This window comes from Rosa chinensis, chromosome 1 (genome assembly GCF_002994745.2).
Source record: "Rosa chinensis cultivar Old Blush chromosome 1, RchiOBHm-V2, whole genome shotgun sequence".
NCBI lineage: Eukaryota > Viridiplantae > Streptophyta > Magnoliopsida > Rosales > Rosaceae > Rosa > Rosa chinensis.
This window is the reverse complement of record NC_037088.1, coordinates 37,528,908-37,599,823: the sequence shown is the minus strand read 5'-3', so window position 1 is coordinate 37,599,823 and position 70,916 is coordinate 37,528,908. Positions and strand designations below refer to the sequence as shown.

Sequence of the window (70,916 nt, the reverse complement as noted above, 5' to 3'; positions counted from 1 at the left end):
TATATACATGTGAGATATAAATTTGTGAAGGGCCTAATTAGAAAGAGCATTGTCACTTTAGACTTTGTAAAGTCAGAGAATAATATTGTAGACCATTTGACTAAGGGTCTTTCTAGGAGCAGAGTCCTAGAATTGTCGAGGGGGATGGGTTTAAGCCCACAAGGGAGTCACCTAGGGAGGTAACCCATGCACCTTCTGTGATTGTAGATCCCATGAAGGAAATTCAATGGGTAGAAACAATCCATACTGCGTCACTCATTAAGCACTATTTTATATGACGGAGATATCCTAAATGAGATATTGAGATATTCTCCGCTCATCCCTATGATATGAGTGCTATATAATGTGACGGTAGGAAAGATAAATATCGGTGAAGAAAATGATAAGATAAACACGTAAAGATTGATAAGTGTTGCTGAAATGTTGAAATGTATTGAGATAAAATTTGAGTAATCGCGTAGAGTGTTGGTCGATGACCACTAATAAAGATGCCAATGATACATTACTAAATAAAGAAAAAGATACAATCTTGGCTGTAACTGTCGAGACCGCATTGATTGCATGAATTCAAAGTTGAGAATCAATGCGCGGTTACAGGCATCTGAATGCAGTAACTGCTAACTCGAGAATTAAAACTCATAACTATGCATTTAAGCTGATTGTCTCATATTTTAATCTCCACAGCTTTTCAATATTCTGAATTCTTTTAACGATCGCATCTACTCGCCTTTATGAACTTGATTAGCACCCTTCAAAATCAGTTATTCATTATGTCGCGGATTTTTTTTAACCGTGGTCATCCATTTTCATCTGCCGTCATCCATTATGTCGCGGCTTTTTTTCATCTGCAGTCATTCATTATGCAGTGGCCATTCAATCGCGGTTATAACGCACTTTATTAATTGAATTCATGCAAATAGCTATAGTATGGGCCACGTAAACAAAAATACTCTATGGGTCCGACCCAAATGTCTGCCATGTGGGCCTTGCCAAATTTAGATTCAAACAAGTTAATAAAACAAGAAGAAAAAGTAAAGTATAACGTCTTATAAAGTGTTGTTATAAACTAGAGATCAAATAGAGTGAGAATAGTTGAGAGGAAGTATAAGTTTCTTATTTAATCTTATTATTCTCCTTTATATAAAATTAGACTTTACATCATTAATATCATTAATATATAACTAATGAACATGTACATAAATAGTCAACAAATTACAATTTATACAAAAGTTGGCTAGTTTACTTTTGAGAGGAATAAAATCAAGTTCCATTAATAAAACGACCTCTCTCAATCAACCTAAAGGGGTTTGAAAATCCCTCATATTACATCACGATAACCAAATAAACTGCATATAGCAGAGCTAATAGAAACAGAAACAAAAACAACCTAAAAAAACAAAAGGCAAAAAAATAAAATGTAAAGAAACTCTTACACCTATCCAACCCTAGATCAAAACCACTGACATCACAAGCATTGATGCCTATGACCCTCATGGTGTACATCGCCGCTCATCAACCAGTAAAAAACATCGATCCTGGGTAGAATATGATACGAGTGAGAAAAACTCAATTATTCAAAGCAATAAAACAATGGCTATGCCACACTCCAGCAACCCAAAGCAAATGGCCCAACAGAAAAAGGACAAAGAATGGGCTAACCTGTCAAGGCTACAAAACTATAGCCCATATGGATTGGAGGCCCAATGGCCCAGAACCCATCACCTCTCCCTCCTCCCTTCAAGTCGATCAGATCTGAGCCGCAGGAGGTCACACCCATCATTCTTCTGGCGGCCGGCCTTGATCCTCCACCATCATTGTGGACTTGAGAAAACCCTGACCCACCCCGAACTTAAGAAGTGTTCTGCTGCGACCCGACCACAGACCAAATCATTTTCGCTGCTGACCTCCTTCGATAAACGCATAACCCTCCGCCAACCTCATCAGAGCTATGAAGCCTCCGTCGATCACCAAGAACAAGACCTAGCACCTAAACGACCCAGAACTCCACCACCATGATTGACCATGCCTCTGTCGCCAATTATAGCTCTCATCACCCTCGCAATGTCGCCGTACCATCACCTCGCTACCCTCACGCTGGGGCCTCGCCGATGCTTGGTCTAGGGAACATGTGTTCACGGCCGCCTTCGTGCAAAACCCCAGGTTTTGCTTTGCAAGATCGCTCCGAAGACCTCGGAGGCCTTTGGGTTTTGCAATCTGTTTGTTTTAACATGGCTAGTTTACTTTGTAGCTAATTATTATCACAAATTATAACACAATAAAAGATGATTATTTAGAAAACTACACACCAAAAGTGTAACTGAAGTAGAATGTCTACCCAAACACCATTACACCTTATCACTAGCTTGCTTGTCAAAGCTTGGCAATTGTAGGCATGTTTGATTTGGCAGGGAGCTTTAGTTATTCCAAATTTTCGTCATCATCCAACTTCAAGAAGTACTGATCAACCATCTGGTCAGTGATGAGCTCCAATTTACAAGGCTCCCACTTTTGGATGTTATCCTTTTTTGACAATATAGTTGTGCAACCATCTCTAAAGTCTGACCTAATTTTTCCTCGCATAAGATGACACGCTATTCTATACTCTTGAGCAAGACATTCACCAAGTCCTTGAAACCTTCCTTCTCTAATTGATCTCAAACAAAGTTTCAAACTTGTTGGCGATGCCTTTTGAAGTGACTGAATTGTGCAAGATAACCATTATCCCTATTTAAAGGATATTGAAGGCTTGTAGTAGCCTCCTTCTCGAGTGCACTTAAAATCTCTTCTACACTGCTCTTTGAAAAACACTTCTGAATAACATCCATTTTGTGAGAAGCACTGCTGTTCTCTTTCACGGCTGGTTGGATCGAGTAGTTATTTATAATAGCCAAAAATAAAATGAAAGATCATGGCTCGAGATATTATTGGTGAAGAAGCAACTTTGGATACTTGAACTTCTTCTGACAAAGCCAATTTGGTTGAGGGAACAAAATGAGTTGCTAGACCGCAAGCATGCAAGCTTTTCAGGACCATCCAATTTGGCACCAGTTAGGCCAACATATTCTCCAAAGAATCCAGGAAGCCTTGACAAGAAGTAAGAGGCACCCGTATCAGGAAACCCTCCCAAAGCTGTTTCTGGCATAGAAAACATTGAATTCTCAGTTGCAATACGGAATCAACAGGATCTACTAATTGCGGATCCACCTAAGGAAATTCCATTGAGAACTGAAACTTGGGGTTTATTGTATGTTGCTATCAAGTATAGTAACTTATACGCATCCTCAGAAGTTTTAGCAACAAATCTCCAGTCGCCATTATAGAGATGATGAGCCATAGCAGCTACATCACCACTGGCGCAAAATGCTTTTCCGTTACCTTTGGGAATGACCAACTTGACTTTGGCATCATACTCTAGGATGAGGAAGAGCTCATACAACTAATAGAGCATTTCAAAGGAAGGGAAATCGTCCAAACAGTGCCTGAACTTTTTTGGACTATTAACTTTCATACCTATGTTTTGAAAAAAAATCAAAATGGTACCTGACGATTTAAGCCCGACCTAATTTCCGTACCTAGCAATAGTAAAAATGTTAACCCCGTTAACTTTTCAAGGGTATTTTCATCCTTTCAGTATTCATCTCTCCTATCGCTCTGCAACTTCATGCTTGTTCTTTTTTTTTTTTGGGTATGAAACAATGCATAAAAAAAATAAGAGAAAGTGATTCAAATGAAATTAGATTGGCAAATTTTTCCAAGATGGTATCATCCAAAACATACGATGCTCACAGCTTTAGGGTACATAACAATGTTTAGAGCCATATCAAACATGGGAAATGCACAAAAACAAATCTGAAACAAGAATTAGCACACAATTAGAAGAAGCCCAATACCCCTCTATGGTTCTCCGCCGAGCTCCACTCATAGATTCTCATATGGTTACACTTTTGGGGCAAACCGAATTTTGGATGCCTTGTCATTCCACACGGCTAATAATCCTAGCCCAAAGAAGCTGCTCAAACCTCCAGTCAGCCGAGCCAAAGCTTCGCACTTTCCGACTGTGTCGACGATGCGATCGATACAAGGTTCGGGAAAAGGTATGCCATTGTCCCAGATGAGCTCGTCGTTGACGTGAAGGGGTCTTTCAGGGATGATGTGTTTGTCGATGGGGAGGCCCATGCCGGAGAGGAGCCGATGAGAGGAGGGGACAGACGATGCCGTTTTCGCCCATGATTTTGGACGCCACACTGCTCAGTCTTCCTATCATTTGTTTTTCTTCTTGATTAGCAATGTGAAGCCTCGCTTCCCTTCCGGCAATGGCAGCTAGTAGAAGGTCTAGTTCAGAGAGCTTGGAAGATGACCGGATTCGTAGCTGGGTAATAAGAGTTGATTAATCAGAGTCGTTGTGGTTAAATGTGTTGGGGAGTCTCAATCCCAGGCTGCAGGGGACAGCTGGGACAAAACCAAGCCGAGCCGAGCAAGAAGAGGAATCCAGTATTGGTCAGTGATTGGGAGCCTGAGGCTGTGATGAAGAGATATTCAGGCGAATTCAGAACATGAAAGACTTGATGCCCTTGGTTGAGACCCGAATGACGAGTTCAAATGGGGAGCTATGATTTTTGATTTTGGAGAAGTGAAATGGCTCGTGGAGCAGCCTGTTAGCTTGGGAACGGTTCCGCCAGGCTCCGCTGGCCAACAAGTGGTCTCGGAGGCATGGGCGGGCAATGGTGGCAGAAATGGGGAAGGTGTTGGGAAGGTTTGGAGAGGGTGGTGTTAATAGTTCTGCTAATCACATGTGAAGTACCAGATTTACCCCTCAAAATTTAACGGAGTTAACATTTTTTCTATTGCTAGGTACGAAAATTGGGTCGAGCTTAAATTGTCAGGTACTGTTTTGATTTTTTTCAAAACATAAGTATGAAAGTTAATAGTCCGGAAAAGTTCAGACACTGTTTGCATGATTTTCCCTTCAAAGGAAAGAGCGCTCAATTGTCGAGGCCTGTTTAGTATCAGTATCCTTACAAATGGCTTATTCTCTTGTACTAGAACCTCATGATCGCAAAGATCATATGAGTTGAAGGAAGCCATGCGCATGGCTAGAATGAACTATAGTTGGGAAATGCAGTTTTATTGATCAAATAGCTACTTTATAAAGAAAACTGATGTGATTGTGTTTTTTACACAATTATTAGCTAACAAATATTAAAGGGCTCCAAACCCCTTTAAAAAAATATATATATATATTAAAGGGCTCATAAGATTAGCTAACAAAAATATTTTAAAGAAACTCATCTTGGTTTGATTTTGCACATTTGCTTGATCCTTTCCTTTTGCTCTTTTTTTTCTTCTTCAATTTTTTAAAAACAATTCTATCTCTGTTCATATTATTGAATTATTGTCTCTGGGTATGTTTTATACGTAGTCTATAGTTTAAAAAAATACGTCTCTGTTGTGTCATTACTATGTCAAAGCAAATAATCCATGCACAATTTCAAATATTATAAGGGTGGTTCGATTCTCTCTATTTGCACACCCCTTCTATTTTTTTTTTTTACAAATTATCCTAACTACCTTCTCTTGTAATTAAGTTTCTTTTGCTTTTTGCTTTTTTCTTTTTTCTATAGTCAATCATGAATTAAACATCATTATATAATAAACTAATTTTCTCGTGAATGTCATTGCTAATTAGAAAAAAAAAATTTGATGGACAAGACAAAGTGCAATCTGTCAAAAGTTCTGCAATTAGTGTAGCAAAATTTAGGACTAAGATAAAAAACACGATGTAACTGAGTTTGGGAATTTAGGTATGTCATCATAACTGCTATAAAAAACTGAAGAAAGATATAAGCATATCACATAAACTAAAGGAGATCCAAAACCTCTCACATCTGATTAAGCAATGTTGATTCAAGATACCATTCCCAGTGACATAAAGCATTTTGTAGAGTGATGATATGACTAAAGTCAAAACGAAATCAAAGCATCAGTAATTTCAAAATTATCAATAAACTCAACACAAAACCATGATTAGTACGCAAGCCATACCAAAATCAAGCTAATATGAAAAACTCGCACAAATTTTTAAAGCTTCTAGTCCACCAAATAGCTGAGAAATTGATCTTTTTAGCAGAGAGCAATGGATTGAAATACACCAAAAAATTTTAGTTAGAATCTTACCAGGAATGATAGATTCAAAGGGGCTCGAATGATCACTAAATTCATTTTTTTTTCCATGTCTCAATTGCAAATCAGATGTAATTTTTTTTTTCCAAAGATGAGTCTAAAGTGGCTTATTCTGCCATAATTAAACTGCAAAGCATCACGTTAGAGAGATAGAATAACTATGTTAGAGAAGCTTTTGATGGAAAAGAAAAGAGAAAATCGTAAAGAGTTTTGAAGTTCTCTGTGTCTGCAGGAAAATAAGGGTTTAGGATTTGGGGATGATTGACTTGACATGTAGAAAAAAAGAAAAAAGAACAAAAAAAGGAAAAGAAACAAAATTTCAAGGGAGGGTAGTTAGGGTAATTTGTAAAATAAATAAATAAATTAAAGTAATAGATAAATAGAGGGAGTGTGTGAATAGAGAAAATGAGTGTGTGAATAGCACCACCCTATTATAAGGATTGAAGTGAATGTTAATTTGACCTAGCCGTCTACTAGGGTTTGCTCGATATCCCTTCGAGAAAATTTTCAAAGCTTCCTGGCGCTATGGCTTATATGGAGGAGAGTAATCTTACTGGCCTTCATCTGGCGGACATGGCGAGGGTGTCTTTGGGTTCGACGGGGCTTGTGTTGTGAAATTTTAATTAAAACTCGCAAGCGCACGAATCGTCATTAGTATAGTGTGCAAGTACGAGGTCGTTTCAATTGAGGATTGATAATCAATTTAAATCTAACTCAATTAATCAAAACACATAAACAATCAAACTAAAGAAGATATGGTTTTGAGGTTTTCGACAAACAAATAATGTGAAAATTAAAGAAACAAACAAACAAACAAATAATGATAAAACCTAGGGTTTCAAAATCAACCACTAACAATCCTATTTATGTTTCAATGCAATTAATAGATTCTTTTGTTTATCTAGATGATAATTCCCATATCTCATTCTCAGGTACTCTAGACCATAGTTTTCCTTAAGTATATGATACTCTCCCTTTCGGGTAAAGATCTTATATCCTAACTATGCAATTTATCATTCTCAGGTATAAATTTAACATGCAAGACTCATTACGCTTTAGAAAATAAGGGAATCAAGTAAACCATTAGTCTTTCTCAAGTGATAATGTAATTTACCACACTTAATCACAAGAAGCTAATCAAATTATATTGCATCTCTGCTTCAAATTTGTCTTCCAATTACTAAATGCAAAGCCCTAAGGTGATCAATCAAAGAACTTAAACATAAAGCATCAATTCAAATAGTGATTAAGCATTCATTATAAAGAAACTATAATCTATCAATAAATCATCAAAGTACATAAACAATCATGATAGGGCATCATCCTAACCCTAGAGAAAAAGAGTTTAGCAAAATATAACTAGATGAAACATAGGAAAAACATAAAAAGAATGGAAAGGGAAAAGAAGGGAAGATGGATGAGTCGTCTCCACTCCTTAGGCGTCTACATTGTGCTCTGAGACTCCTCCTCTCATGTAAATTCGTGCTCCCTTATATAGGGAAGATTTCTGCTCATCTTTGGTTTCAAGTTTCTTTGTAAGAATTGAGATTAGATTCCTTTCTTGATTGGAATGGGAAAAGCTTGAAATATCTCTCGTAGAAGTAGGAATACATGTGTTCTCTGCATCCTCATCTGAATTTACTTCCTTGAAATAATAGGATTGATGATCTTGTGCTACGAAACTTGAGTTCTCCACGAATGGTTGTAAATTCCTGAGTAGATTTCCTGTCCGACCTATCTTCACTCAAATAATCATAACTTTCTCCAGAAGTATCGAAATCTAGATCCATAAAATTCTACAGAAAGTAGACATCTGTAGCTTTCCAATGATATAAAGCTCACTGTCTTATTCTATCTGAGTAACTCCCAGTAATTCGACGAAGTTGGGTGTTCTGCATAGACAGATTCTGGGACCTGGGTGTCTTTCAATCCTAGTTAGCTTATTTTGGCTTCTTTTCTTGTCTCTATGAAACAAACCTACAAAAACACTAAAACATGTAAATGAATCATAAATAAGAAGAACTATACAAAAATATCAAGATTAAGAGGCATAGAAATATAGGAAAATATGAGCACATCAGCTTGCGGTGTTGCAAGCAGACTGGTGGTATATGGCGGGTCGATTGCTTGGCCCTAAGTGCAAGGTTTCGGGTTTAAAAGGCACTATTTCTATGATTTGGTGTATCAAAGTTGGGCTGACGATTCAAGACGTGGGGGACCGCTTTGTGTTTCAATTTGAGTGTGAGACTGAGCACAACAAGATCTTGAATGGAGGGCCTTGGTTTTACAGAAACTCTATGTTGGTGCTTGGCAGGTATGATGGTATTGGTCCAGTATTTGAGGTTCCCTTGAATCTCGTGGAAACATGGGTAGATGTCAAGGGTCTTCTAGTAGGGCTCCGAAATAAGGCAGCTTTGAACTTGGTTGGATCATCTTTAGGACGGGTAATCCGGTTCGATAAAACAGCTTTGTGTCAGAAGGAGGAAGAGCAGAGGATCCAATTGATTTTTGACGTTCGGTGGCGAATTAGGGTTCATATGCTTTTTGAGTTTTCCCCAGCAGTAGCGCTGAAATTGTCTTTTAACTATGAAAAGGTTAGAGGATTTTGCTGGAGTTGTGGTTATTTTGAGCATGGGGAGTCAGGATGCGATGCTTTACTGACAAAAGAGAAAGATGAGATCATGGCTCAGGTTCAGACTACGGCCATGGCAAGGTTGTCGTTGACTGATGGGGCACGTGGGCCTCGTTCTGATAGGGAAGTCCAGCAGGATAGGATGGGAATGGTAGTGTTGACTAAGGTAAGCCAGAATGGTTCTAGAGGGACGGGGACTGTGGATCCTGTTTCACAAACTCAACCCTCGTTGCCTGGGGTTACCATGCATATTCCCTCTATGTTTGCAGGTTTTAACCTATTTGCATTCTTGGAGAACTGGACGAATCAGGCGAGTAAACCTACTAGTTTGGCAAAATTAGGGAAGGAACTTCCGTTGGCCATTAGACAACCTTCGAGTCTGGTAGGAGGCAATGATACAATGGTGATGGAATCATCTCCTCTTCTCAATCCTACACTATGAACTAATTAAGCGCAAGGCTGTGGAACTGTTGGGACACTTGGGCAAGAGGTATGTGTCTAATTCTGAACCTTTGCTTCAAGTTAATGATAGGATGCAGCTTGCCTTTGCTTCAAGTTAATGATAGGATGCAGCTTGTCTTGCAACATAAAAATAGGCACCTGATTGTTTCGCCAAGGAAAAAGAAATTGGGACAACCTAAGGGAAGCAAGAATAGGCCAAAGTGTGCAAAAACACTTGAGAAAGAATTCCAGGGTAGGAAGTCTAAGAAGTGGAGATTGCGGGCTAGTGATTGTACTGATCATGATCAAGTGGAAAACGAGTCCGCAAGGGCTCCTGAACAAAAGGAGGAACTGCATACAAGTGTTCGCATTGTTGGGGATGGTGGAGCATCATCGTCAACTAGTAATGTTTAAATTTTTCTTAGGTCGCAAGACCTAGTTGCTCGGTTGTTACATTTATATTTTTGCTTCTGAGTTACTAGGTTTTGTAAGAATAAAGGTGCTTACCTGTTCTTAAAAGGTGGGTGTACCTGGGAGTGCGAGAGTCTGTTTTGTTCTTAGAATATGTCCTTTGTATGTCCTAATGGACGGCTCTTTCTGTCGGCTCCTCAGGGGCGTGTCGTTTCTAGTACTGACCTCCTTCGATTCAAAAAAAAGATTTAAGTGAATGTGATATTTACTTTTCAGTAATTTAAATTTTCTATTTTAAAGGTAACTTTTTGTTTTACTTGCAACCTAACTTAAATGTAGAGGTTTAAAGTTTTTAACCCAACTAATATATTATTATTTTTAATTACAACCTAAAGATTAGACATATCAACCTGACTTTTAGGAATATTCATATCAACTTATTTATTAAAATCATTTTTCACATCAACCTCTTTCTTATGTATTCTATCATTGCGAGTTAACTATGTTTAAGAGGTTGAAAGTCTCTATTTTATACCTATATGCATATATCCCTATAATAAAGAATCTGATCATTGGAACAATTTTCTAGTTAATTTGATTTCAAATTTTTATAATTAATTAAAGAAACTACTAATGATATAATTATTTAGTAATAAAGACTATTTAAATAATACTAATTCTGTGAGCCTAGATTATAAAGTTTTTGTTTTTAATAAGGAAAAAATGTAATTGTCAATTGTGTAATTCGCAATTGAAAATCAAGCATTAATCAAACATTAATTGGCTAATGAAAAATTAATTAGTAAAAAGACTATTCAACAAATAGTATTTCAGTGAGCCTAGGTTAGAAGATTTTTTTTAATTTTTTTTAAAAGAAAAAAAAACGTGATTGTCAATTTTCAATTGATAATCAAAAAATAATTTGTCAACGGCTAAACAGGTTACCAAATTTTAAATATTTTGGATTGTTGAATATATTATTAATCCAATGATCCAAAATATTAACAAAATGAGTGTATGACAAACACTCGGGTACCTAAGAAAATTCCGATATATAAGAGGTTGTTCAAGTAAATCCAGAATATGTGTCTGGCCCAAACTCTAGGTTACTTGATCTAGTTGTAATAAGGTTTTAAATTAGAGATATTCTCGGAGATATTCATAGATATTCGATTAATTGTATGATTATCTTTCCTTATAAGTATGATGTCTAGGACCGTTTTGAGATAAGTGGTACTTAAGCGAGCTTTACTCCACCGACATCTCTCTACTCACTTGGTCATATTTATTTTGGAGTTATCAAAAGAAGTCAAACGACTACCTTTGTTTTGCATTAGCTAGCATTTGAATTAGATTCTCCTAATGGTTAAGAGATAATGATGTAATCCGTTGGCTTATGGATAAAATTTCGAGTTCTTTTCATTATGACTCAATTTTGATTATGAGCATATTACTTTGTGACTACGATGGCTGGGCCATCAATATTAATTCAAGGACATGGAGTAGCCCAAGTTCCCTTGCCAAATGTCACCTTGATTATTGTTACAAAAACTCTCTACGCTCCTAGGGCAAAGCACTTATGAATAGCCAAAGGATTCCATGCGAAAACCCATGTAGAGAACGGAAATAAGTTCCTTTGCAATACCTCTAATGATTGAGAACAAAAGCACATCTTAGAGAAGTTTATGTGTCTCTCTAGTGGACTCTATGTCATTATTAGAGCTATTAAATCCAATAAAGTCATGAGAGAAGATATATTGGACTTAGACACATATCGGCTTTGTCACGACAGGATAGGTCATCCTGGTCATGATATGATTATCCGTTTACTAAAGACTTCACATGGACATCCTTTCTTACGAGCGAAACGGAGCATGAATCAAAAGTTAATTCCTGAACTAAGAGTGACCGCCGCCGTCCACCACTAGCCTAGGGCTGGCATAGTCCTTATCCATGACGCCATGGATAGCGTACATCATGGTGATGACGCCCTAGGTGATGTTGCAATCACCAACTTTGCTTCAAATAGAGTTTTAGATGCTTAGGCCCAACCAAATCCTCATTGGTTGACTCTAAGGCCTCTCGCTTGTTTTACAAAGCTTGTTCCTTAGGGAAATTAGGATTGAGATCTTCCTATGCAAAGGATATGAAAATACCCATTCTGCTCTTACATAGAATCCATAGGGATTTTGTGGACTGATTCAACCAATTAACCTGCGGACGGTTAAATATCTCATGATGTTGGTTGACACACAAACAAGCTAGTCACGTGTTGTTCCATTGTCCACTTGTAATGCTTATACTACACTCCTAGCACATATCATATAACAACGGGCTCACTCCCCAGATCATTCTATTCCGTCAATTGGACTTGACGATGCTAGAGAGTTACATCGAAGACTTTCGATGGTTATTGCATTGGAACTGATGTTGGACATCATATTCCCATGAACACACCCAATTGGTCTCGCGAAAATGACTACGATGGTAGTCCGGACATTGGTAATACGCACCAATCTCCTTATATCCGCTTGGGGTGATGCAATATCTCATGCAGCTATGCTAATTCGTCTCCAACCCACTACCACTCAATTTACCTCTGCGTTACAGCTAGTGACTGGGTACAAGTATTGTACTTACGCATATATGAGTGTGTCATTTATGTACCGATTGCGCCGCCACAGCGCTATGATGGGTCCTTATAGACGAATGGGCAACTACATAGGATTTTATATTCCAACAATCGTCCGCCACTTAATGCCCTTGCTAGGCGATCTCCTTACCGCTAGATTTGTGGATGTCACTTTGATGAGACAGTCTTCCCATCGTTAGGGGGAGATAAGAATACGAATGTTCAGCAGGAACGATAGGAATTGTAGTGGTCTGTCCCCACTATGTCATATCTCGATCCCCACTAAAGGGACGAGATCACACATATCTGCTGCAAACACGCCTGCAAGGATGGACATCCCTAAGAGAGGACATAGCGCTACCCTACATGGAGGTAGGCATAGCGCCAATGTCAAAAAGAGTGATACTCTGGCGTTATAGGCCATGGCCCCAGCTAAGATGCGTGGGAGGCCTGTGGGTTCGAAAGATACTTTGGCACATTTCAATCCTTTGATCATCAAGACTCAAAATCCGTCTCATGAGAATCTTCCGGATTATGGTTATCGTCGGGGGATGCCTCAACGTTAGAACCTATTCCTGAGAATATAGAGCTCTATGAAAATTACACTAGTGTACATGAGACATGGGATAGAAACTCCATCATAATTGATGATGTAGTTGCACATTTTGTTGCGCATGAGTTTGATGAGTCCGATGATATCAAACCATGCTCTGTTGATGAATGGATGCCAACGTAGAGAGATTTGGCCTAAATGGAAAGATGCGATCTAGGTTATGTTGGATTCTCTAACGAAGAGGAAGGTTTTTGAGCTAGTAATGTCAACACCTTTTGACATAAAACCTGTTGACTAATGGGTCTTCGTTAAGAGATAGTAATCTCGCCTTATGGCGCAAGGTTTCTCACAGAATGCCGTGGAATCGACTACGATGAGACATATTCTCTCGTAATGGATGTCATTGCACTCAACTACCCTGTCAGTTTGGTAGTTTCCGAATAACTGATCATGTAGCTTACAAATGTGGTTACTACGTATCTTTATAGGGATTTAGATACGGAATATACATGAAGGTTCATGGTGGACTTCATTTACCCAAGTTAAGTGACTCTAGACCAAGGAGCGCGTTTGCAATAAGATTGAAACGCTCACTAAAGTGACTTCTTGATTGGGAAAGGATATGCCCGCTCGTGTCCATAACAAGATTCGGATCTTATCACGGTTCATGTTGCACATGATCTTTATTAGAAGCCCTTAAAGAGTTAAGGGAAACCGTTAAACACTTGAAATCCGAGTTTGAGATTAAGGATTTTGGGAGAACACAATTATCTCTCGGTTTGGAACTTGAGCATCGTGTTGATAGATGCTTAGGCATTTTGACAAGGTCAAACCTTCAAGCACCCCTATGATCATCTGTAGTCTTGATCTTGAAAAGGATCCTCTTCGTCTAAAGGATGATGATGAAGATGTTCTAGGGGTAGAAGTGCCTTACTTGAGTACAATAGACGCATAATTGTACTTAGCTCAATGCACAAGACCAAACATCTCATTTGCAGTGAACTTGTTAGCTAATGTATAGCTTTGCGCCAACGCGATGCCATTAGATTGGTGTAAAAGATATCTTTCAGTACTTGAGATGTACGATTGATATAGGCTTGTTCTATCTCTATAGAGAGATGATGGATTCAGACCCTTCACACACCAGGAACGCTGCCAACACTGGCCTGCGTTCACTATCCCCATCCCAAAATGAGATGTGTTTTGGAAGGTTTTGTTGATGTTGGGTATCTCTCTGACCCACACAAAAGTCATTCCCAAACTAGTTAAGTGCTTACCATGGGTAAGACCGCGATATCTTGGAGGTCTACAGAATAGACCCTAGTCGCTATATCTTCGAACAATGCAGAGATTATTTCTCTTCACGAAATGGTTCATGAATGTATATAGATTAGATCCATAATTGCGCATATTTGAACAATTGTGGTTTGAAGTCTACCACAGATGATTCTACGAGCATTTAGGATAATGCTGCTTGTTTTGAACAAATGAAGGAAGGCTATATCAAAAACGACAACACCAAGCATAATCAGTAACAACAGACTCTCCTCAAGATCAAAGTGAACTAGGTTCGGTCTGAGGACAGTATGACAGGCTTGCTCACTAAGTCATTGCCTAAATTCCACTTTCGAGAAACATATTGATAGCATCGTTTGCGGAAGTTATCCGAACTCCCATGACCATTGTCATCAGGGGGAGATGTCTATATGTATGGTCTCGAAATGTGAAGGGTGTGTTGTGCTCCTTTTCCCCTTCAACCGAGGTTATTTTGGTCCCACAGGGTTTTTATTACTCGACAAGGTTTTTAATGAGGCAACGAGAGGAGCATCACGTTTGGGCGACACAAGGGGGAGTGTTCAAGTAAATCCAGAATATGTGTCTGGCCCAAACTCTAGGTTACTTGACCTAGTTGTAATAGAGTTTTAAATTAGAGATATTCTCAGAAATATTCATAGATATTCGATTAATTATACGATTATCTTTCCTTGTACAACTCTAATTCTATGTCTTGTAACCTCTATATAAAGAAGCCCATATTATCAATGAAAGTGCAACTCAATTCTCTCCCAATTTTGGTTTTCCTTAAACAAAGGTTTATTTTTTTGTTTCTTTTTGTATGACACCTCTTTATTAGAATAATTATTTTTTTTTGGGTATCATACATTTTTGTTAGGTTTTCTACTATATTATACCTATGATCGTAGAAGATATGACTTATTTTTAGCTTTTCCTTCAAGCCACACTTACATATAACTATTTAGTAGGTAATTTAGAAATGTAATAGTTGAGAGTGAAAAGGTATCATGAGATTAGTATGACAATATAACTAAAAAGATGAAGAATACTGTCCAAGAACAAGATACATACCTTACAGACATTTTTCAAGTATGTAGAGAGGCACTAAATGTGAGTTTAGGAGTGAAAACAGAATAACAAAAACTTTTTGCCCATTTCCTGACCCCATCTCCAACCCTCTTCGTTTCTTTCAGATCATTTATTTAGTTATCCCTTAGAGACACATGCAAGAAGTACCATGCATGCTTGCCTTCAACTGCCCCCCCCCCCTCCAAATTAGTTTAAACTTATTGAAAGAAGTTATAAAACCATCAAATATATTTTGGATACGTGAATACATCATCATCAATCACTTCGTTAGCAAAGCAACCACTACGGCTCATTCTTTAAGGATGTTACTATTGACCATGACTATATGGATCATGAAGATATTGACATGTATTGAATCTTTAAAAATCTTAGAGGCATGAGGTTTTTCAACTTGAAGAATAATAAAGGTAAGAAAATTAAGTTATTCAATCTTCTAGTGATGTACCAACCTTATTGATGTGAGAAAGAAGAAATATAATTAATAATTACCATATTAACATGGCCGGAATTAATTAGTAATTATTTCTACAATAAATAACAAAATTATAGTAAAAGAATGCATGTATTAAATACAAAATTGTGATACATAGCCGACCTAATTTTTAAATTTTTTTTCTCATTTACTTATTTAATGAAGAGAGGCATAGATGGAAGTTTGATGAAAAAATGAGACAAAAAAAAATATAAGGGATGTGTATATCTTGGCGAGAAATTTTTCTGTGCTACGGTCAAGCCATGTCAGCATGCTGAGTTGACATGGTTTGACGAGTTAATAAAATATTGACATGTGGTATTATTTATTTAAATGGGATTACACCTCATCACCAAACTCAAACACTGTTATATACCTGCACATTCTCTCACTGTCATCCCAAAAAACCAGTTTCAATCTCATTGCCTTCTCTGCTCTTCCATCAATACCTTCAACCTTCAATTCTACCAAAATTCATTTCATTTCATTTCTTTATGCTCCCAGATCTAAACCCAATTCTCCAAAAGTACCTTCTTCATTGATTTTTTATTCTTATATTGATTTCATATATAGAATAACATTCACATCGATTTTGGTGTTTTGCTTCTATGTCAGCATGCTTTGAAGTATATCCAAGTGAGGGACAATCCCCTCGAGGCTTGTCCAAGTCATGAGGTGAAATTCCTTCAAAGTGAATTTAGATGAGGTGGATCTAGATAAAGATAAAGCAGAACCAGTCAGCGGATTTAGTTTGTTCGGCCGAATTTGTAGCAAGCGGGAAGCACTCCCCCACGTTGTCTTGATCAAGACAATGTGGGGGAGTGAAAGTGGTGTAATGAATCTACTAACACATGACTTGCAGACTTTGCACACCATTATACATACTAGTACTTAAGATATATGCTCAAGCTCACATATTAATACTTGTATACATTCTTTTTGCCGCCTTGCTTTTCGAGGCTCTGGCAATATTTACTCACTGATTTTTACGTCATGAAATTGAAATTTGACTTGGAAACCGTCATTGGTAATTTAATTTTTATGGAACCGTTCGTTTTTTCTTAGTTGGGAAGGAACAACAGGGATGAGCTCTTTCACAAACAAGAGGATGTGATTATTTTATTATCAGATTATAAATAAAATAGCTTTAGGCCCCGAGTTAGGGGGTGAAATTGTATTAAAAAAAAATACTTGCTGAGATGAACATTCGAGGTAAGTAATATTCAATCCCATCTACAACTACTACAATTCAAACACTCACTAACTTAGGCTTCATAGTATCTTTTGCAAGTACTCCTTCTTCTTCTTCTTCCGGCCGGTTTGACTTGCCTATATCGATCTGAATGCGGAGGGCGTGAAGACATTGACTGCAATGTTTTCACTCTTACTCTAGTAAAAAAGTAAATGAGGAGAATTTTTACCGAATTTTCCGCACCAACACCACGCTATGAATCTAATGTAATTTTAATTATCTATGTTCACCTCTATCCACCCTTGGATTTGAACACTTTGGCATGTCATGTACATATTGTTCATTTTAAAGAAGTGATAAAGTTGTCATTTTTCGCCCTTTTGTTTTTAATTGTGACTAATAATATTCTTTTGGTTTGCTTGTTGCCTTCTTAGTGTTACCCACTATTCAGTGTATTTCGTGCCCTGGGTCACCCTGTACAGTGTTCTAGGTCACCATGGTGACCTGCACAGTGTATTTCGTGCCCTGGGTCACGAACACAGTGTATTTCGTGACCCAGAGAATGAAAATATACACTAAAAAGCAGTGAATAGTAAGTGACCCGGTGACCCAACGGGTGAACTTGCTCTTAGTCATCTGCGTCTCACTTGCAATACTGGAAATTTCAAAACCTTGCACATATCCATCAGCTGAAGGAGGGAACCATAGAGCTCTCCAGTGGGTCTAACGGAATCATATTTGCAAGCTATATGGCTTTATCATGCTCGACGGTTAGAGAAGATGGTCATATATAATTTAGCCGAACGCTTTAATTCTCTAGGGCAGTTAACAAGTAGGATGGTCTCGAATGCTCTCACGAAAGGATGTGCTGAGAGGAGAGGCCCGCAGTTCGGTGATTTTGTTCAGATTCAATTGGAACATGGTACGTTCGTTAGGCCTTTTCCTCTGTTGTTTGCCAATTCCTACCTGGATCAACAGCAACAATTATAAATGAAGTGTCATGGTATTGCAGTGGTATTTTTCTTATGAATGATACTAAGTGAACCATCTTTTTCCATCCCAGCTCATGTGGCATAGGCACATCATGTAATGAAACATTTTGATATAGTATGCCACATGATTTGGGCACCAAGTAGCAACCAATGTACTGATGAATTATCTTTTATTGGCCAATGACGTGCGCACAGTAGAAGGTAAAAAGGCTTGTGCGAATGTTGAAATCTAAGATGGCATAAGTTTCGACCAAGGAAATGGTAACTAAAAAAGAAACTCAATAACGTGCGCACAATGGAGCATATACAGTTTCTGAAATGGTCTAGCGTACGTACATGATGGTTATTGATAGCATTACAAGTAAAAACACAATTAATGCATGTTGCAAACTTTCTCCTAGAAAAGAATAGAAGTACAATCCACAAAGAAATGGGGAAGAAAAGAATGAACAGAGAAATATATACTAGGTTAAACAACATTACAGGGCATCAGTTTTCTCTTTTGCTTCTTGGACTTTGAAGGATAGAGAGCCAACTTAATAGCTGCATCGAAAATAGCCTTCACGTTCTGCAATTTTAGTGACATATATATTTTCAGCACATACGAATTGCATCCCACATGTGTTCTAACTGTTTCTGAATGTTTAATGAATGTTATGTTTGCAATGAAGTGTTAAACTGAAGACAGGTCAAGTAGCTAGACCAAGTGTTGATGATGACTTTTTTCACTTGCCCTTTTCTTGTTCCTAATAACGGATGACTCTTTTGTGAATTTCTTGAGCACATATGCACAATGTGAGACATATACCTGCTGTGTCTTTGAGCTGCACTCTATATATGCCACAGCCCCTATTCTCTTTTTTAGATCTTCACCCTAACATATAAAAAGAGATTGAACAAGATTAATATTCAATGATAGTTTGTTCTCTACTACTTTTCCTTTTGTTCATTTGCCTTCTTAATAGCCAACCAGAAATATTAACAAGGACCAATCAGTATTTTTGGGGGAGAAATCTACCTGTTCTGTTGAGATGGTACATGCCCCAGGGTAATCCATTAGGAACTGTCTGCCTTCTCTCAGATCTGTGTATTTTGTTGAAGCATATATGTGAAATATTATGAATAGAATGAAACATGTGTCATCTCAACAAAGAAAAAAAAGCATATGTATGGTAACTCATTAGTATGAGTTGATGATTCTTTGTCCAATCCCTTGTTCCACAGTGCACATCAGTATTTATTTAATTAGTATACGAGTTAGCAGAGCAGCACATCCCCTGGGTATACATAGTTTAATATTAAAAGTGTTTGAGAATCAAATTGAGACAGATAAAACGAAATGTTTTGCATTCTTCACTTTTAGCCTTCCTTTTAATCAAACTCAATTATTTAGAGCATAGAGTGAAACTTAAGGGAAAAGAAAGGCATATCTGTCAAATCCAATTTGAATTGGTTTTGGTAGTGGAAAGAATGGATACCTAGTTTAGTTCCCACGAGAATAATGGGCACTGATGGGGCATAATGTCTAAGCTCTGGAACCCACTTCTCCAACATAACATGCAACAGGTCAAAAGAGAAGAGAGAACACATAGAATCTGATTAGTATTATACATTTGGTGCATGTACAAATTGAAAAAGTGAATTTTGAGTTTAGGGTAGAATCTTGGTAGAGAAAAAGGAGCTTACTTTCTTTGATATGTTCTCATAGCTAGGCCTACTTATGAGAGAAAAGGCAAGAAGAAAAATATCAGCTCCTCTGTAACTAAGAGGCCTCAACCTGTTATAGTCTTCTTGACCTGCATGATATAGGTTCTTTAAATACTAATTAACAGTATCAAGCACTCATTGATTGGAGAAGTGCTTTATAACCACTTCAAACAATATGATCATGTATGCATTGTATCCATATATGCTAGAGTTAATTAGCTCAGAAAGGTACTATTTTTTTCCAAAGGTGATTTTTTTTTCCTCCAAAGCAAAAGAGAAAGTTCATTGAGGTTGTCTTTGATGGTTGTTACACATGGATGAGCTACCATTGAAATGCATTTATTTTTTCCAATATATGATAAAAATTTCACTCTGTTTTTCCTAGTTCAGGCCTTTTCCGGATCTCATGCAAGTGTGGTGTTCACTCCCATTTTTTCTCACATTACTCAAGCTTGACATGTTTGAAACATCAAAATATCATTGTGAAGGAGTTGGAAAATTTATGGAATAGCATTAATCAATAACAGTTTTAATTATTCTTAGACTAATATCGAAACTTGGGATTATCGACTTCTACGATTGGCTATGAGAAAGTACTTAACCTCCTTAAGCATCAAAATCCTAAGAGAGACAGAGAGAAATAGTACCAGCAGTATCCCAGAGACCCAGATTCACAGTCTGCCCATCAACCAAAACATTAGCACTGAAGTTGTCAAATACAGTCGGAACATAATCCTGTCAAGAAGAAGAAAAAGTTCATGAAAACAGAAAGAACAGATATCCTTCAGAAATTAAAACCATGAAGAAAACAACAATAAGGGAAAAGACATGAAGGAAAGAAACACAGTGCCATTAACAGAAATGACAGGACTGGGATTTATATGGGAATTGAAGGTGAGAAACTTTATACAGTAGGAAAAGTGTTGCTAGTGTAAGAGATGAGAAGGCAAGTCTTTCCAACAGCACCATCTCCAACTGTCACACATTTTATGAACTTTGATGTCGATGAAGATGCTTCTTTTGCTGTAGTATTGGTAGTTGCCATACGATTTCTTTCTTTTCTGTGTCACTCTCAAATGGTTTCTGTTGGAGAAAATCAAGAACCCATTTCAGAAAAGTCCCGGTGTTTCCCTCTCACTAATAATGAGACGGTGGTTGGAGAAAAGAGAAAGTGGGGCAAAAAAAAAAAAAAAATTCTTCGAGCTCTTTTGAGAGGGGAAGGAAAAGATTGCGATGATTATTGAGATCACTTTAATTTGAGCTGTCATAGAGAAAAAAGAAGGCAGAAGTCCCACATTGGAAATAAAAACATACTCTTAATTAAACACAGAAATGGTGAAACACTGAAATTGCCCGCTACTTGACCTATGCTTTCCCCTTTTTAACTGTTCATGAAGAATGTTGTCTTACTGTAGGGGGTTAATGAAGAGCGTATGGTTAATCAAAATACGGAATTATGTACACACCACAGACTACACGAATGAATGATAGGATTTGGTTAATCACTGAGGATGCTTCTATAGTGCTGTTTCAACATGTTAAATGCATTTCTATCTAGTCATTCAATTTGGTTTTGGTATGGTTTGATATTCATCTTACCATTCCAGATGCGTTCAACATCCATCTCGAACATCGTTGTTAAAGGTTAAGGCCACGTTTGGTTCGCGGAAAGTAAGCATCAGGAAATGAATTCTTTTCCTGCGTTTGGGATGCAAAAGAAAAGGAAATCATTTCCTGAAAGAAGGGAAAATAAGGGGGAAAGTGGTTCATTCCAAACCCCAAATGAATCACTTTCCCTCCTTCTTTCCTTGCATTTATTATTCACAACATATTATTTTATTATATTATTTACAAACTTTTTAACAACTTTCCTGATAACTTTCCTTACGTTACCAAACATTGGAATGGAAAGTTATTGGGAAGTTTCATTTCCCTTCCCACGGGAAAGACAAAGGAATTACTTTCCTTTTCGTGAACCAAACGAGGCCTAAGATCGTAATTCACCATGAATCAAGACATTTCGAACAACATGGTAATTCACCATGAATTGATAGCACATATAACAATTTATCTTGCTCATGAGCCATTGATAAATATTTATAAAGAACAAGATTGAGTCACTATGGCTCACAGTGACTCAATATTGTTCTTCATAGTTATTGAGACAAACTTAGACAGTACACATAACCATCTACACGAGTATGACAAAAACAACTAATTATAACTATACTCACATAATACATTACCGGGATAGCTCATACAAAGCGAACAATAAGAACCGTTAACAGCATAGAACTCAAATCTCAAGTCAAGTTTTCCATTGAAAAAATTTAAAATAAATAAATCTTAAGTTAAGTTTGTGATTCCCACTATAGTCCACAAAATAAACACTTTACAGAACCGAATGCAAGCAACTTCATTTTTGGCCCAGCAAAAGAGGGGCCCATTAAGCCTAGGAAGTAGGAACAATAATTCCCCATAGGTAGGTGAAAAACTAGGGAAGACTAAAGTGTAAATATGTAAATTCAAATCTAACACTAAAGTTTTTTAAGCCAATGTAAAGGTGTAATTAGGGCTGACAATTCTGATACGATCCGATAACACGACTCGAAATCTGCACAAAAATAAAATGGCTTGAACCCACACAATTAAAAAGCAGGTCGGCCACGAGTCAACTCGCCATAACCCATTTAATAAACGGGTTGGCCATGGGTCAACTTGGCAACACAAAGTGAACCCATATAACCTGTTAATTATAGATTATGCCATATTTATTTTTGAAATTTTAGATGTTGGGAGTATTTAATATTTGGATTGGACAACTTGAAATATTTTCTTTCATCATTATTGAATTTAATTATTCATGAATATTCGTCTTCTGGAGTTTTTAGTAAATTTAATTAATTTGTGCATTTTTGTTTAGTTAATGTGTCTAACCCAGAAATGAGTTTTTTTTTTTTTTTGGAATCAAACCCAAATCGGGTGCTAATATATTGCAACAAAAAGCCAGAACAGGCCATTACATACCTTTCCGCCGTAAACAAGAAGATAGTGGTAGTACCCACAGTGGTACATAGCTATAGACCTACTCATTAGACCAATTAAATACATAGACAGAGCGAGAACCCTCTTTTGGTACTACTCCAGAGGCGCTAGAGGTACATAGAGTGCATATAAATGCATAGTTTCCTAATACAAGGAATTATTGTAATTAGATAAACTAAAAAACATAGGAATGGGCCTAGGGCAAAACACCCCAGAGCCTAATTTAAAGCCAAACAAGCAGCCCCAAGAGATTGGGCTCAGCTCCAGAAGGATGGCCCGAGCTCGCCACCCCATCCCCAACCTCCAACGGCCGTCCATGTTTCCTAATCAAACAACGCCGTGACGTCCTTCACGGAATCGCTCAGAAATGAGTCATTTTGTCTAACACACGATCTATTTATCAAATGGGTTAAGCGGGTTGAAAACAGGTAGCCCATTTAATAAATACGTTGAGTTTGAATTTAAATTTTTGACACGATTATTAAATGGGTTGAATTTGAGTTTGTCTCCTGTGACACGACAAATACTTTAACCTGTATGAACCTGGCATGACACGACCCATTAACAACCCTAAGTGTAACAGTCCGTAGGGTTAAAAAAAAAAAATTATGAATAGGATAAATCTTTAAAAATAAGCCATAAAAAAATTAGGGGAAGCAATACTATTTGGTCTAGTGGCATAAGTCTCACTTAGTCATGAGTTCGACTCACAAAAATCAATAATGATAAAAAAACAAAAATTAGGGCAAGAAATCTTACTATGTCAAAGTGCGAGGATGCATACCATTCCTTTGATACTTCAAGCTATCAATTGTAGGGTGTTATTGGCCAAATTGTGTCAGGTTAGCTTACAAGTTGAAATTGTCTTGTTGAAAAAGGTGTTTGAAAACAAGAGGGGTCAGAGGACCACCAATAATCCATCGCCTGAACTTATCGTTGCCCCAAGATCAGACTTCGGTCACACCGCGAGGCAGCCCTAGTTGGGGAATCTGGTTAAACTGTAGTGATCCCCGACTGTTGGTATAAAACCACAACCACACCTGCCAACCTCTGACCTTTTGAAGTACTACTCAGATACGCCGCCATCACAATCCAAGAGAGAGTCGCCGCTCGCACCAATCCTAGCTCACGTTCCTTTCAGAAAAAAGTCCGTCTGACTGCAACCACATTTTCTATTTGCATATATCTCTCTTTCTCTCCCCCTCCCTCCATGTCTTCATGGTGATGTTTTACTCCTTCCCCAAGTTCTCTCCTCTGTAGATTGATAGATCTTGGGAGATAGTGTCTAGTTTAAGTAGACAATTTTGTTTGTTATGTGCAGAGCCGTCTCAAAAATTTTGGAGGCTCTGTGCGAAATTAATAATTTTGCGGTCGTGTATAAATATATTATTGAAAATTTTTTTTATATAGAGAAAATATTATACAAATTATTTTTAGATTAAAAAATCTTTTATCTTAGTCTTATATTACCTTTTCACTTCTTGTAAAGAAAAATTCAGAGAGAGGGGACTAAAGCTTGTTACAAAAATTTCATTAAAAGAAGCAACATTACAATTGAATTATTAAAGAAAATAAGTAAGATGCTATCCAAATAACATAAAAAATTGAAAGAATTCGAAGGATCAAAGATAAATACAGTATGGGCCTTGCAGTATCCACCAAAAAATAAAACCAAGAAAGTAGAGGAAGGTAACGGGAGAAGGAAAAAAAAAGCAAAAGACATTCAATAGGGGGAATCGAACTCCTAAAGAGGAGGTAAAAGAAAAGTTCAGTGCCACCTGAACAATGCCTTCAGAAGGCCCTTTTCGTTAAACCTACTTAGAACTTGAAATAGGACCCAAAAATTTGGGGGCCCTATTCTGTCGCCCATGTTGCACCTGCTCTAAGCTGGCTCTGGCTGTGTGTGTATGTTTTACGTGGTGTTGACAATTGTGTTCGATGTCGTATGTTTCTATTTTCTCCCATAATCATGGGTAGAAGTTGACTAGTTCGCTAGTCTGTTTATTTAGGCTATGTCTTTTTAAATCTAACTGTAGGTTATTTTGTTGGAGGTTTGTGCTTGTTGCCTCTTTGGTGGTTTTGTTGCACTATTGACTGTCAATTTCTGGAGACCTCTACCACTACATTCAGTATTTATTATTATTTTTTTTCATTTGCTACTAACTTTTTTTTTTTTGTCTTTCATTATAGCTTCTCGACCAAATCTTTGTTGGAATTGCGACGATGATACGGTAGCGGAGGGCTTTGACCATAGTCCATTGCCAAGGAGTTGATCTATAGCTTATTTCCAGGGGTGGAATTCCAGTTGGTCGGTCCTTATTAGTATCTTTGCGATGATGCGACGGTCATAAGTGGCTGACATTGACAGTTTCAGGCATTTTCTTTTCATCATACACCAATTAATTGATCAGATCAACGTCCATGTTGATACCAGAAGATGTCCCACATTCCAGTTGCTTCATCCGATCTGTTTTCATCAAGCTGTTGGTGCTATTTGCGACTCTAGTCATTTTTGCCACGCGAGAGATGATGTCTCAATCCGAGATGACAATGGTCAACTTTAGTCTTAGCTCTTTTTGTGTGGTGGCACTTTTTCCTCGGTTCAGAGTTTTGTCCTAATAGGTCTTATCTAAACAAGGTTTTAATGAGGCCACCTTTAGAATAGGTTTGAGAAGAAGTGAAGATATTTTTTTCACTTTTTCCGATTGGTTTATAAGTTCATTTTTGTGATTGTTGCAGGTAGCCAGCCTAGTTATTAGGTAACTGCTTATGTCCTGACTTTCATCGTAGGTTGCGTGTACTTATATTCCTTTGTATTATCCCCCTTAACTTAATATATGTTCAATCCAATTCTCCAAAAAAAAAACAAAAAAAACAAAAAAAAAACAAAAGGGGTCGAATGTGAAACACTTCTTTAGTTCTTTTACGTCGCGGTGCAAAATGAAAATTAACGACCTCAAATCTTGGTTTGTGTCGTGGTCGGGCCGCGTGCGGCTCATTTTTTAGGTGCCCATTTTTATTGTTTCCGTCATTCCGTGCTTGCTCTTGTTTTTTTTTTGGGTCTGAATTTCCGTGCTTGCTCGGGCCTCCCTTACCTTATTGCATTTAATCTTAAATCAAGAGAGCCGAGTGGCCCGAGTCGCCGCGAGTAGAGGGTAGATAGAAGAACTGAAGAAGGAGCAATAGCAATGGCGTCATCGAGTGCGTCAACACCTCCATATCCAAGCGCTGCTAGAATCTCTGATTCTCAATGTTATCAGCAGTACACTGCCTCTCTCAAATGTAAGGCTACTTGGAACTCATTTCCCTTCTCTTTCTTTTGTTTATCATCATTACTTACTAATTAGCTAACTATTGCCTGGCCTTATATCCAATGGGTTTTTCGATTCCTAGTGAAAAAGCAAGCATCTTTTTGTAATGTTCTTGTTGGGTTTGCTTTAAATCATCTGATCCTTTCTGGGTTTCAGAAAATTGACTCTATTCAAGTGTTGATTATGTTAACTCTTGAGGCTTTAATCTGTATTGGGTATCCTCTGTTTGAGTTGAGTTTAAGAAATTTAGTAGCTTATGGTTCGGAAAAAGTTTTCCTAGCAGTAATATGGTATGCATTGATGGAAAATTGGATAAAGATTTTGATTAAGAGGTGGATGGGTTCATAGCTCTGGGAATGATAGAGGCTTTGTCAGTTTGGGAGCACAGAGATACGCATGGTTAGTTTCAGAGAATTATCATTTCTCTCTGGAGAAAAAAACCGTTGGGCTGTTTCATTGAACTCACCCCAGTTGTTCAAGGTGTGCCTCAAGGTGTGCCTTAGGCACTTCTTTACTTATCAGGTGCTATCACATTGGTATTTTCTTGATGAGTCCAAGGGAATGAATAGTGGCCTACAACATAAGTGGAAGCATTTGGCTTAGACAATTATGTGGAGATAAGACATATCTGTGGGTGTGCCCGTAATTGCATCACTTGCAAAGTTAGGTTAGGTTACTTGGTGATAATGGCTGTAAGTTATTTGTAAGTTACTTATGGACGGCAAGTATACTTTTTGATGAAGTATGCATACGGTAGAACTGGCTATATTTAACTTAGGTGATGAGGCTCTATGCAGATGAGATCCGTTATGTTATATGTATTAGTATTTGCATGCTAACTCTTGCTTGTTGGATTTACCTCATAAATTAACAAGCAATAGGCCTTTTACAATGAGTTCTATTTGTATGTGATGCTGCTGTAAGTTTAACACTGTAGATCTTTTGGGTAGTGGATATTGCTATTACTTAAATGTTGAGAAAAGGTTGGCGTAGGACAGAAACTGACCGGGGCTGTTAACAGAAACTATATTTGCTGGCTAATTTACAATAGTCAACTATGATGCAGCAGAGAGCAAGAGTTGGTGAGAGTGGGTTTGGGAGTGTTGAGAGATTAAGAAAGCAGAATGATTTTACAAAAAACAGAGAGTTATTAGCTGTATAAGGGAGAAATAGAATGAGGTTAGGGGAGAGAGACCAAGGCACCAAGCCTTCAATAAAACTCAATTTTACTTCATTCCGATTTGAATTGGGTTTACAATTGGTAGCCATATTTAAAGGCTTCAAACACAACCCTTAGACTCCTAGAACACCAGAAGACTATTAAAGACTTAATAATAGTAAGACCGTTGAATACTTATCAAATAGACATAAAGACACACTCAAGACCCTTGAGTACTCACCCTAAGATTTAAATATTCTCTTAAAACCACTAGGCTCATAATTATTCTTCATAAAACCGTAAATTAACCTGGCAAGACCCTTAAACTACCATGGAGACTTTCCTTTGGACCAAAAAGGGTTGGGCTTAGTCTTAGGCTTCCAAAGAGGCTATATATTTTTTTCCAACCAACTTATAGCTGCTGCATTAAACTATTAAGACAATCTTCAGAGTGCAACCCACAATATACCACCATAGTCGTTAGAATCTCTTTGGAGTTGGATTAATTGTTAAGTTAGAGAATTTAAGAATGCAGACTAGGTGACAATAGAGTCATATAAGATATAGTTACGTTGAAGAAGTTTTTCAGTAAGTTATTCTTGCAGCATCCCCTCCCACTCTAGCAGTCTGGCATTTGGGTAAGGTTGTTCTCAATGTGGGTTATCTAAGAGTTGAAAATAGGAGCTCATATTGAAGTTGGTTACATTATACCTACGGAAATTGGCCGAAACATATAGTATGTGTCCCACAACCTAAGCCTCCTTTTCGTTTTGAAATGCTTATATTTTCAGAAAGTTTCATTAACATTCATCACAATAAAATGAATTTCAGCAGCTGACAAGTATATCTTTAGGTGATTTAATGTTTACCAACTTGATTACAACAGATGTATGATCACCAAATTGTACTCACATCTCTCTTCCTTGAGTTTCCCAACTGTGAAACATGTCATGTCAGTTACACCGTCATATGTTCTATGGCACTTTTTGACTGCCATCTAGTTTATTGCTTTTTCTTGGCTAATTTTTAATTTTTCTTGTATATTGCTCAAGAGTGATCATGACATTGAACAGGGAATATAATGACTTAGCTTCTTTATAATATGGTTATATTGGAGAGTTTATGTTGCAGAGAATAAGCTCCTCTCTCAGTCTATCTGAACATCTTAGTTGGTGTCTGCACACATGATACACATAAACACACACAAGGGGTTACGATTCTAGTAAAATTTTGCTGACTTGATTCTTGAGTTTTACTTTGTAGTTTACTCGCTCATAAAATTAATCTCCACTAAAGTTTTTGAGTTTTTTTTTTTGGCTAAATATTAAATCTTTTTTTTTTTGGCGTAAAATTTGCAGGTCTAGAAAAATATCACTCAGACAAGAGCAAATGTCAAGAACATTTTGATATTTATAAAGAATGCAAGAAAAAGGAGGTATTGCTGCTTTTAGATTCTTAATTTCTCTGTATGTATTTCATAATATACCTTTATGGAAGTGATGAAAGACTGGCTATGGCTTTGAATATTAATATATTGAACATAATCATGTGCAAGTTCCGTTATATAAGTCCTTCCCACCAAGAAATATGATTGGGTTTTTACAGTTGTCTATTGTTTAAGAGTGCCTGCACCTGAATCATTTTTTGTGTAGACAGTTAATTCCCAGGGGTAGTAAAAAAATAGCTGCTCCGCATATCTTTGAATATGACTTAGTTATTGCATGAATGGTCCATAAATAATTGTGGCATGTAGATGGACATTGTTTTGTAGGTTTACGAACACAAATTTTCAGTTTTATAGTAGAATCATCTGTTTGCATTTTCCTGCTTGATCGCTACTTATGATTGTAAATTTTTGTTTCAACAGAGAGAAGCTCGATTGGAGCGAAACAAGAGTAGGTCTCTTTTCTCTTGAATTCCTTTCATGATCTATAACTCGTATCATAAGGTGCAAATGTTAGATTTGAGCTCATCAGGATTGGTATTAGATACCCAGGCAAATGATATAGCTGGTTCTGTGTAACTTGTCCAAGTTTGTGCCATTTGTAAAGGACGATGAATATTTTGTTATTTTGTTTGGAATGTTGATGGTAGTTATACTGTTAACCATGTGTAGATCTTTGCAAGATTAGAAGTTCAAAACAAAAAAATAAAATAAAAACAGAATCGTTACTGTAGCCACACTTAATTGAACAGAACTGTTTTTCTTTTCGTTGCATTGTTAAACAGCCTTCGAGAACTCTATTTTAGATGCTCATTTGCAAACTTAAGGACTGGACTGCCGTTTCAGTCAAAGTATTATTTTGGTCTTCCTAAGACTTGCTATGCTGATCTGCTAGTTTAGTCTATAAAAATTTAGTCAGAGTACATCAGATAATAACTTATTTTCTTAATATGATTGCGTGCTATTTGAAACTTTTGTAATCATCTAGGCCAGTCGAAACTATTATTATTATACTAATTTTCAGATTTATAATGTATGTATTATAAATTATAAATTATAAATAACATACATAAGATGTTTGGATCATTCTTCTATAGGCTATTAGGAGTTTAGGACCTGACCAGCCTGTTGAAGAATGATCCAAACACGACCACTAGGAGCATACCCCTAGCTTCTTAAAGGAGAAGCTAAGTTTGATCTTTGTTGTTGTTGTAAGCTTGAGTTTCCTCAAGTTTCACACCATTTTTGTTTTTGGTTTATCCTCAAATAGTTCAGACCTTTGTTAAATTCAAGCATATCTAACTTAAATCAATATTTAAAGAATTTTTTTTTGTTTGAGAATAAAAAACCATTTATTGGATGTATCATGATACATGAGGATGACAATTAGCAAATAGTATAAGCAAAAAACTAGGCGACCAAGTCCGCCTCTACAAGTTCAAGTAACCAGGTTGGGTAGTTTCCCGTCTAGGTACAAGTCTGCATGTTTTTCACTGCATATTTGGAGAGCTCATGTGCCACCCTATTACAATCTCTTGGTGTATACGAACATTCCACAGAGGAGAAACGTCGCAACAATAATCTGAACCCATCCAAAAGGTGTCCATCAGGTTCTAAACTTTCCCCACCTTCTAAAATATGATTGCGTGCTATTTGAAACCTTTGAAATCATCTGGACCAGTCCAAACTATTATTATTATACTAATTTTCAGATAATAAATTATAAATAACATACATAAGATGTTTGAATCATTCTTCTATAGGCTATTAGGAGTTTAGGACCTGACCAGCCTGTTGAAGAATGATCCAAACACGACCACTAGGAGCAAACCCCTAGCTTCTTAAGGGAGAAGCTAAGTTTGATCTTCGTTGTTGTTGTAAGCTTGAGTCTCCTCAGGTTTCACACCATTTTTGTTTTTGGTTTATCCTCAAATAGTTCACCTTTGTTAAATTCAAGCAGGTCCAATTTAAATCAATATTTAAAGATTATCCCCATAAAAAATCAATGTAAGAAATAGTTTATTCATACAAGTCCATCAAACAAATAACGGTTGGTAATGTGAATTTAACTTTCACTCGAACTCATAAATTTGAGAATTACAATAAACGTTTGCATTGATTTTTTGAAAAAATATCTTTTTATTTTATTTTATTTTTTTGATCAGATAAACAACTCAAATGCTACAACTAGTCTTTCTACTTACGAAGGAAACACTATGTCACTAATATATGGTATATTTGAAGGTTAATTTTATTTTTTTTCCTTTTTGAGAAGAAATCTTCAAGGTTAATTTAACTTCTCAATGGTAAGATTTTTTTTTTTTTAAAATCGCAATGCTGAATATATAAGAGAGAGTTTGGACACAGAACTGGTATGAACTCTTGGGGGTTTTTTTTGTGTTATTGTATAGGGACTAAAATTTTGATATCGTTGAGCATTTATTTCGAAGGTTTTTGTGCGTTTATCTGCCTAGGGTTTCGAATAAAAAAGCACGAAAGAGCGAAGGAGGGGATGGAGGCGTTCAGTTCATATTCTTTGAAATGCCACTAAGAAGTCATCTCCTGTGAGGAACTGTCGGTGGATATTTAAGAAGTGTATAATTCTTCATCCATCCGCTACGTGCTCTGTTATAGCTTTCTTGATTGAAAACATTTTGCATGGAGCACGATTTGCAGGTTTCTTGGCCTGATCAGATGAGCAAAATAGAGGGAAAGTTTTTAACGGGCACCTGTAACCTGTCAGTGGATATGGTCGGGCGGTACTGTCTCCATATATCGAAACGGTGATAACCAGTCATTTGCAGCATTGCAGGCAACCTGCTTCAGTGAGTTCAGCATTGACATGGTAAAGTTTCTAGTCACATAGAGGTGCTGAAAGTTTGAAACGTGTAGATCTTAAATTATTGTTAGGTTCAAAATATCTATACTTTGATCATCAAGTTCTCTTGTTTTAAACCCCAAGAAGATGGTCAAAGGTGGGTTCTTGAAATAAGTGACTATTGACTAAGATCGATGCATTGCAAGAAATGTCTGACTCAGTTGATTATATTGAACTATATGTTAAAGGTTTTTGATTAGTAAAAAGAGAACAAACTTGACACTTACAGTTAGTAATTAGATTAACAAAACAATTATGCGATTATGACTTTTTGAAGAATATATATCAATTAGACTTTAGTATTTTTTTTTTGAAGCGCTCGCGAGCGAGAAAATATATTCATAAACTAGAATAGGCTGTAATATATCCTTCCACTGCCATCAGACAGACAAGAAGATAGTGGTAGTACCCACAGTGGTACATAGAAATAGACCTACTCATTGTACAATTAAATACGTAGAACATAATGGGAGCCCCCTTTGGTACTACGCTAGAGGCGCTAGAAGGATCCGACCCTCCCAACCTAACTAATACCTAGTAATCTAGTCGCCTAGAGACCTCAATTGGTGTACAACTAGAGACACTGAGAATTAAGTCAACAAGACCAAAACCAATAGCTAAAGTGATGCGGGTGCATATGGGGCAACATCAAATGCATTATTTTGTTATTTTATTATAGATTTGTAATATTTGATATTTCATTGTTTAGATATTTTTAGGGTATCTTTTTACATTTAATTTAGGTTTTACATTTAATTTAGGTTTTACATTTAATTAGCTTTCCATTTTAGCTTAAGTCTACTTATTCTCCAAGTATTGTAAACCCTATAAATATGGGTAATGTAATCGTTGTTAGATAGGTTATAGTTTATGAATAAAATCAGTTTATTTGTGGCATGGATTTGCCCTATTTTATGAGTTTGCTACTCCTTATTTCTTGTGTCTGTTGAGTGATTGTTGGAGGCTTGTGTTCGATACCTTTTCCCCATTAATTGGTATCAGAGCTTTGGCAAGAGCTTGGTGGATTCCATGTCTCAGGTCGGGCGACGAAGGGGAGGTTTTCGAATGGAGGGTCGTGACATCAACAACGACATGGCTGAAATCAAAAGGATGCTTCAGCAACTTGCGGTACGTCTTGATCGCATTGAAACTCGACGACGGGGTCATAGGAGTTTTGACGGGGAGAAAAACGTTACCACTTATCATCAACGTGTCGATCGCATCGAAACTCGACGACAAGATCGTAAGAGTTCCGACGGGGAGAGAAACGTTACCACCTATAATCAATGTGTCAATCGCATCGAAGTTTCACACCAAAGCAGTGAGAGTATTGAGGAGGAACAATACATTGATCTCTCTCATCGCTGTGCTTCTTTGTGTGAGCCAGACATACAGGATGAAGATAATTACGATTCTGAAGATTGCGATGAAAATTGCTTGGAGATTGAAGAGGTTGACCTGCCCATGCAAATGATTCATCTCCCAGTGCAACAAAATATCGTTAAAACCATGCCAGTCCATCTTGTGGAAACATCATCAGCAATTGTAAGTCATGAAATTAATTCATGCATGGGTGATATCTTTGAATTGGCTGATCATGTGGGTAATTCAGATCCAAAGCCCAAACTAGATCTGGATATCGACATTGTTTTAGGATCTCAAGAAATAGAACATAGTATGTGTGGGTTAATACGTGAGCATCCTAACAGAATTGTTGGTGTTGATCTTAAGAAGTCATTTGTCTCCAACAAGCTGGTGAAGAGTGTTGAATCTAAAAGCAAAGATGCATCCCTCAAATTTCATGATCCATTACAAGAAGATGCAACTCATCAATTTATTGATTTCATTGGGGTTAGTATTTTCTACTTACAGATTCCGAAGATATTAATTGATATTGTCAATCATATCAAGAAAGGTGAGACAAATTTTGGGTTGGCAAAATTTATTATTATGAGTAGATTTCTCAAGTCAAGATTAGGAAGGTATTCAAAGTATTTATTTATTTGGAATGGAAGGAATCAATTGCAAGCTAATCTGTCAAAAGAAGATTTGAAGCAATAGAAGATTTTGTTGAATTTTCTTCAATCAATGGCTCAAATTCGAGGACGAATTCTTTCCAACCAGGGAAGCCTGATGTGGGTGCATATGGGGCAACATCAAATGCATTATTTTGTTATTTTATTATAGATTTGTAATATTTGATATTTCATTGTTTAGATATTTTTAGGGTATCTTTTTACATTTAATTTAGGTTTTACATTTAATTTAGGTTTTATATTTAATTAGCTTTCCATTTTAGCTTAAGTCTACTTATTCTCCAAGTATTGTAAACCCTATAAATATGGGTAATGTAATCGTTGTTAGATAGGTTATAGTTTATGAATAAAATCAGTTTATTTGTGGCATGGATTTGCCCTATTTTATGAGTTTGCTACTCCTTATTTCTTGTGTCTGTTGAGTGATTGTTGGAGGCTTGTGTTCGATACCTTTTCCCCATTATAAAGCTAGATGCACACAAGTGCCTAGACAATCCTAGACAATCCCTAAAAATAGGGAATTATTGAAACAAAACTGACTTAAACAAAATAAATAGGGCCTAGGTCAAACAACCCAGCCCAACAGCCCAAGAAGGAAGCCCCTGCTCAGGCCCAACAATGAAAGCTTGACCCAAACCCACCGTCCATCTGCAGCCTCCAATGGTTGACTGCTGCCACCCGATACCAGATCCCGCCGCCGCAATCTGTACCAGCCCTCGCTACTGCCACTGACTCCAGCCTCGCCGCCGCACCGCAAGACCCGACCTCGCTGCCTCAACCCACGTCGAACCCCGACCGAACCACGTCGAAACCAGTCGAAAGCAGCCCGATTCAGCATGTCGCCGCCACCGTCCAGCCCCTCCACCATGCTGCCGGTCATAGAGATCCAGGAGGTGCCTCAACACTCGATCCGCGTTGCACCGCCGCCCACTGAGTCCAAGATTTCTTTCGGTGCTCATTGCCAAAACCATCCAGCGCCGGACTCGAGCTGTAACTAGGGCTGTCAATGGGTCGTGTCGGGTTGGGTTCGTGTCGGGTCAAGGTATATGTCGTGTCACAAGAGACAAACCCAAACCCAACCCATTTATTAATCGTGTCGAAAATTTAAACCCAAACCCAACCTATTTATTAAACGGGTTACCCGTTTCCAACCCGCTTAACCCATTTAATAAATAGGTCGTGTCGTGTTGGACAAAATGACCCATTTAAGGGTTAACACTGATACCCATTTAACTAAAAACATGCATAAATTGATTAAATTCACTAAAATTTTCATATGACGAAGAATATAAATAATTATATATAATTCATAAATAATTAAATCCAATAATGATGAAACAAAATATTTCAAATTGTCCAATCCTAGGATCAAATACTCCCAACGTCCAAAATTTCAAGAAGAAGTATAGCATAATCGGGTTATACGGGTTCACTTCGTGTTGGCGGGTTGACCCGTGGCCGACCCGTTTATTAAATGGGTCATGATGGGTTGACCCGCTGCCGACCCGCTTTTTAATCGTGCGGGTTCAACCCGCTTTATTTCGTGCGGGTTTCGAGTCGTGTTATCGGGTCGTGTCGAAATTGACAGCCCTAGCTGTAACCCCTCTCCAAGAAATTGCCGGGCCACTAGTTTTCAAATTCCCATCGGGCAGTCGCGTCGAGAAGGCAAGGCGAGCCAACGCCGCCCAAGCACGCCGCCGGACAAGAAGAAAGCTGCAACCCTAGACAAGAGTGAGTCCGGGTTTTGTGGATTCTTATTTTTTATTAGACTTTAGAATCTTAGCTGCGTTTATGGGTATTTTAATTGGTCAAAGTAAACTGGTAGAGGGATATGGAATACTTGACAACTTCAGACAATTTATAGAAAAATAGAAACAGTATCTAAGAAAGCAGAAAAAGAAAAGACATTACGACAAATTGACAAAATATGCCTCTCTTTTGCACCATCATATCCCATTGATAATCGACCTGACTGCCACAAAGTCATCCAGTTTGGTCTGATCACTCTACTTATTTGTTTATTGAATGACTATGAATGCACTGAATTTAACTAGTGTTAGCTCTTTCCTTATTTGAATATTGCGTCGGTGGCGGATCTGATGGGTTGTTTACCAGGGACATTAAGACTCTTCCACCATTGCCTCCATATAAATAATTTCTTTTGGACTCTTAATCCTGGACAGAGCCTCATATCACACTAACCAGCTTTCAAAAGATTCAAGTATGATCAATAAAAAGTACACTTCCAACCTTTATACGTACTCTCTTTTTATCCTTATCTTCGTTTTGTCATCATGGTTTTCCCCTGCCATGGCACAAAACCAAACCATCCCGGTGAATGTAGGAGTTATTCTTCATGACCTTAATTCACAGGTGGGGAAGATTTTGTTGAGCTGCATTAATATGGCCCTTTCAGACTTCTATGCTTCTCATACTTACTATAACACTAGATTGGTTTTGAACACTAGAGAGTCCAAACGAAATGTTGTCAGTGCAGCTTCTGCAGGTAGTTCTCTCACTTTTGGTTTCAACCCAGATTCAATTTTACTCGTGTGGACGTATCTGTATCATTTGATCTTATTTTTATTATGATTATCCTTTTTCATTGAGATACAGCTCTAGATCTGATAGAGAATGCACATGTGCAAGCAATCTTAGGACCAGTGACATCAATGGAAGAGAGCTTTGTTATAAGTCTTGGGGAGCAAGCTGAGGTGCCCATTGTATCATTCTCTGCAACAAGCCCTTCTCTTACTTCACTGCGAAGCTCCTACTTTTTTCAGTTTGCACAAAATGACTCGGCCCAAGTAAAAGCATTAAGTGCAGTTGTAAAAGGTTTTGGATGGAGGCAAGTGGTGCTCATATACGTAGACAATGAGTTTGGGGAAGGAGTCGTACCATGTTTAACTGATGCCTTGGAGGAGGTTGATGCCCGTGTACCATACCGGAGCATCGTTTCCCCATCAGCCACAGATAGCCAAATAGTTGAAGAGCTTTACAAGCTAATGACGATGCAAACAAGGGTCTTCATCGTCCACATGACAGCTGATTTGTCATCCAGGCTATTTGCCAAGGCAAAAGAGATTGGAATGATGAGTGAAGGCTATGTTTGGCTCACAACTAACAGCATACCTAATAGTTTGAAGTTTCTGAATTCTTCAGCTATAAATTCCATGCAAGGTGTATTAGGTGTGCAAACTTACATTCCAGCGACTGTAGAGTTTGAAGAATTCAAGCTTCGGTGGAAACAACAATTCCGCAAAGACAATCCAACCATCATTGGTGCTGAGTTGAATATTTTTGCATTGTGGGCTTACGATGCTGCGTTTGCATTGGCCATGGCAATTGAAGAAGTTAGGACTACAAGCTTTGGTTTCCAAAGGAACAATGCTTCCATCAACTCATCAACAGATCTTGAAAGTTTTGAGGTCTCTCAATATGGTCCAAAACTTTGCCAAGCACTGTCACTTACTAGATTTGAAGGCATAGCTGGAAATTTCAGCCTTGTTGATGGGCAGCGTCAAACATCAACTTTTCAGATAGTCAATATAAATGGTCGTGGAGCTAGAACAGTTGGATTTTGGACCTTGAAAAATGGAATCATGAGAAAATTGGGTTCACCATCATCAGTAAACTCGAGCATAAGTTCAACTTCTAAAGGCGATCTTGGACCAATTATATGGCCCGGAGATTCAATCTCTGTTCCCAAAGGATGGGTAAACCCAGCAAACGGCAAGAAGTTGAGAATAGGAGTTCCCGTAAAGGAAGGTTTCACTGAGTTCGTTTCTGTGACAAAAGATCCAAGCACTAACACAACATATGTCACAGGGTTCAGTATTGACGTCTTTAAGGCTGCAGTGGACATATTACCTTATGCTCTTTCTTACGAGTTGATTCCCTTTGCAAATCCTGATGGCAAAATGGCTGGCACTTACAATGATTTGTGCTATCAAGTATATCTTGGGGTAAAATTCTTCTTCTTTCATGGTTTTAAACAGTAACTAATATTGTGTTTCTGATTTATATGTATGTATATATATTATATATGGATATTAAAACATATAATACATTCTGACTTTTCATGCATGCTTAGATGCTAATATACTTAATTTCATTACTAACAGAAGTTTGATGCTGTGGTGGGAGATGAAACAATTAGAGGAAATAGATCATTGTATGTAGATTTTACCATGCCATACACAGAATCTGGTGTTGTGATGGTTGTGCCACTCAAAGACATCAGGAGAAAAAGTGCGTGGGTTTTCTTAAAGCCTTTGACATGGGATCTTTGGCTGACAACCTCTTGTTTCTTTGTCCTTATTGGTTTCGTGGTTTGGGTTCTTGAACACCGAATCAATGCAGATTTTCGTGGCCCTCCCTCATATCAAGTTGGCACGAGCATCTGGTTTTCTTTCTCGACCATGGTTTTTTCACACAGTAATTGTCCAATACCCTTAACTAATTTCAGATTAATCAAGACATTTCAATTTGCAATTCTATATACTATAGAACTCCATTTATTTAAATTTTCGTAAATTAGGTTTAAAAATTTCTAACTAAGATTTTCCACTTGTACTCTACAGGGGAGAGAGTAGTTAGCAACTTGGCTAGATTTGTGATGATTATATGGGTATTTGTTATGCTCATATTGACACAAAGTTACACGGCTAATCTTGCGTCACTATTAACAGTCCAAAAACTTTACCCTGTTGTTACTGATCTAAAGCATTACTTAAGGAATGGGGATACCGTTGGCTACCAAAACAATACATATATTTATGATATCTTAAGAGAAATAGGCTTTGATGAGTCCAAGCTTAAGGCATATAAATCTGTTGAAGAATGTGATGCTCTTCTTTCGAAAGGCAGTGAAAATGGTGGTATTGCAGCTGCTATTGATGAAACCCCCAACATGAAGCTTTTTCTTGCAAAATATTGTTCCAAATATACTATGGTTGGACCAATTTTTAAAACTGATGGCTTTGCCTTTGTAAGATCTCTCTCTCTCTCTCTCTGTAGATATATGTCTGGTTTGTTTACTAATTTGCCAAGGTGACTTGCAGGTCTTTCCAAAAGGTTCTCCTCTTCTTCATGATGTTTCGCAAGCAATCCTAAACGTGACCGAAGGGGATGTTATACTGAACATTGAAAACAAATGGTTCAATAAAGAAGGCAGTTGTCAAGATAACTCCAACCCAGGGGTTTCTAGTAACAGGCTTGGCCTTGAAACCTTTTGGGGCCTATTCCTCATTGCCGGGGTGGCTTCAGTACTCGCCCTCATCATATTTCTAGCTTCCTTCCTTTACGAGCATAGGCACGTTTTGATTCTCACTGATCCAGGAGCCTCTACACGAGGAAAATTTCGAACTATGTTAGAAATTTTTAATGAAAAAGATTTTAGTTCTCATACATTTAAAACCACTCAACGAGATAGAGTCGCTAATGTGGGAGATGCAGTTAATGCCATACTAAACAACTGCTTGGAAATTCCATTGGGAGACAGTTCTGACAGCGCAGATCCAAGTTCACAGTTCATTGGAGAGCAACAAAATAGTACTACGACACCATCTACTGGTCAAGAGCCTGCAGAGGTGAATCCAGCTACTGAGGTTGATATAACAAATGATGGCGAAATGGAAGGCACTCCTGAACGAGCTCAACATTTCTCCGATTGTTAACATAAATTTTCCAACCTGTTGTGACATAATAATATTCAACTATGGTTTTTGTTTTATGTCTATATAAACCAATGTTTTAAAACGCTGAGGCGTAGGCCGAGGCGTTTTTCTGTGAGCCTCAAGAAAGTGTTTGCCTTGAGGCGTAAGGCGTAAGCCTTACGTATAAAATACCTATATTCATGTAATTATTACTCTTATATATACCACACTAAGAGTAACAAAAAAAACATTATTAATTGTCATTCACTTATAATAAATAAAGTACTAGAACCATATAATTCAACAAAATCATCAACACAAAATAAAATCAAAGATCTAAAGTTCTGGCAGCATATCAATTAACACTCAATTACTGTGGAATATGGTACTGGTATTATAAAAAAGAGAACAAAGGCAATTCTGATGCATTACCATACACATGGAGCTCCTAATGGAAATGCATCATCCGGTGAAAAACCCAATAAGAGTTGCTTCCTGATGCAAGAGAACAGATATAAAAAAGATCAAATACAAAATAGAAAAGCTAGGGTGTGAATATGCAATCGTGGATAAACATTATATGTAATATATCTTACAGATAGATATAGAAGTTTAAAACTCCTTTGCCAGAACTTCTACTTCAAAGCCATTAACAATTAAAAAGCCAAGATATGATTATAAATATCTAGTCAAAGCCTGATATACCTTAGCCTTAACCAAATGGATCGAGTTTCTGTATATAGTACTTTTGTTAATAAAAAGTCAAATAACTCCAAACGTCGTATGGAGGAAACCGCCCAGTTCCGCCATTTTTACAGATTGAATGGATTTCACAGCCATAAACTTTCTATCTCAAAAATTCGAGTTTGGGCAACTGCACAAACTCGCCACCACCTGAATCAGCCACGGGAACAACTCAAACCCAGATACATATATTCTTACATTACCAAACATTCAAATATATTCTTGAGTTCTTGACATAATTGGAATCAATTGGAATCTGGTTCAAAGTTTCAAACACTTTTCATGATTTATAATGGAATCAATTGGAAACATACCTTCAAATGGACTGCTGTGAATCGAACTCCAATTCCTTGAAATGGCCGGCTGCGAATCGAACTCCAATAATACCTTCAAATTGACTGCTGCGAATCAAAATCGTAATCCTAAATCGAACTCTGGGTTATAGGGATCGAACTTACTGCCTCTTGTAAGAGAGGAGGCTGAAATCGGCTCTCCAATACTCACAGCAGAACAGTCGCGACCTAAAGGCTTTAAACACGATCTGTTTCAAAACGACGTCATTTTTCTGTTGTTGCTGGGCCTGCGCCTTTGACGCCTTGGGCGTCGCTTTTCACGCCTTGGTCGACGCCTCAACCGCCTCAGCAGCCTCGTCGCCTAACCTTCAAAACACACTCAATTTCAGGCATGATTTCCGCTTTTTGAGCCTCAGGCGCGCCTGAAGGCGCGCTTTTTAATTCATTGATATAAACTATAAAATAGGTATTCCTTTCCCGGTTCTACACTCTCACATGTACGTCGTGAGTCCGATGGGGTAGCTCATAAGCTTGCCCAAGTTGCTTTGCAAGTTGTATGGCTTGGTGATGTACGTACCACCAATTTTGAGCACATATGTTGCTCTTGCTCACCAATGTACTCACTAGTTTCATTTTAATGGAAAGGTGAATCACATATTAGATGCTAAATTTAAGGTTATATGGTCGTGTTACATTATACATACTTTACATGTATGATATCAGAAGAACTGCAACTTCGCTTCTATTTATCCTTAGAAAAAGGTTCATACTTTTTTGTTGTTTGACCACAGGTAGTTCTACTCGGTAACGAAGAGACAAACTCTATAGGGTTACTAGGTGAAGATATTGGACATACCTGAGATGGAGCTTCTTGACTAGAAAGATTGACATCAGGGGCTGAAGTATCAAATGAGGGGAGGCTGGAATAGAGTCTTCTTTAGCTTTAGAAATCAACTGGTCGAGTATACTTCTGCCCATTTCTCCGGTTCTTGTTCGACTGGTCAAGTTGGGCAATTCGACTAGTTGATTCCGGGATACCAGTACTCTCTTCTTCTGCGTCTTTATTATTCTTCAACTCTCCACCAACAAACATCTCTTCAAAAAATTCACTCTCCCCTTAAGAGAGATGTTGTTGGGGGAGAAATAACATATATCTTCATAAAATGACACGTCCATGGTGAAGTAGAACTTTTGTATAGGTGGGTGATAGCACTTATAGCCTTTCTGATGAGAACCATAACCTACTAAGACACATTTGAGAGCTCGGGCATCCAACTTTGACCTTTGATTTTTTGGTCTGTGGACAAAGGCAACACAAACAAAGACACGGCCAGGAAGATTATGGAAGGAAGGAATAGAGAAATGGGTTGACAACACTTCAAAGGGAATGCGCCCTTGAAGAACACTAGAAGGAAGACGATTAATAAGATGTCAGGCAGCCTGAACTGCTTTACCCCAAAGATACTTGGGCATATGAGTACTAAATAGCAATGCTCGTGCTATGTCTAGGAGATGATAATTTTTGCGCTCAGACACACCATTTTATTCAGGTGTTTGAGGACAAGTGGTTTGATGGATTATACCTTTTTCTTGGAAATATTCCTGAAAATCATGATTAACAAACTCCACCCCCCTCCCCCTCTTATCAGAACAAAATTTTTTGATATGACCATTGAACTGTGTTTGAATCAATTTTTGAAAAGCTTGAAAAACAAAAAAACATCATCCTTAGACTTAAGCAATGCTACCCATGATAACCGAGTGCAATCATCAATAAACAAAACAAAATAACGCATTCCAGAAACAGTGGGTTCTCTGAAAGGTCCCCACACATCAGAGTGAATAATCTCAAAAGGTATAGAACTTTTATTAGAAAGACTCAATGGATAGTTCACTCTATGGCTTTTCACCAAAACACAAGTTCCACAATGCAAGGATGACTCATCAATGCCAACAAATAAAGAGGGCATAGCTTTATGCATTACACTAAATGAAGGATGCCCTAAGCGTCTGTGCCATAACTAGACTTCATTAAGCTATCTAGAAATCAAAGTCAAAGAAACTGGTATATTCTTCCTTGGTCTCTCCTCGACATAAGCTTGATCAAGATGAAACAGTCTCCCCCATCATATACCCCTTGCTAATGACTTCCCTGGTCAGAAGATCTTGAAACACCACATACATGGGAAAAAATGTCGCAGAGCACAAGGATTGAGTATTCAGTTGTGGAATTGAGGTTAGGTGGTGAGACAAGTCTGACACATATAACACATCATGCAATACTAAGGGAGGTGTGACTCTTATGAAGCCAATATCTAGGACAGGAAAGGATTCACCATTGTCATTTGTAACAACTGACACATTAGGGGTAGATAAGGTAATGAAATACATCCTATCATAGGTCATATGATTTGAAGTACTAGAATCAATAATCCAAGTATCTGAACCTACAAAGTTAGAAATTTTTAAAGCCATACCAATCTTACCAATACCTCTAGCAACCATTGAGACTGAGGGAGGGTAAGTACTGCATATGGTAATATCTTGCCCAGCGACTCCAAAGTACTCTGAACTCTGAACAAGATGAATAGCTGCCTTTCCTCTGCCTCGTGGTTTAGTTGGCTTCGATTTGCTGAAGTATCCAGTCGGGAACCTAACTAACTTATAACAAGTCTCTTTGGTATGTCCAATCAATTTGCAATGTTGACATACAGGCTTGCCTGGAGAAGAACTCTGAGTCATGGGATGTAATCTTGATTGTGGTGTACTAAAGCTAGGAGGAGGACCTTGAGCCCTTGGGGGCTTAGCTTGGATTGTCAGGCTGGAGATTTCAGAATGAACTGCCTTTGTGCTATCTTGCTGAGACTCATCCTTGCGAATGTAGGTAAAGCCTCAGTAAGGGAAGGAGGCTCTTGTCGACACAACAGCTTTCCCCTTGCAATGTCATCTCTAGCATCTTCTCCACTTAGAAACTGTTGCACACGCTCCACTCCTTCTCCTTCTAATACCAAGTAATATCCTCAGCATTCTTCAATTTGTTTGGTCACTGCTAATCAATCTCAACCCAAACGTTTTTCAACTGGGTGTAGAACACTAAAACTGCTTGCCCATCCTGCATCATCCTTGTTGCCTTGCACAATAACTCATAGATCTGAGAAAAATTAGATTCATTCAAGTAGAGATCATTGAGCGTCTTCCAAACTTCTGCAGTAGAATCACACCCAATGATCAATTGGGTTACCTCATTGGTCATGGCCTTGTATAGAATTAACAGTACATGTCCATCAGCATCTTCCCACTTGACATACTTTTCACTTTCCTCATTCCCTGGCACCTTAATGTACCAATGACATGTCCCATCTTATGGATTCCATGAAGGTGAGCGGAAATCATCTTCTTCCATGTCCTTTCAGTTTTGCTCCTCCGAATGAACCTGAGGAAGAATCTGGGTTTTGAATGGAGACTTCAACTTTCTAAATACCAATTCCAGTATTCTGGAAGTGGAGCATCAAGGCCAGCCATTGGAATACTGACAAAAAATAATATGCAGCAGAATTGAAATAGAAGGTGTGTCGACTAGTCGAGAGGGATTGATCGACTAGTCAGGAAGCCGCAACAAACCTTTTGAAAAATAGAAACAATACTAACCTCCAAATTTGAGGAAGGAACAGAGATCTAACCCCCGAGTGTGAGGAAAGAAAAATGAAGGAAAAACAAAGAGACAAAGTCCATTCGGATCTTTGCTCTGATACCAAGTTAAATCATGCAATGGAAATGAAGAAATATTTGTGAGAGATGAATTTTCTGATATTGATTCAATGGTGTATATGGGGTTATATATACAAGCCGTACACTATTACATGTTCATCTTGTTCTCCAAGTAAACTTGTTCTCCAAGTGTACTTGTCCTCCAAGTTTCCTTCTTCTACAAGTTTACTTTATATTCAAGTAAACTTGTCCTACACAACATGATTCACAAGTTAACAAGATTGTGAGGTAGATCTCATACACCAAGTTTTGTGATATTCAGCCAGCTTGCAGAGAAGGAGAAGAGAGAAAAGGAGTTGTTGAGCCAAATCATCGAGGAAGCTGAAGATTTCAAAGTTGAATTCTACTAGAAGAGGAAGATCACTTCTGAGAATAACAAAGCTACTAACAGGGAAAAAGAGAAGGTTAGATCAAGTTAACTTTCAGAATATTATAGTTTCTTCTATTCTTTGTTTGAATGAGCTCTTCTGTGAGATAATGTCAAATTTTTACCTGGCTGCCTTTGTTTTGAGTGTGGTCGGTATGCATTTTAAGATCTTGTGAACTGATACTGATATTTAATTACTCGCATCGCTTGATTTGCTTATCCGTTTGCTTGGTTGAAATAGGTTTCTAAGAAGAGACACATCTTAGAAACACATCTGGTTGACATATCATGTCAACAAATCTTAAAATTTCTCTTCTTTGAAAAAAAAAAAATTGTTTAAGAATGAGAGATTTGAGAGCGATTGATGAGAGAATTGTGTGTTCCACTATTGATAATAGGAGCCCTATACATAGGGATTACAAAGTACATATTCTAATGATACAAGGAAAACTATTCCGAACAGGTGTAAGAATTCTAGAACCTTCTACTATTACAATCATAGAACTAATCCTAGTTTAATAAGGCACACAAAGTTGATTTCCTTCAACACTCCCCGTTGTGCCGCTTAAACTTGGTGGTGACGCTTCATCCATTGCCTCGTTAAAAACCTTGCTCGAGTGAAAAACCCTGTGAGACAAAAACAAGCTCAAGGAGGAGAAAGAGAGTACAATACGTCCTTCACTCTTCGAGATCGAACATGTAGACATCATAACTCCCCTTGATGTCGATATCTCCCCCTGATTGCTACAATCGTGAGAGTTCAGATAACTTTCTCAATCTGATGCTCTTCACATATTTCTTGAAGGTGGATTTAGGTAACGACTTAGTGAATAAGTCTGCTAGATTATCCTCTGATCGGATTTGATTCACGTCAATCTTTAGAAGCGATTGTTGTTGCTGATTATAAAAGAATTTAGGCGATATATGCTTGGTGTTGTCGCCCTTGATGAAACCTAACTTCATTTGCTTAATACAAGCTGCATTATTCTCATAAATGCATGTAGGTTCATCCATGGTAGACTTCAAACCACAACTTCCTCGAATATATCTAATTACAGACCTTAGCCATATACATTCGCTCACGGCTTCGTGTACAACAATACTCTCTGCATGATTTGAGGAAGTAGCAACAAGGGTCTGTTTTGTAGACCTCCAAGATATCGCAGTGCTTCCCATGGTAAAGACATAATCCGTTTGGGAGCGACCTTTGTGAGGGTCAGAGAGATACCCTGCATCAGCAAAACTCATCAAAACATCATTGTCGTTTTGATGGAGGGAAGTAGGGGGACGCCAGCCACCTTGGACGGTTGTAGCGCCGGCGGGGGCAACATGGCCGGCGACAAAGTCTTGGACTGCGGTAACTTGCCTCTTGGGGTCCTGTCCCAATTTTCCGTCATTCCTCTTCTCTTTGTAGGGATAAAATAGGCTCATATCATCGTACCTCTTAAGTATCAAAAGATTGTCTTTACACCAATCCAATGGCGGCGTGTTGGCACAGAATTATGTCGAGCTAATAAGTTCATTGCTAATGAGATGTCCGGTCTTGTGCATTGAGCTAAGTACAACAATGCGCCTATTGCACTTAGATAGGGCACTTCGGTCTCTAATAATTCTTTGTCCTCATTCTTTGGATGAAATGGATCTTTTCTGGGCTTAAGACTACGGCCAATCATGGGAGTACTCATAGGCTTCGCTTTATCTTCATTAAAGTGCCTTAGAATTTTCTGAGTATATGCAGACTGATGGATCAAAATCCGATCACTACGGTGCTCGAGTTCTAAACCGAGACAAAACCGTGTTTTCCCAAGATCTTTCATCTCAAATCTGGATTTCAAATATTTACTAGTTTCCTTTAACTCATCTAGAGAATCAATTAGGTTCATGTCATCAACATAAACTGCTACGATTGCAAATCTGGAACCACATCCCAATCAAGTAGTCACTTAGACGATTATACCACATCCGTCCGGATTGTTTTAATCCATATAGTGAGCGTTTTAATCTTATTGAAAATGCGCTCCGTGGTTTAGAGCCACTTGATTTGGGTAATTGAAGTCCATCTGGAACCTTCATATATATCTTTGAATTTAGATCCCCATAGAGATATGCTGTAACCACATCCATAAGCTGCATGTCAAGTTTTTTGGAAACTACCAAACTGACAAGGTAGCGAAACGTTATAACATTCATTACCGGAGAGTATGTATCCTCGTAGTCGATTCCAGGGCGTTGAGAGAAACCTTGCACCACGAGGCGGGTTTTATATCTAACCACCTCATTTTTCTCATTATGCTTTCTAACAAAGACCCATTTATGGCCAATAGGCTTTATATCTGGGGGTGTCTGCGTTATAGGCCTAAATACCTGTCTCTTTGCTAGTGAATCCAATTCAGCCTGGATCACATCTTTCCATTTAGGCCAATCCGCTCTTCGTTGACATTCTTCTACAAAGCGAGGTTCAATATCATCATATTCAATAATTCCTTTTGCAACATGATATGCAAATGCATCATTAATAGCAGTAGAATTTCTATCCATCATCTTATGTACACTAATGTAATTCATGGAGATCTCTCTATTATCTGGAATTGGTTCTGACATTGAAGCGTCCCCCAATGATGTCTCTTGGACATAACCATAATCTGGAATATTCTCATGAGATGGATTATTCACATCGATGATTAATGGATTATTTTGTGCCAAACTCGCTTTCTTCCTTGGGCAAGAATCGATCGAACCTATGGGCCTCCCGCGCTTCTTGGCAAGAGCCGTGAGCCTAGCCACTGCGTCACCCATATAGGGGACATTGGCACCATGCTCAGGTTTCCTTGAGGTGGCATCATGTCCTCTAATTTTAGGGACATCAATCCTTGCAGGCACGTTTGCAGCAGGTATGTGTGATCTCGTCACTTTAGCGATATCAGAAAACGCATAAGGCCTCGATTCTGCTATGTTCTGAAGATCAAGAATTCTATGTACTTCAATTTCAGACTATACGGTTAGGGGATCAAGATGAGACAGGTGGGGATAGACCACGACAATTCCTATCATTCCTATTGAACATTTATGTTCTTATCTCCCTCTGACGACGGGAAGACTGTCTCATCGAAGTGACAATCCGTAGATCTGGCAGTAAAGTGATCGTCTGTCAAGGGTTCTAAGTAGCGGACAATAGTTGGAGAGTCATATCTAACATAAATGCTTAATTGTCTTTGAGGACCCATTTTGGTGTGCTATGGCGGCGCAATTGGCACATAAACTGCACACCCAAATGTGCGTAAGTGCGAGACATCAGGCTCATACCCAATCACCATCTGGGACGCAAAAAAGGGTTAAGTGGCAGTAGGCCTCAGACGAATCAGCACAGTTGCATGCAATATTGAATAGCCCCAAGCAGAAATAGGGAGATTGGTGCGAATAACCAATGCTCTAGCAACCATTTGTAGTCGTTTAATGGCGGCTTCTGCTAAACTATTTTGGGTGTGAGCATGAGGAACAGGATGTTCAACTTCAATCCCAATGGACATGTAATATTCATCAAAAGTTTTTGATGTAAACTCCCCAGCATTGTCTAGTCTTATAGACTTAATCAGATGATTAGGGTCGTGAGCTCTTAACTTAATAATTTGGGCTAGGAGTTTAGCAAATGCAGTGTTCCTTGTGGACAATAGCATGACATGTGACCAGTGTGTCAATGCATCAACCAACACCATAAAATATCTAAATGGTCCGCAAGGTGGTTGAATAAGTCCACAAATATCACCTTAGATTATGTGTAAGAATGATATATTTTCTTTAGTGTCCTTTGCATAGGATTGTCTCGATTCTAATTTTGCTAAAGAGCAGGCTTTGTAGAATGAATGATGGGTATTAGAAACAACCAATAAGGATTTTGGTTGAGTCATGAAGTCACAATTGACTTTAGAAGTAGAAAGAGTAGTCAAATAGGAATCCATGACGTCAAAGCCATATGGGGGGCCGTAGGGGGTAGACGGCGCCAGCCCTTAGTGGCCAGTCTTTCACAATCGTGACGCCATGAGGCGCATGTGCTTCTCCTCGAACCAATATTTGGTTATTCTTACTTCTCTTCGTCCTGAAGAATGGATGTCCATGTGAAGTCTTTAATATACGGATCATCATGTCACTACCTGGGTGTCCCAAACAGTCATGCCAAAGCCTATATGTGTCGGATTCCCATAAATCATCTCTCATAACATAATTGGATTCAATGATTCGAACAGTGGTTGCATACAACCCACTAGAACAACACATAAGTTTCTCTAAGACTCTTTTATGTCCGTAGTCATTAGAGGTGATGCAAAGGAATTCTTGTCCATTCTCACAATGTGTTTCCATATGAAAACCATTGGCTCTTATATGTTTGAAGTAATAAAGTTCGAAAAATATGTCCACGACATGAGATAAAATAAATCGATACTTTATTAATAATAGCCAATGATTACATCAAAGTTTCTTGACCAAAATCTAATCCAAAATAAAAATCAAATTTTAGACAAATTGTAGTCACTCAATCCGTTCGGTAACTCCAATTAAATATAACCAGGAAAGTAGGAAGAGATGTCGGTGGAGCGAGGCTCTCTTAAATACCACTAATCTCAACTAGTTTCCTAGACATCACACTTAATTAGGTGACCCTAGTGAGAAAGAGTTAATCCAATAAGTCATTTTATTAATTAAGGCATAATTGCCATTACATAATTCTTGGAAAAAATAAAAGACTATTCTAAATAAAAATATGCGGCATTTTGTCTTCATCGCCAGATTTAAAGTTCTTTTGTATTCGATGTCTTGATCACTATGATGCGGCTACCTTCTTAGGTACATTGCAAATTCAGGTCCATTGATCAAACGTTCCATATCAAAAATAGACACCATAAAGAGGATTCTCCCTTGATTGAAGCGCATTGGCGCAATATGCATGGTCGCTAGGACCGGTGGCGTTGGAAAGTGATGACCATGGCCAACGTTGGCTCCATGGTTTCCAACCCTTCGTCCCTCAAAATCATGCCTCCTATGGTCGTGCGATTGTCGCCTGGGGCGATTACCTTCATGAGCATTTCGATCGTATGGATCATGACGTTGATGGCGACTTTCTCTAGCCATAGGACGATGCTCTTGATGGCTATCTTGAAGCCTATCAATTTCTCTTTTCACAAGCTCGTTGCCATGTCTTTCAGCAGTGGCCATAGCTTCAATAAGATGTTGAAAACTTGTGATCTCTCTAGCATTTACATTAGTCCGGAATAAATCAGAGGACTTCACAGCATAGACAGGGAAGGTATTGAGGGTTTTCTCAATCAATTGGTCCTCTGTGATCGTCTTTCCACAGAGACGCATCATTGCTCTGATGTGGAGGGCTTCCGAATAAAATTGCATGCTGTGTCAAATTCAGAGAAGCGAAGATCTTTCCATTCTGCCTTTGTATTCGGAAGGATGGAGTCACAAACATTGCCATATCGTTCGCGAAGCGCTTGCCAAAGCTTTATGGCGCTATCCTCATTTATGAACTCAAACTGGAGGTCACTATCCAAGTGACGTTTCATGAAGGCAAGTGCCCTGGAATTATCTTTCTCAGTTTGAGGGTCTGGAGCTGTTTCTATAGGATAAAGCTTTTAGATTGTATGCAATAAATCATAGGCAATAAGGTGGATCTCGACATCAACGACCCATATTAAGTACCTTTTGCATGCATAATCCAATGGAACAAAATTGAGCTTGTTTGTGTTCGGTATCCTAAAAGATGAAACAAGAACAAGTTAGTTTTGGAGTCACACTACAACAAAAGTGGACAATAGATACCATTTCTTCTCCACGATTGAGTTAATGGTGAGTGAGCTTTGATTTTATGTTCCTTCCTTAGATAGTAAAGGGCATGACCCACATTATTTGACACCAGATGACTAATGGTGGAGAGATGGAGAGGTGGAACATGTTGATGATGGTGACTATCCAATTTTTTTTAATAAAAAATATATATTTTGTGGATAAGATGTTTTCACGTGGTCACAATTTGGTTTTTTTTTCTTTTTAATCATTATTTGGATTGTGAGGACTCGTACATTCACACTCGTTCTTTCAGACCAAAAACCTTCTTTTCTCTTGGCAGCCATGGCCAGACGCCAGTCCATGGAAACAAACTCTCCCACTTGCTCTCTCTAGCAGCTTAGCAAACTAACAAATTATTTTCAAGGTTTCAAGAACATCGACCGAGATCTTTTATTACGAGTGGTCTCTATATGCGGTTGGCTTTGTCTCACCTAAATCTCAGATCTCTACGAAAGGTGCAACAAATTGGTTTTCTTTTTTAATTTTAGGGAATTGATTCTTTTCCTTAATTATGTTTGTTTGTTTCTAGATTTCGTTTTTAGGCTCTTGCATGTTGGCGGATCTAAGCCCAGATTAGCCTCTTGTCACTCTCCTCGCATTCATCTCTTCCTCGCTCAAATCACACCAGATTTGGTGTTCGTAGTACAACTTCCTCTTAGGCTTGGAGAACTGTGCTGCTTCCAGTTCTATGCTCAGCTTCGGAGCCCAATCAGAATGCCGAATCCGAACCGAAAACGTCATCATCTCCGCCAAAGGTTTGGTCTTTATGATTACGTCATCGTTTTAGCTACTTCCCAACTTCATAATTATCTTAATTCAAACACGCAAAACAAGGAAAAAGATAATGGAATTTTGTTTTTCGAGATAAGGTTTGGTTTTTATGATTCTGATTTTCCTTTTGGTTTTTGTCAATGTTCCACTTCCATTGTTTTGAATGCTTGCACATGGATTAGTTGCAAAGAGTTGACCTTATGGATTTGGGAATTCTGATGCTAGCGTGGTTTTACTTGGGAGTTGGGACTACAACCTCCATGGCAGCTGCTAGTGCTTGTTTCTTGTACATTCTTAGCACACAGTTTTCAGGAACTTCGTGCTTCGTATTGTTTGTGATCGGCTTTCCTTTCCTTCAACTTATTTCATCACTTTAAAGGTTAGCTATGAATGCGCGATTTCTTTTCTTTGGTTTGATGTTGTTGTTGAGAATGACCTGATTTTGTTTCCTATTATTGAATTGCATTGAAATTCTGCTATCGTTGTTTTGACTCTCACCATCACCCTGCGGGAGTCAATCATTAAGGAGATAACCGAAAACCATTAATATGATGCTGGCAATCTGTTATTAAGTCCTCAATGTACCAATTACATTGTAAGCCTTTAGCTGGTGGCATATTCTCTGTGATAATTCAAAAGATTTTCCTCTTTTTGTCTCTGCACTCTCAGAAATGCATATATTGGTTTTTACGTTTGACTCTAACTCTTAAGATTTCCTTTTCATTGCACAGGTTGGTGAGTTTATGCACCTTCTATGACTCGAATCAATACCTAAAAAGGAGTTGTTGGGTGTACCAATTGTAAGTCATCCAAAATCTTTCAATTAAAAACATAAGGTTCTGATTCTTTGCCGTTGCCATTTGTATGTCAAATGCTGGATCAATTTCTTTAATGAAGATCAGGTCATAATTTTTGTGTACATACCTGTTATGTCTTGCTGTTGGACTAGGTTGGTCAGTTTTCTTTTCCTTTTTTGTACTTTTATCAGTCCAGACTGAATATGTTGTGAAATTAGCTGTGCTTTCTCTTACAGTATTACTCACTCCCCTGTTTCGTCACATTCTTAATATTAAGTCATTTACTTTTCAAATATTTGTAGGTTTCTCCAGTATTGATCTGTATAGGTACCCTAGTTATATCTCAATTGCTATCCAAGATATATGGAGCATTTTCAAATGTCAATTCTAGCATCTAGTGAGACCTTTATGTTGCAAATGGCTCTGAACAGCTAGCAGGCGTCATCAACCTCAATATGCTACTCTGGTATGTTCTCTGGTTTTCTATTTCATCAAATCTTATATGTTATCCATGTCTGAAATTGATATATCACTTCTGGCATGTTAATATGGCTTTTTTCCATCTTATTTGCAAACTGGTTTATCTTTTGTATATTATTGCTTGTTGATACCCTACATGTAAATAATTGTTTGTAATTTACAATAGTTTGAATACTATGAAAGTGAGCAGTGGCTGACATGAGCTATTCCTTTTGAGCATTTACAGAGGCATTATTATTCTTAGTTTAGACCTTCAGCTATGCTGCTATAGCTAATGTTTAACTCTAGCCAGGAGTCAAATATTCTCTTTGACATAGCTTGACTGGTTAACTGGTTAATGGGGCTTAAGGTCCAAACAGATGGTGTTCCCCTTTAAATTTGGTAGAAAACAGAAACAACTACATGCCCACTATGTAATAAAATATTAAATAAGTTATTTACAATAGATTGTGGCAGTTTTTTCATTGCATAGTTTCTGTGGGATCTAATATTGACTATCATTCTCTTATTTTGGATCAACAACCAATGGATTTTGAGTTCCCAATGGAGTTTCTTGAGGCTGGGAATGTATACAACTATGCAAATAACTATGTTTCTCGGAGATCCTTAAGTTGTTGTTACCACTACTTGACAGATTACTTGTTTGATAGTACTTGACAGTTTCATCAAGAGATCATACATATATTAGGTAATCATATAACCATTTCCTTCAGCTTGTGTGTTTCAGAATTTTAATTGTTCCACAGCAATAATTTTAGTTGATATCTCATATTATGGCTATGTAATAGTCTTGTCTTGTCTAAATTTTGCTTTAATTTTATGTGATGTAGTCATCCATGGAGGAGAAGAGCAGAATAAGGAGATCATTGGTATCATGCCATGGTTTAAGGCTGCCAAGAATTTTATTTTCTCATTATGTGGTTTGATAAAAATTATTGATATTGTAAATTTTTTTTTTTAAATTTAAAATATTGGTAATCACCATTATTAAGATGGAGCCACATATTTTATATTAAAATAATGCAAAAATAAAGTCACCAATAAAATGAATGAGATTGCTGGTGGTGATGGGGCCTACAGTTTTCAGTCACCAAAAAGTGATGGTGGTTTCTTGGGTATATGTCACGGCAGCAACAGAAACCATTCAAGTAATAGTGGCAAAGTCGTGTCTATTGCTATCCCCACACCAATCATTGGTGTCTATAGGATCAACACACACCATTCTCAATGGTGGTGTTAGGCCAGTTTTGTGGTAGTGTCAATGCTTTCACGAAAACTAATATAAATAAGATTTCCGAGCTATGCTACCAAGAAATCGATTTCTAAGAATATTTGGATTAGACAGAAACAGTGATGTTTATATGGTCATAAATCGAGGCCTACGGACGCTCGTAGTCCGAAGCTTACGAACACTCGTAGTCTGTAATATTTTGATGCTCACGAACACTCTTAGTTCGTGGTTTGCGAACGCTATTAGTTCGTATAGCGTAAATCCCCACGATTCCACTTTTTAAAGAATCGAACCCACGTTATAAGAAAGGTGGGATGTAGAAGAACGGAGGTTGCAAGTCCCCAAGAAAAAGAAGAAGAAATTTAAATTTCAAAAGCAGGAACTTTAATTTAAAACTTACTTGTTAATTCGAAGCTTGAAACCTTGAGTTTTGAATTCTTGAACTTTTGGAGACGATGTAGGGCGAGATGACGTCGACGAGAGGACTAGGGGGCTCGTGATGTGCAGAGGATGGTTTGAGTTTGCTGCTGAAGATAGAAGGGCCGAGGGCGGCTTCTTGGTGCACAGGGGCAGGCAGTCCGCATGCTAGCAACGCTAGCTGGGTTGCGGTGATGCTGCAGGGGCAACAGTGCAGCGACGCAGGGTTGCAGGGACACGGGCGAGCAGGAAGGCAACAGCAAGCGCAGAGGCACATAGCGAGGGACGCACGAGGGGCAGGCTGCAGTGGTAGCTAGGCTAGCTCGGGCTAGGGGCAGTGAGGCTAATTGGTGAAGGAGTTTTCAGTTTTGGGTTTTTGGTTTTTATTTCAGGGTTAGGGCTAGTGCTGATAATGTGTTTAAGAATGAGAGATTTGAGAGAGATTGATGAGAGAATTGTGTGTTCCACTATTCTAATGATACAAAGTACATATTCTAATGATACAAGGAAAACTATTCCAACTAGGTCTCTATATATATATATATATATATTATTTTCATGAAGTTAATTTATCCCTTTTAGAATTTGAACATAACTCAACGAAGTAGTAATCAGAACTATACAGGGTTCAGTGCATGAATCTCTGCTACAACATTTCCCTGGAATCCATCATTGAAAAAGATATGGTGTTAGTGCTGTATAAAGGATAAAAAGAATGAGTCCCTTTTCACTTGACTTGGCAAGCCTACCCCATTGGTTTGGATAGGAGTTATCATGTATTCAGCATTAGCTCATAAGTAAGTTTGTATATATATTGGGTAATCCACTACTATATGATGAGAAGGATTAAATACTGTTTACTTCCTATACCTATAGGGTTTCATCATTTCAGTCCCTGACTTTCGAATTTCACCTAAAAAGTCCCTGAACTCTCAATTCCCTCCCAATTGGTCCCTGCCATCAAAATTTTCTGTTAAAGTTGCCGAAAATGTCTATTATGCCCTCACTTACCTTTTTTTTTTTAAAAAAAAAAAATTTATTTTCTCTCTCTCTTTTATTTCTTTTTTTCATTTCACCTCTTGAAGGTCTGTGGATTGGAACCATCTTGATGAGGAGATGAACAAAAGGAGGCGAGAGAGCCGGAAGAAGAAGAGGTAAAAAGAAAAAAAAAATAAAAAAAGTGAGGAAGAGAAATATATATATATATATATATATATTTTTAGTAAATGAGGGTATAATAGACTTTTTAGGGGAAGATAAAGGAATTTTTGACACATGCTTGACGACAGAGACCAATTGGGAGGAAATTGGAAGTGCAAGGATTTTTTAGGTGAAATTCGAAGGTTAGGGACTGAAACGATGAAACCTTATAAATATAGGGAGTAAGCAGTATTTAACCCTTATGAGAATGTTTCAAATTTTCAAGTGTCTGTCGCCTTGTTAGTTAATGGTCTAGTTTGGATTCTTTAGGGGGTATCATTGTGAATGAATCTCATGGGAATCTCTTAAAATTGTTCTCGCAAGTTTCTACTCATTTACTAGAAAGCTCATTCTTGAAATTATTGAATAGGTTGGATATTTCTTTTCTAAATTTAACAATGCAGGACCAAGAATAGAAGTGCAACAGCTTTATTATGGGAGAGTAAAATGATCATTTCTGCTTTGCAGAATTCTGAGTAAAATGGATAAACCATAATTCTCTATCCTTTGTGCTAGTATTGAATATCCTAAGTTCCTAACTACGATATTTGGTGGATTCAATGGTTTTTAGAGCTCTAGTTTCTTTAACTAAACATTCTGGAATTTCATTTTCCATAACTGTAAATCTCTTGTCTTAGAATCTCTGGTATCTAGATTGTAAGATACAGTAAGTTAGAATCGAGGAGCGATTTATGTTCCGGTCATTATTGTTTTCAATATCTTTCTCTCTTCTCAGATATTTGTTACCAGTCGAGAAGTTTCATGCTGAGTCAGACAAGAACTACTCGAAGGCTATTACAGATCTCATTCCCAATGAGGTGCCAGCTATAGAGAAGAAGAGAGGGAAGAAGGATCAAGAAAAGAAGCCTTCCATTGTTGTTGTGCAAGGCCCAAAACCTGGTAAGCCAACTGAGCTCTCGACGATGAGGCAGATACTTCTAAAATTGAAGCATAATATGCCTCCTCACCTAAAGCCTTCGCCACTGGCACCAGCCGCTGCCCCTGAGGCTGTAGTTGCCGCTGTGGCAGCTGCGCCTGAGGCTATAGCTGCTGCCTGATAATTGTAATTGGAGTTCTCTGTCAACATTCAAGTCAATATATCTTCGTAGTAACAAAGCATTTTGATCAATATTATGAAGTTTAATTTTCTTGTTTTAGTTAAACGGGAACATCATCTAATGAGCACATTCAGGAAACCTAGCCTGTTCTTGATTTTTGTGTTTCATATGTACAATGGGTCTAAAGGAAGGGGGTGAATGTGATTCGATCAGTTTAGTTTGTAGGTACTAAGAGTCTTTCTAAATGTACCCAGTAAATTTCTATGTAGACCCAGCAAATCAATTTTGCATGAAAAGACATTTATATCCTTGTACTAAATGACAATAAAAGTCATGATAAATAAAAATAATAACAAAAAAAACCATAAAGTTTAAAACTCTTTTTTCTATTTGTATCCAACAGTTTAGTTGTACCTAGTAGTTCATTGTGTTTAAGTTGTTAAGTTGTTTCTTCCTGCAAAACCTTAAACCAAAATTTCACTTTCCTTTATAATTGTTTCAAGGGTTTAAAATAGCCCACATGCCAAGCAAGCTAGCGCATGTAAGTAGACAGTAGAGAATTGAATCAGCCAATGCTCTAATTAGATAAGCTACAAATAAATAAAGGCATGTGGAGTATGGATGGCTCTGGAAGTTTGCAAGCTGTAACAAACAACAATAAAATAACCTCCCCTTTACCAGAGAAAGGACATAAATGGTTTGTATTCATTAAATTTGGGTGTTACAATTGATAGACATCCAAGGTGGGAGGCTAGAAAGTTGAACAGAAAAGAGTGATACAAGGGCATGCAATGCAATTTAAAGATTGCAACTGTTCGATAAAGTCGGCGGGTGAGATTTGCTGGTATGAGTTTTGCTGGGTTTAATTAAAAATAAGGGTATTGTTGGAAAAGGTGGTGGGTGTAATTATAAATTCTATTTTTTTATTGAGTGTAAATTGATTTGCTGGGTCTATATAGAAATTTGTTGGGTACATTTAGAAAGACCCAGGTACTAATTGCTAACCGAAATGTGTTGGGATCAGGCCCAAACCTAAGCCCAATTATCAACCAAGCCCATTAATCCCCAGATATGATCTGCACACCCAAGTATAATTGACAAGACCCACCCCGAATTCCACCCTGGAATCCGAAGTGGCCCTGCGGGACCCACCTTTAAAGGAGATTTACCAAAAATTTCGGCATAACCTCCCTTAAAAATGGTTACCCCAAAAACCTGCGGAAAACCAAAATTCACTTCTAATTATCCAACCACAACTCCTGGAGCCACCCTGCTCCCAAATTCAAACAATCATCCCAAAGCTAATATCATCATACATAATCTCCAAAGGGTACAAGTTACTACAATCACCAAAGTTAGGTCATAGACCTCAAATATAATACATACAAGTTTGGGTTACATATCCCTTAGTAATCAGAGCATTCTAGGAATATAAATAGACAAGGAGTGCAGTAGGTTAAACAGGTAACCTACGGAAGGTGATGGCGGAAGCAGGTGCGGTCACTATGGCTCACACTCGTACACCGAGCAACAATACTGCAATCTGGGCATTTGAAACCGAAGGGCCCAGGGAAAAGTATATAAAAACGTTAGCGTGAGTGGACAAAAATAAATAATTGAAAGAAAAAGGGTTTTATACTTTTCCACATTTATCTCAATAAAACTCCCGATGCATGCAATAATTAAAAAAAAAACCGACTAGCCCCGCTAGTCAAGAACAACAACAAAAGAACATGGGGAAAATGGGTTCACCATACGGGAATGGAGCCCCTCAGGCTCAACCTACCCTCGACTGCCACTCACACATAGATTGTGCGAGGAGGAGAACTAATAACCTCAACTACCACTCACACATAGATTGTGCGAGGAGGAGAATATCACCTCGACTACCACCCACGTGAGGAGGAGAAAGCTACCTCACTGCCACTCACAAACACAAAGTAAGTGAGGAGGAGACCTATTCACATGACCCGCGTATGGTGAGGAAGAAGATCGTCAAAAGCCAGTAAATCTGTAAAATTTCCCCACTTATCTCGAAAAATCGGAATCCAATGAATAAAGACGTGACCCCGCACGCCAAGCTCATCTCAGGTTCAAATATAAATAGGGTATAAATAAGTATAGATTTCCGAATCCGCATAAATCAAAATCCTCAAATCGAGCATAATGAATCTAAATTCAAAAGTTCAAACCAATAAATCATTCAATAATCCAAACCAAAATAAAATGCTCGATAATTAAATTGATAAATCGATAAACTCAAAACTTGCGGAATATAATTTGCATGCATCAATTAAAATCAAAGGTCCACTCACAATATGCGGTCAATCCTGACGTCGCTCGTGATTCTCCTCGTATGGAGACTCCTCTCGTCCTGTACGAATAACAATCATAAATATATAATTCACAGGACGGAACTTTAACTTTACGATACTTAATTGGAAATTTAAAACATCCCCCTTCCTAACATCCGACTCCTCAACCCTCTACAATTTCCATCCTTAATACTCCATCCATATTCAATCATCGATAAATAAATTCTAGAGTGAATTCGAAAGAATTCCGGCGATCGAATTCACATAAATCGTTAATTAATCAATTAAACACAATTCGTAATTCCTCCAATTTCCACCAAACTTCATACATTACATTCTACAATCGTTATAGAGTATATGGGGGTTAAAACGACAATTAAAACACTGCTTTACGCGCCTCCAAGCGCTACCTCCCCACGCGCCGGCGGCGACCTCCTCCGATGACCACCAAACTCCGGCACTAGCATCTACACAACAAGCCCAATCAACTTCCAAACTACAACATCATCCAATTTTACCTCGAAGTGGCCGAATCAAGCAGGTGAAGGAAAGCCCCGAAGCTTCAAGTACCCTAGAAATGAAAAATTGTCAATTCGACTTCTACAATACAAATTGGAATGAACCACCTTAGGGGAAATAATCTCCATCAAAAACCGAACCTTCGATGGGAATATGGTGGCCGGAATGGCTGGGAATCGGCAAAATCCCAAAACTGCAACCGGAGCACTTCTTGCTTCGATCCGGGCTTTCACGGCCAAAACTCTCCAATCCCAGGTCACTGGTATCACGAGCGGGTTGAGGCGCCCCTGTGGTGACCGGTTGCACGCCGGATGGTGGCCGGAAAGTGAGGAATCGGAGGGAGGAAGAAAACCCGAAGGAGAAAGGGGGAGAGTCGGGGGAGAGGAGAGAGAAAGAGGGGTGGGTTTCCGGTTTTGGAAACCTACCCGGGTAACTTTCCCTATATATCAAAAATTTACCATGAACAGTAATTTTCGTAATTCACTCATAACTTTTGCATACGAACTCCGATTTTTACGTACCACATATGCACGCGCTCGGTTTAACGCCCTCTACAACTTTCATGAAGGAAATTTTCTCAAATTATTAACTCACAAAAAGTCAATTTTTAACCACCCCCTAAACGTTAAAATTATAACCGCGAACGGTAACCATAAGGAATTTCATGCAACTCAGTAAAAAGGGTATCTCAGATATGGGGTGACCATATGTGGTCATGGGCGAAGATCCGACCGTTGGATCTTCGTATAATTGCTAAATAGTGATTCGGAGTGCGATTCGTGAGAATCCGACCGTCGGATTTTCATGAAATTTTGTGGAGATGTTTATAAGGAAGATTCAGGAAGATCCGACTGTTGGATCTTCGTGATAATTTTGGAGGATGATCCTAAGGGCGATCCGTGTGGATCTGACCGTTGGATCATCATATAATTTCGATCTGACCGTTGGATCGTCGTTTAATTTTGTTTATGAGTTGTTGGCTAAGTTAAGATCATATTGGATTAGGTGATCGACGGGATGATTTGGCGGAAGTTTCGTAAAATCGTGGTTGTGCTGTTAAGAAGACGCAATGGGATTATCAAGGTGAGTAAACCTCACGTGGTTCATATTACGAACCGAGTACCTTTAATTACTTTATTTTCTGTGGTAATTGTGTGAAAATATTTATGGAATAAATTTTTGTTTTAAATCATATGGACTTGATCTACTACGGTCCATAGGTAAGTAAAATGATTTATTTATACAAAATGAATTTCCCGATTTTCTTGTGTGAACTATAGTTGGTATTAGTGGTCACTCCTGAGTGGGTGATTTCGTATATATATATTTACGTGATTATATACGAATTGGTGTGACATTGAAGAATGTGAAATGGTGATGATTTATTTATTTTGGATTGAGATGTGACGTACCATATTTATATTTGATGAACATGATTGATGAGTTCTTGTTGATATTCATGATTTATATTGGAGGAGGTATAGAGTGGAGAATGTAGGGTTATGCGGACAGATGTCCGAAGTTCGACGGTTAAGGATAACCGGAGTGTTTGTGTTCTGAGGACGGGGATGTCTGAAGTTCGACGGTTTATTATTAACCGAAGTATTTTGTTCTGAGGACGGGGGTGTCCGAAGTTCGACGGTTTATTTTTAACCGAAGTATTTTGTTCTGAGGACGGGGGTGTCCGAAGTTCAACGGTTTATTATTAACCGAAGTATTTTGTTCTGAGGACGGGGGTGTCCGAAGTTCGACGGTTTATTATTAACCGAAGTATTTTGTTCTGAGGACGGGGGTGTCCGAAGTTCGACGGTTTATTATTAACCGAAGTATTTTGTTCTGAGGACGGGGGTGTCCGAAGTTCGACTGTTATTATTAACCGGAGTTGGGTGTCTGTAGGACCAGTGTGGTGTATTGTGATTTGAGGATAGTGAAAATGTATTCCTTGTGGTTTTCCATGAATGGTTTGATGTCTCTTTGCAAACGTAATACTGTTGAATTTTTACTTGAGTTGTAAGAATTGTAATTTAATAAATCAACAGTTCCTTCTTGTTTACTCATACGAGCTGTCAAAAGCTTACCAGGTTTGGTGTTGTTGCAATCCCGGTACACTATTCAAATTGTGTAGCGGGTAATCCTGCAGGTCAGGAGAATCAGGGCAGTGATCGTGCGGATTAGAGTATTTGTTATAGTTTTACAGAAATTATAATAGTGAGGTGAGTTAAGCTCATTTGAGCCTTACAATTTGATTGGTGAGAGTGTGCTGTAATAGATAACTTGAGGATTTGGTTTATTGTATTAATGAGAGGTGTGATTGTTGAGAGAAAAAAAATTCAGGACGTTATTTATAATTGTTATCATTCATGTTTCGGACTTTGAATTGATTATTCAAAATTCAGGGCGTGACAGTTACCATGAGATTGAATGGACTATAACCATATATGTATGAACCAGCTCTGGGATGAGCAACAATGAATGAATTATCCTTTTAATTTCCTTTGCATTTCTTTTTTAATTCCTTGCACCCACCAAAATGATGATTTAGGTTTCTCAGTTTATAAAACAGAAACCGCACCATTTCGGTCAATTTGGTTTCGGTTAATTTCAACAAGAATGGTTTTAATGGTCCCAGTGCATCCACATATCAAATTTTAATTTGTCTTAATTTAAATTTTAAATAAAATAATTATGAATAAACATGTAAATGATTAAACAAAATGTAATATAAATTATAAAATGTAATTAATGATCGTTTGACCAAAATAAAAATCTAAATAGTGAGTAAATATTTACGAAAAATGATATTCACGCGCCATTTTTTTTTCTTTCAAAAATATATTGTAGTAGAGTCCACCCTGTAAAAGGTTTAGTGCTAGTCTCTGAATTCCAAGGTTTATCCAAATTTTCTCACCGTAGGAAATGGGTGGGTGGCAGACAGGCTGGTAGGCTCCATGATAGCCAGAACTCCATTAGTTAATTAGTGCAGGACTGCTTTCCAAGTATCTTCCACCACCAAATATTCATGTCACCATCCTCAGTCCAATTAATTCAAGTCATTAGTCTTGATTCATCACCCCACTAAATTGATCCAGTGATCGAATAGTGATTACTGATCGACGAGCCAACGCCTATATATGCACTAACACAATGGTGAGATCAACACTGATAATAAATGGGCCATAGTCGAAGACTTTGCTACATGTAAACGATGTTAAACACCACACCTTGAAAGTTCAACTTTGCACTACACCTTGCTTCCTGCTGCTTAAGCAAACTGAATGGAGCTTGATATGCTCAACTTCTGTGCATTTTGGTCTACCTACCTTAATGTCATGACTGCCCTTTTTCTTCTCACCAACCTTTTCCAACCTACCATCTTTGCAAATGCATTGAGCAATGAAACCGATCACTTGGCTTTGCTGAAATTCAAAGATTGCATAGCCACAGATCCAGATGGGCTGTTGAACTCATGGAATGACTCCGTCCACTTCTGCAAATGGCAGGGAGTTACTTGCGGCAGAAGGCATCAAAGAGTAACGTCCTTGAACCTACCAGACGCTGATTTGCATGGAACCATATCACCATACATTGGCAACCTCTCCTTTCTCAGGATCTTCATCCTTTACAACAACAGCTTCTTTGGCAACATTCCTCAACAAGTTGATCATTTGTTCCGACTGCGACGTCTCAATCTAACTTTCAACAAGTTGGAGGGGGGGATTCCAGTCAACCTGACCTTTTGCTCGAAATTAAGATACATAGGCATTGGGGTAAACCGCCTTACAGGCAAAATTCCTTTAGAGATTGGCTCATTGATGAAGCTTGTGTATCTTGATATTACGGGAAACAATCTGACAGGAGGCATCCCACCTTCCCTAGGAAATCTTTCATCAATCACATACCTTTCCTTACAAGAGAACAATTTGGTGGGTACCGTTCCAGAGGTGCTAGGCCGACTGAGAAGCTTATCAATGTTTGCAATTGGTATCAATAATCTCTCTGGTTTGATCCTTCCCTCCCTTTTTAACATATCATCTATGAACGTCGTCTCAATTCCAATTAATAAATTTAAGGGCAGTATTCCACCTGAGAACAAGGCTAATCTCCAAAAACTATATCTTGGTGTCAATGAATTCTCAGGCCAAATCCCAGCTTCATTTTCCAATGCTTCTCAGCTTCAGATACTTGATGCTGGAGAAAATAATTTTGTTGGTCAAATTCCCGCAAGTTTTGGAAATTTTCCCAATCTCCAGTGGCTCAGCTTCGAGGTCAACAATCTAGGAAGTAATTCATCAAATGATTTGGAATTTATAACATCCTTGTCAAATTGCAGCAATCTGGAGATGCTTTCTCTAAGTATTAACAACTTTGGAGGTGTTTTACCCAACTCTGTAGCCAATTTCTCAACCCAACTGACTCTACTCTACCTTGGGGGCAATCAAATAGCGGGAATGATTCCTGAAACATTAGGAAATCTGAATAATTTAATACTCTTGACCCTGGAAGAAAACTTGTTCACAGGTACCATTCCAGCTTCTTTTGGGAAGTTACAAAAGTTGCAAATGTTTCATTTATATTCTAATAGATTATCAGGTCGGATCCCATCTTCCTTAGGAAACCTCACCCAATTATCTCAACTCTACTTAAACGCTAATGAATTAGAAGGAAGCATTCCTCCAAATATTGGTAACTGCAAAAATCTGCAGCAGATGGATATATCAGACAATAAGCTTAGTGGAGATATACCACCACAGGTCATTGGTCTGTCCTCCTTCTCTATCTTGCTCAACTTATCGCAAAACTCGTTAACTGGCATTCTGCCTGTCGAAGTGGGTAAGCTGAAGAATATGAATACACTAGACATCTCTGATAATAATTTGATCGGAGGAATTCCAGATAGTATTGGAGGCTGTCTGAGCCTTGAATTTCTTTACCTACAAGGGAACCACTTTCAAGGAATCATACCTTCTTCATTGGCTTCTTTGAGAGGTCTTCAGTATCTAGATCTTTCACGAAACAACTTGTCAGGACATATTCCAAAAGACCTACAGAGGCTTTTATTCTTGATCTATTTGAACCTTTCGTTCAATAATCTGGAGGGTGAGGTACCGAAAGAAAGAGTTTTTCGAAACACAAGTGCAATATCATTGGATGGAAATATCAAACTTTGTGGTGGTGTTTCAAAATTACAGCTACCAGCATGTCCCATCAAAGTCCCAAAGCAGAGAAAGTTGCATGGTTTCAAACTAAAGTTCACATTTTCTTTAGTCGCAGGATGCTCTCTTTTGTTTGCAGTCATCTTTGCAATTTATTGGAGGAAAAAAACTCAAAAGAAGAAACCATTATCTACAGTGTCATCAATCAACTTCCTTTCAAAGGTTTCATACCAGAAACTTCATAAAGCTACTGGAGGATTCTCCCCAAGCAATCAAATTGGATCAGGCGGCTTTGGCTCTGTATACAAAGGGATTATCAATCAAGAAGAAAACAATGTTGTTGCAATAAAGGTCCTCAACCTTCAACAGAAAGGAGCTTCTAAGAGTTTCATGGCTGAATGCAATGCACTGAGAAATATCCGGCACAGGAATCTTGTGAAGATCTTAACATGTTGCTCCAGCACAGATTACAATGGTAATGACTTCAAAGCTCTAGTTTATGAGTATATGTCAAATGGAAGTTTAGAGGAGTGGCTGCACAAAGAAAACCAATCAAGGAGTTTGAACCTTCTTCAAAGACTGAATATTGCTGTTGATGTGGCTTCTGCATTATGTTATCTTCATGACTATTGTGAACCACAAATCATTCACTGCGACATGAAGCCGGGCAACATTCTTCTTGATGATGACATGATTGCTCGTGTTGGTGATTTTGGGTTAGCAAGACTCATCTCAACTATCACAGACTCCTCTCAAAATCAAAGTAGCACGGTTGGAATAAAGGGAACCATTGGCTATGCTGCTCCAGGTAATAATCTTCCACTTCATTATAATTTCTTATGTTTTTATCTACATGTTTATTGAAGATAAATAGAAATATGGACAAAAGAATAGAGAAATAGAAGCATGGTAGCTTATGCTCAATGCGGCACAGTGGTGATGACAACTCCGGGTGTAGTGGTCCCCTCTCTATTATGGGGAGGGTAGGCGCCTTGCGCAATGACCGCTAACGAGGAACTAATATCGCCTAATCCTCTATTTTAATTAAAAAAAAAAAAACCAACTTGAATTTTAAGCCCTAACAAATGACCAAGTAAAGGTTGGCAAGCAAGATAAGATATGTCATTTCAAAGATTGTAATATTAATGCAAGACATAAATGATGTTTTTTGTAAAAAGAGAAAAGATACTGATGATGAGTTTATCTCACTTTTTGTCTCAACCCAAAAATGGAATCCATTTGTATAATACATTCATACATTAATGATCATTGATGATGAAAAAGTTTTCATACTAGTCTGATCAACAAAGAAACTTTCCATACTATAGAAGTTAGATTCCAAATTGTACAAAGGGAACTAACATATATATATATATATATATATATATATATATATATATATATTTACTTGATTGTATTTTGAGTCACAGAGTATGCGGGTGGTGTTGAGCCATCAAGACAAGGAGATGTATATAGTTATGGGGTGCTCGTGTTGGAAATGTTCACAGGAAGAAGACCTGTCGACAAAATGTTTAAAGAGGGTTTGAACCTCCATAACTTTGTCAAGATGGCCATACCAGAAAGAGTGATGCAGATTCTAGACCCTACTCTTCTTGCCACTTTAGAAGAGAGAGCACCTGCAACATCACAAAATGTAGTGAACTACATCAGTGGTTACAATAATGAAATCGAAGCAGTTGAAGAAAACATTGACAATGAGAATTTAAGCAAGATGAACACTTATGTAAGGAAGTGCATACTTCCAACCCTTCAGATTGGACTTGCATGCTCGGAAGAATCACCAAGGAATAGAATGTCTATGGAGGAGGTCCACAGGAAACTACACCATATAAAAGATGCTTACACTGGTGTTGACGTCTGTCAAAAAAGGCCAAGAAGAGGCTGAGCAATAGGTGGTGTTATTTTCTTCTTTATGATGTGTGCAACAAGATGAATTTTTTTTTTTTTGGCTTTTTTTCATTTCTTTTTTATTTATTTATTCTTCCTTACTTCTTTATGATTGCATAATCATATTTTTGTGCAAAAATACTTACACAGTATGGCATGGGAAGCGAGGTGTCAATATTCTGTGAGTTATACTATTGACGAAGACGTCTAAAGGCAGGATGATAGCCTGAAAGTGTTGAAGAAATAAGTTGTAGCTACTAATAAGTGAGTGCATGATTTCGATTTCTAAGTTATGAGTTGCTTATTGTGTAGATTTCTCCTAAGATCCAGTGGAGACCAACAATTTAGTATCTTAATTATATGTAATAAGCAATGTAATCCAATTGGGTTTGTAAGGATTATTAGAGAAGGCAAAGCAGTCCAATTCATAGCTATAGTTTTGTTTTGTTTTATGTAAATGGACACTTATGTAAATGGACACTAACAAGTCCAGGAGTTCCTTACTTAACATTGGCATTAGTGGAAAATCATCACTTCCAATTCAACTGGGCACCTCTTCTTGTAATGAACATGTAACGCCCCAAATTGCACCTCACCAGCTTGAGCACGTTACAGTGTCACGTGTCCCTAAAACATAAATCGAAGGTTCGATTTATGTCTTAGAAACTCGTAAATTTTCATAAACGCACAGCGGAGCTTAAAATATTTTTGAGATGAAATTCTTTAAATTATTAAACCCCAAATAGTTCGTCCAAAACTAACAGGCAAGATTCTATATGAATAAGAAAATTTGGGAAATATGAATCTAGCAAAGCACGTCTAAACTAATTTTAGACAAATTCTGAAAAACAATTCAAGAAATAGAAATATGGACTAACCGGAATCTGATTCCGTTATGTAGGTTTATCGAATTCATTTCTACACACCCAGCTCCATCCTCCACTATTCCGTCACCAGTGTACAGTACATGCATTCACACTGTTATAGGGGTAAGCTTTCATCCTCACTACTCAATAAGGACCTCACCCTGACTTGCTTTAAATACCGACAAACAAAAATAAGCTTTTGGGCTACCCAGGATAAAACATAATGAAACCATTTGTTCAAAGAATGACAAACTTTTAAAAACACTTTCTAACTCGAAAATCGATGCATGTTACTCAAATAAGCACATCGCTAAATATTATCTAATGGCCGGTTCTGTGGACCCACTATATGACCTTACCTCACATAATTACTAAACTAGGTAAGTGTAGCGAGGGCGTCCACTATCTTGTTAAGCACAGGTACCGAGCCGGTCATTTCGAGCGGACACTCAAACGACCTACATAGCTAACCCTCTGGAAGTTAAGGGGATCGAACCCACAAAAGTCAATGCCACCCTTCGCTCTCAAGCTATAAATATCTCTAACAATTTGGTTAGTATGCATTGCATTTTAACTTAACCAAACAACATAACTTAACATGCATCACTTAAAAACAATAGAACACAAGAAAATTACTCATTGAAAAGAGTTCGGAATCCCCTACCTGGATTTCAATGCTTTTCCTTATGTACGTTGAGAGTCACGAGTCTTCCGTTCCTCGGTTAATTGGAGTCCTAAACTTCCACATAATGGTCGTTAATAATCTGACAAGATTTCATCAAAGTTAACAAATCACGATTAATAACTCTTTTTGATCAATCATGACCGAACTTTACTGTTCTCTTCACACCAACATTTACCAAGTACGCCCAAGCCACGGAAAAGCAACTCAACACATAATGCAGAGTTGCAGACAACCAAGAACCCATTTTTAGCTTTAAACCCTTGGTTGTCACAATGAACAAGCCACTTCTACCAATTAAACCCAAGGTTCGAAAAAACGCTAGGCACTAGTCGGGCGGTGGACAGGTGACTAGCGCCCAGACGCCTAAGCGGGTGCCTAGGCGGCGCCTAGATGGTTTTATATTATTTTTATTTTTATTTTATTTTTATAATATATATAAAGAAAAATAAAATAAGAGGAGGAAAAATATATACTTAATTAAATTATTAAATTTCTGTTTAACATAACATTTATTTAATTAATTGAATATTTGTTAAATTATACAAAGAAAACACTGACAGAGTAGTATTCAATTATGCTTTTAATTGTACTTTGGCTTGCACATGCGTCACACTCATACCACTTGTCCATCCAGCCATCCTATCCCTCTTCTCTCGCTCTCTACACGAACAACAGCCACACATTTTTTTAATATAATTCTCTCCCTTTAAAACAATAGAGACTACCCTGCTCGTGTTACTGTGTTCATTGACTTCATTCTCGTCTGTTCATCTCTTGCACGAAACCAACAACGACCACCTGCACATTCTCTTTCATCTCTCTCTTCATCAATTTTCCTTCTTTTTATCATTGTTCAATCACCGCGTCCACTCAAAAGATAATATATAGACGCAATTACCATCAAAAATTCGTCCAACCCAATAAAACCCAGAATCTCGATTCAAAAAAGAAACACCCTTTATGTGAAAATCAGGCAAACCAATTCAACCCAATAATCAGATTGACATTCAACCCAACATTCACTAGCCAAATTCATAGAATCCCAACTATCCGAAGACTTGAGAATGAAGAGAGATTAAGAATTGAGTGGAAAGAGAGGAAAGAGAGAGGCGAGAGTGATTGAATGAATGAGAGAGAGAGAGAGAGGCGTGGGTGACTGAAGGAATGAGAGAGAGAGAGAGAGAGATAGAGGCTCGAGTGACTGAAGAAGAGAAAGAGAGGCGTGGTTGTCGACAGAAGGAGAGAAAGAGAGGCGTGGTTGTCGACTGAAGGAGAGAGAGACTCGCCCAGAGTCACTGCCTAGCAAATTCCGGCTAGCCGCATAGAAGGCTAGGCGCCCGTCCAGTCCGCCTAGGCGCCCGCTCAAAATCAAACAGCCCAAGAGCACCGATTAGCAATTAATCGAGTAGGAGCTTGGGCGGCCAAGTTTTAGAACACTAATTAAACCATTTCCACATGTGCCACATAGTTCACACTCGCATTTCAGCACTACAACTATTCAGCTGGTTCAAACTTTGATACCAAACCCAACTGAACCACAAATTCATCAATTGAACCACAACAGTCAACACTCCATTAAAAATTCCCAGCCAATTTAACATAAGTATAAACCAATTCTAAATCAAATTCTCAATTGAACTTCCACCCAACCATTCGGCCATAATTCACCAGAAGAATAGTTTCATTGTGAATTTACCTTTGATAATCAAAGTAGCGCCAACAGAGGCCACGTTGAGCAAGCCTAAAAGTGCGGCTACCATGCTCAATAAAGGTCAGGCTGAGCTCACCCTATTTCTCTCCTTCAGTTTGAAATACAACAAGGACCCAAGCATCACCGAACCCCAATTCCTACCTCAAGCAACACCAAACGTCACCGGAAAATTTCCAGAAACCGTCAGAATTGCAGCGGCTTCTCGACGTCGTACCGTCCCCATCCGTCGTCAAATGGACGATCCGAGACCAACAGCGTATTGGTGATGAGGAGGGGAAGCGACTGGATCCTGTGATTCGTCGTGATGAGGCCTGACGGCGAAGTTACCTTTGGAAAGTTCAAACATTTCAAGCGTCGAATCTCTCTCCACGATCCGCAAATAGACGATCCACCACCACAGACGTGTCAGCGCTGAGAATAACGAGGTGAACGCCCGTGGGACGCCACCGGGATATGGCCGGAAGGAAGAGTTCCTACCGGGTCATCTCTTTCAGGTTGGCGGCTGTAAAACGGGTCAGGAGCTCTGATCCCCTCTCGATCTGATGTGGCCACTTACCCTTTGAAATAAAATCAACGACCCAGATCAGTCGGTGGAGGAAATTTACGGCTCACATCACTCCACGTGATTTTCTAATTTCTTTAATCAAAAAAATTTTTCCGAAAATTATTATGGACTCGTTGCGTCATGTATTTTCTTATCGAGTCCAAAAATTATAGATTACACCTTGTGAAAAATTTAGACAAATATTCCTGAGTAATTACTGAGATTGAAAGTTAAATTCTTTAAACAATCTCGCTAAAAGTTTCGAATTTTTCCAGGGCTCACATAACATTTCTTCAAACAGCTTACCTTCATCTAATTAAGTCACTGCCCACATTTTCTATAAAATTGAATAATGTAGCATTAAATAAAGGGTTGCCGATATCTCTTCTCTAAGGATAAGGCAGTGTCCATTGTGACGGCAGTGGTTGTTGGATTTATGTCCAGTTATTTGCTCTTCATTCTCAAAACGTGGTTGTCAATCACTCAGTGGCTCTGTACAATGGAAGAAGTGGTTGGAAACTTTGCGAGGAAACTTGCATTAGCAGACACAGATGTGGGGGTGGTGGTTCAACAGGAGGAGGTAGAGGTGCCACCGCGGCGGTGCTTTCTCATGGCGGAGTTGATGACAGACAAAACCGTTAAGGTAGAGGCTCTCATCAATACTATGAGGAGCCTGTGGATCCCTAAATCTGACCCCTCTGATCGATCAAGGACTACTGCTTGCTCGGTTGGTGGGGATAGGAGGTTTCTTTTCTCTTTCAAAAATGAGGCTGATCTAAAATGGGCGCTGAAGGGTAGCCCATGGTCCTTTGATAAATCGCTGCTGGCGGTGGCGATCACCGACCGCATGGAAGACCCCTTACAGGTTTATCTTCAATCCCAGTACTTCTGGGTTAGAGTTAGGGGTTTGCCGCTGGTGTATTTGGAGGATACGAGAGTGGTGAAAACCTGTCGGGTCATCGGGCAAGCAATTGGTCAATTTATTCATGCGGTAAAGGGAGTTGGAGCACTTGGTGTTTTCTTATGGATTAGAGTTGGGATCGATGTTGGGGTATCTCTGAAGAGGTGGGTGATTTTCCAGCCGGCAGGGTGGCCAAAGAGCAAGCGTTTCGATC

General features: G+C 38.2%; 6 protein-coding genes, 1 long non-coding RNA gene and 2 pseudogenes across 7 annotated transcripts; 6 read left to right on the top strand and 3 right to left on the bottom strand.

The window, feature by feature from the left end:
* Positions 1-2,370: 2,370 nt before the first annotated feature.
* On the bottom strand, positions 2,371-5,091 carry LOC112166169 (annotated as a pseudogene).
* Positions 3,895-4,264, bottom strand: LOC112186837 (annotated as a pseudogene).
* Positions 5,092-18,172: 13,081 nt separating the features above from the next.
* Positions 18,173-20,798, bottom strand: LOC112180580 (rac-like GTP-binding protein RAC2). Its single transcript, XM_024319134.2, has 7 exons — positions 20,508-20,798; positions 20,245-20,332; positions 19,577-19,686; positions 19,369-19,432; positions 18,909-18,973; positions 18,699-18,764; positions 18,173-18,458 (listed from the first exon to the last, which is right to left on the bottom strand). The coding sequence occupies exons 1-7, from the start codon at positions 20,640-20,642 to the stop codon at positions 18,360-18,362; spliced, it is 627 nt and encodes a 208-aa protein (XP_024174902.1). The 5' UTR covers positions 20,643-20,798; the 3' UTR covers positions 18,173-18,359.
* Positions 20,799-25,692: 4,894 nt separating this feature from the next.
* On the top strand, positions 25,693-29,295 carry LOC112177414 (cytochrome c oxidase-assembly factor COX23, mitochondrial). Its single transcript, XM_024315706.2, has 3 exons — positions 25,693-25,924; positions 28,471-28,547; positions 28,980-29,295. The coding sequence occupies exons 1-3, from the start codon at positions 25,831-25,833 to the stop codon at positions 29,025-29,027; spliced, it is 219 nt and encodes a 72-aa protein (XP_024171474.1). The 5' UTR covers positions 25,693-25,830; the 3' UTR covers positions 29,028-29,295.
* A 3,028-nt stretch (positions 29,296-32,323) lies between these two features.
* On the top strand, positions 32,324-33,577 carry LOC121050985. The gene is made up of 2 exons (XM_040512670.1): positions 32,324-33,285; positions 33,393-33,577. Exons 1-2 carry the CDS (start codon positions 32,464-32,466, stop codon positions 33,465-33,467), a joined length of 897 nt encoding a protein of 298 aa, XP_040368604.1. The 5' UTR covers positions 32,324-32,463; the 3' UTR covers positions 33,468-33,577.
* A 2,089-nt stretch (positions 33,578-35,666) lies between these two features.
* LOC112182116 (glutamate receptor 2.8) lies at positions 35,667-39,294 on the top strand. The gene is made up of 5 exons (XM_024320555.2): positions 35,667-35,976; positions 36,087-37,435; positions 37,595-37,907; positions 38,054-38,460; positions 38,534-39,294. Exons 1-5 carry the CDS (start codon positions 35,694-35,696, stop codon positions 39,146-39,148), a joined length of 2,967 nt encoding a protein of 988 aa, XP_024176323.1. The 5' UTR covers positions 35,667-35,693; the 3' UTR covers positions 39,149-39,294.
* Positions 39,295-51,059: 11,765 nt separating this feature from the next.
* Positions 51,060-53,240, top strand: LOC112181922. Its single transcript, XR_005804472.1, has 5 exons — positions 51,060-51,512; positions 51,649-51,717; positions 52,017-52,180; positions 52,829-52,882; positions 53,025-53,240. It is a non-coding gene; the product is annotated as an uncharacterized LOC112181922 (long non-coding RNA).
* Positions 53,241-55,117: 1,877 nt separating this feature from the next.
* LOC112166160 (clathrin light chain 2-like) lies at positions 55,118-56,100 on the top strand. Its single transcript, XM_024302936.1, has 2 exons — positions 55,118-55,185; positions 55,779-56,100. Exons 1-2 carry the CDS (start codon positions 55,118-55,120, stop codon positions 56,098-56,100), a joined length of 390 nt encoding a protein of 129 aa, XP_024158704.1.
* A 6,016-nt stretch (positions 56,101-62,116) lies between these two features.
* LOC112187613 (putative receptor-like protein kinase At3g47110) lies at positions 62,117-66,498 on the top strand. Its single transcript, XM_024326496.2, has 3 exons — positions 62,117-64,895; positions 65,518-66,000; positions 66,146-66,498. The coding sequence occupies exons 1-2, from the start codon at positions 62,210-62,212 to the stop codon at positions 65,991-65,993; spliced, it is 3,162 nt and encodes a 1,053-aa protein (XP_024182264.1). The 5' UTR covers positions 62,117-62,209; the 3' UTR covers positions 65,994-66,000; positions 66,146-66,498.
* The last annotated feature ends 4,418 nt before the right edge of the window (positions 66,499-70,916 follow it).

What these genes read in the sequence shown, in the direction of transcription:
- LOC112180580 (XM_024319134.2), bottom strand. Translation starts at nt 20,642, where the DNA reads ATGGCAACTACCAATACTACAGCAAAAGAAGCATCTTCATCGACATCA. An exon ending in CTAGCAACACTTTTCCTACT is followed by an intron (nt 20,333 to 20,507) that starts GTATAAAGTTTC and finishes TCTTCTTGACAG; the next exon opens with GATTATGTTCCGACTGTATT. An exon ending in GTACCATCTCAACAGAACAG is followed by an intron (nt 18,765 to 18,908) that starts GTAGATTTCTCC and finishes TTTATATGTTAG; the next exon opens with GGTGAAGATCTAAAAAAGAG.
- LOC112177414 (XM_024315706.2), top strand. Translation starts at nt 25,831, where the DNA reads ATGGCGTCATCGAGTGCGTCAACACCTCCATATCCAAGCGCTGCTAGA. An exon ending in GTACACTGCCTCTCTCAAAT is followed by an intron (nt 25,925 to 28,470) that starts GTAAGGCTACTT and finishes TAAAATTTGCAG; the next exon opens with GTCTAGAAAAATATCACTCA. An exon ending in AAGAATGCAAGAAAAAGGAG is followed by an intron (nt 28,548 to 28,979) that starts GTATTGCTGCTT and finishes TTGTTTCAACAG; the next exon opens with AGAGAAGCTCGATTGGAGCG.
- LOC121050985 (XM_040512670.1), top strand. Translation starts at nt 32,464, where the DNA reads ATGTCTCAGGTCGGGCGACGAAGGGGAGGTTTTCGAATGGAGGGTCGT. An exon ending in AATTTATTGATTTCATTGGG is followed by an intron (nt 33,286 to 33,392) that starts GTTAGTATTTTC and finishes TATTATGAGTAG; the next exon opens with ATTTCTCAAGTCAAGATTAG.
- LOC112182116 (XM_024320555.2), top strand. Translation starts at nt 35,694, where the DNA reads ATGATCAATAAAAAGTACACTTCCAACCTTTATACGTACTCTCTTTTT. An exon ending in TGTCAGTGCAGCTTCTGCAG is followed by an intron (nt 35,977 to 36,086) that starts GTAGTTCTCTCA and finishes ATTGAGATACAG; the next exon opens with CTCTAGATCTGATAGAGAAT. An exon ending in AAACTGATGGCTTTGCCTTT is followed by an intron (nt 38,461 to 38,533) that starts GTAAGATCTCTC and finishes GGTGACTTGCAG; the next exon opens with GTCTTTCCAAAAGGTTCTCC.
- LOC112166160 (XM_024302936.1), top strand. Translation starts at nt 55,118, where the DNA reads ATGCTTGACGACAGAGACCAATTGGGAGGAAATTGGAAGTGCAAGGAT. An exon ending in TTTTTAGGTGAAATTCGAAG is followed by an intron (nt 55,186 to 55,778) that starts GTTAGGGACTGA and finishes CTCTCTTCTCAG; the next exon opens with ATATTTGTTACCAGTCGAGA.
- LOC112187613 (XM_024326496.2), top strand. Translation starts at nt 62,210, where the DNA reads ATGGAGCTTGATATGCTCAACTTCTGTGCATTTTGGTCTACCTACCTT. An exon ending in CATTGGCTATGCTGCTCCAG is followed by an intron (nt 64,896 to 65,517) that starts GTAATAATCTTC and finishes TTTGAGTCACAG; the next exon opens with AGTATGCGGGTGGTGTTGAG.